At 33.3% G+C, this 72,089-nt stretch overlaps 2 protein-coding genes across 2 annotated transcripts; one reads left to right on the top strand and one right to left on the bottom strand.

Annotated features, from left to right (window-relative positions):
• Positions 1–33,060: 33,060 nt before the first annotated feature.
• LOC124365250 (pro-resilin-like) lies at positions 33,061–52,889 on the top strand (the record flags this gene model as incomplete). The annotated part of the gene is made up of 2 exons (XM_046821214.1): positions 33,061–33,459; positions 52,161–52,889. Coding segments are annotated over 2 exons (876 nt in total), but the record flags the coding sequence as incomplete, so codon positions are not given.
• A 12,845-nt stretch (positions 52,890–65,734) lies between these two features.
• LOC124365512 (pro-resilin-like) lies at positions 65,735–71,656 on the bottom strand. The gene is made up of 2 exons (XM_046821496.1): positions 71,648–71,656; positions 65,735–67,087 (listed from the first exon to the last, which is right to left on the bottom strand). The coding sequence occupies exons 1-2, from the start codon at positions 71,654–71,656 to the stop codon at positions 65,858–65,860; spliced, it is 1,239 nt and encodes a 412-aa protein (XP_046677452.1). The 3' UTR covers positions 65,735–65,857.
• Positions 71,657–72,089: the final 433 nt, after the last annotated feature.

Genomic DNA, 72,089 nt, shown 5'->3' with positions numbered 1-72,089 from the left:
AGGCATAATAATAAATGTCCTTTAATTGCGTTTTACATTTTGATCTTTTAAACATGTATCCATTTTCGTGCTAAATATAAATATTTTAAATAGTAGTAATTCAAATCAGTTCTTTGTGTACAATGGTAGTAATTATTGGAACCAAAAACAGCACACGTAGACATTGTACAATAAAGAACATTTATATTTCACACTCACATTATAACTAAATCAAAATAATACAGCCGGACAAGGTGAGACAATAAAGGGCTGTAAGCGGTAATCGCGTGGGACACCCTGTACTACTACTGAGATCTTCCTACTGGGTAACGTCACCTCGCCGCCAGGGTCTCCGCCCACAAGCGCAACAGCACACCCTCGTCTCCTTGCATCATGGGAAAATCATTTATCCCAGATTAAGTCCAGTCAGTTCTGTAAAACCTGTCGTTTCGTTCAGACCGGTCCATTAATACTCCACTGGATCGACTTATTTATTCACCATAAGGCACAAACTTTGCACATGTTCTTCGTACGTTCTCCTAGGAGAATAAGCTTAGAAATTGCATCTATTTGTATAAGTACCTTTGCACTGCTTCTGGAGTGATAGGATATTCTGGATGGGTATGGTTGGGGGTAGGGGCCTCTTCCTGTCGAGATCCATGAGGAAGAATTTAAGGCACTAATCTCGTCATGTCCCCTCGGAAGAAGGGGAAGTCATCTCTGAATCAGCCTCTCCAGCCAAATGAGGTGGGGGGGGCACACCCTTATATCTAGGCTGGCAAGAGCCTTTGATACTTAGGGAAAGAATCCCACCAACTTCAACAGTCACCTCCCGCAGTAGAATTACCCTTGCACTCAAGACTCTCTATATTTTCGGTTAGTGATGTGCTGTTCCTTGACATCCATAAGGTTTCCCAGATTTTAGTGACACATCGTGTTGTATAAACCAGCCAGAAGTAAACCCTCCTGGTTAATTCTACATGTTAATAATTTGCCTTATTAGCAGAAGTAGCATAAACAATAGGAATTGCGGGTTTATACGATATTTACTGTGTTCTATAGTTGCGCTAGGGAAATCATATTCAGGGCATATTACATTAGTAGGCTACCAAAATCCGATTTACATAGCAAAATGTATCCTTCACCACACAAGGTCACCAAGAAATCTTTCAAGAGTTTTTTACATTTCGCATAGAATTATGTGGAGACTGTTATGATAGTATTGAAAGTTTCTTCTGTATTAAAACCTTTGCAAGACATCGTCTGATCAAAGGAGAATGTGCGGACGTTAGAAGATACAGGAAGCCTAATTCCAATACTTCCAACCCTGAGGCCAGACCATCAGTCCTCTTATTAGAGATTAATTACCAGTGTTACAGAACCAAAATTAGTTCCAGTCTAGAATAACCTAGCGCTGCTGGATTGTTCGGAAAGGGTTAGTTTGTCAATTTTTCAATGAATGAGTATATCTAATCACAAAATATAGTATACTGATATTGCTCAATTTATATTTTATTTTCGACACATGTTTATGGCAGGCAATCGTGGTGTGATCCACTAACCATAGTGCATCAAATTTACATCCTTACTAATTGCATATGTAACAAATAGTATATAAAATAAGTACTATGCTCAGATACACACTATAATGCACCTTGAACAGTCGCTATGTAATTCGTATATGTGAATTGTTATACATTTTACTTCCTTTTAAGTTATTTATTGTTGTACAACTCTACTATCTCAGGTATGATAAAAGCTATAAAGCTGTCATTGATGCTCTACCAACTACGTACTTAAAACATAATATGCAAGAACACACTAAAAAATTTAATGAATGTGTAAATAACGTTATTTGGAGCCCCTTCCCAAAAACCATTTTTGTCGTTATATAAAAAAACCCTCTATTTTGGTGTTTATTACGCTATTATATCTTCTAGTGAAGGCTATATTTTTAGTACCAGCTATTAAAATGGAGGACAAGGACCGAGTTTACTTTGCTGAAAAACAACCACAAGGGATGGCAAGAAGCACGACAAGCCAGAAAACAAAGAAAAGTGAGCTTGAAGATGAAGAAGAAAATCGTGATTATCCCGTCTACCCTTGAAGGTATGGCTTAAAACAGTATATTAAACTGTAAAATTTATCTGTATAATTTTTGCATTATTATAAAGTTACACGTTTAGGGGTTTTGGCCACTTTTTACCAAAAGAGATAGATCTTTGATATTTTTCACTCACGTTTTACTAAACCCTTTTAAAACGATTGCTTATGACTCCTTTTATAATTAAGATTTTTATAGGATGCAAACACACATATATATACATATATATATATATATATACATATATATATTTTGTTTCTAAAAATGTAAAAAGTTCAGCTTTCTTTAGCAATGCTTTAAACGGCTCATCGTCTGATGAGCTCTGGTTGCCTGAGGGGCGTTATTCGGCGAGCATCAAAGAGAGTAAGAATTACGAGTCAACCTTATTAACTGGCCAACACCACACCAGTATATGGTTTGGAACCCACGTTTACGTTAAGGTTCCGTATTGTCCACAAACAAGAGGTATATTAACAAACTAATATTGTACAACTCAAACTCAACCTTCCTTTTACTATCACATTACAAACTGCATAATTGTGTCAAAGTTTATTATTCTGATATAGCATGGGATGTCTACAAGTTTAAATCAATAACACTATAGTACGTTTTGCAACACTATGGTAGTCTTCTTCTATGATGAGTGCCTTTTTTCCCAGCCTTACTTCAGGAGGAATGTCGTTAATAGTTTCACCCCATTGTACACGAGATGGATCCGAAAGAATCGAATTCTTTGTGTGGGAATTTTAATGGTATTCCAATTTTCCAATCCATATCCAAGACGTAGCCAGCGAGGAGGTCCAAGGGATCTGAACCCCCTCCAAATTAGTAAACGAATATTATTATTTAAATAATTAAGTATTACTGAAATGTATTGCTGAAAATTCGTTCTCAACACAGATACGGGTCAAGAAACTTTTAAGGAACAAAATGGTCCTTACTTTTTGTCCAATTTAGGAAAACATCACTTGTCTTGATCCCCCAAAATTTTCCCTGGTAACGTTCTTTAGATGTGCTATATTTTAACCAATATATCGAGAATACATATTGGCTGAAACCATGGTAATTAAGGCTGAAAAGCCATTTACCGGTGAGACAACTATTTGTTGCAAACCCCTTCATGTCGCCGCTGTCGAAGATTAATAAGCGCTTACGGGTGATTATTCCACAGTTCTAATGACAAGCTGGCTCTTTGGAAATCTTTGAAATTGTTTTGATTCGTTTGCGAAACCAGACAATCAGTTTGGAAATTTCAAAGCCTCCTTTACAGGCTTTCTATTTCGCTAACCTATTAAATATAGCTTATTTTCATCATATATTCAACATTCATATCAATTAAAAACGAGCTGAAAATATATAGATTTAATGGGATAGTAAGAAGACTAATTCCAAAGATTTTTAACCGATTAATGAGCTTATACAATTAATTAAAGATGTTATTTTGATTTTATTATCCTCTGCTACACATTATTATCCAAAGAAACTTTATCAAACTTAAAATTGCATATGAATTTAAAGAATTTTACAAGTTATTTTCTACTAATACCAGTGACTTTGCACTTTCTCAAAATGTTGGCTCATGAGGAATTGTTTGAAAATCTTTTGTGTAAGCATAGGTATTTTACATTTAATTATATGTCTTTATTATTTAGAAAGATATATATATACGAACACATTTTTTGACAATTCAGGTTTTCAAACTAAAGCGGTTTTCAAAACTCAGGTTTGGAATAAAAAAACTAAATCAGATGTTTCACAAACTAAATTTTATTTAACAATACATTTTTACTTTCAGAGCCCCTTCTCCAAAAAAAACGGGTTGTCATGGTTTATTTTTAACTCTATTCTAAATTCACTTCTTAATTTTCAATGTTGGTAAACCTGACATACTGACCACTTTAGTCTAGGAGCTGAGAATAAGTTGTATAAGACTTCGGTTTTTCTTTAAATTGGTAGAGAAATTTCCCTAATGAAAGAAATCGATTATCAGCCGCGCCAGTTTTGGTAAAGGTCGAATGGGAGGGTATCAAAAGGGTTAAATATATGAAATGACTTTTTTCTCTTGGTTTTTTGTGGAGCAGTTTAAATAATTTCAACGAAACATGTACAAAACTACCACAAACAAGTGGTTTAGTCTCATCGACAATAATACTCAGGTATATTCCCGTTACGGTTCATAAAACTAGTACATTTAAACTTACGTCACTTAACCTGGATACTTAAAAGCCACAAGAATGTACATTAAAATAGCGCTGAAGTCTCAAAGAGCACCGAACAATCATCTGTGGTTAGCATTATTATCATATAGCACGTTCGAAGCGCATAAAATACTTCTAACCACAAATGTCTTTATTAGTTGTGCATAAAACAGGTTTAGCCTTGAGTCTGAGCCTATTAGCGCCGAAGCTGGTTGTGAACTTTCCTTGGTTATTATTTGTCTTATAGGATATACTTGTCAACTCCGGCTAAAATCTATCCAATTGTAAAGCGTTAGCATAATTATTATGTTCAAGGTAGCAGTACGCCACACCACATGTCGCATAACAGGTTTCTCTGAGGTTGCACGCCAAAGTTAAATCAAGATGTCTTGTGGACAAATAGACAGACAGACACCATACAGAAAAGACAGTTTTAAATCTCCCCGGCAGAAAAATGAGAAAATTAGGCTGCCAAATGAGTAAACCCTATTATTTGTTTTGCTTCATGAATATAATTAACACTTTGACGTCTCATGCAGTATGACTGGACTCAATTTACACACACACACACACACACACACACACACACACACACACACACACACACACACACACACACACACACATATATATAAACAATAAAAGAAAAAAAATTCACATAAATCCTTTAATATATTCGACTAATATTTTCGTTTTCAAAAAGGATACAAAAAGTGTATATCAGCTAAGAATTAAAAGTAAACATATAGACTACATTTTTAGAATCAGCTGAAATGTTTTATTCTGATTTATAGTGTATTTTTTTTTTAAATCCTTGGTATATTATAAGAAAAGGGCTTTATATTAAAATTTAGATTAATAATTATAAAAAGGCATTCTAATAGCTTAAAATTAAATAAAAATAAAAATTAATCTCAAAGCTAGAGTTTCGATTTCTTATCACAATTTTTCAAATAGAATATATATTTAAATTTTGGTAAAAATCCATCCAAACACAAGGTGTCTATAGTGTGAGAAAAATTATTTTGACCCTGTGGCTTAACCACCTTCGGTCCGATTTGTCCCAACAACGAACTTGACCTTGGAATTTTTCTTATACGTACATTTCAAGTTTCGTTTCGTCAAGATGCGTTGCGAATTACGGCATTAATCGTGATGTACGTAGATAGAGCTCGTTTACATATACATATTGCACCATAGGTAGATTCGAAATCTACTTAATAACCCAACAAATCTGCATTGCATATTATAAAGAAAGCATCTATTTGCATTACTCAAAAAGGTTTCAATTTTAAAATCCATAAACCATGTAGGCTTATTATAACCGTGTTTTTAGATTTATATCAATTTTGTTTCACTCTGCAATAAAACTGCGAATTACCCAAACATAATTAACGCAGGCGCAAAGTTTCACTACAGTCAAACTCTGATTCCTTGTGCTTCAAATGCATTTGTTTTCTTTGTCACAGTTATAATCAGGGTGACGGAAATTCCTAAAAGAATTTTTCGGGTGAAAAGGAGGACATTAAAGCAAAAAAAGGTAGACAATATTAAATATTCTTCTAAACTTAGAAAAAATCATTACTTTATACATTATTAAATAAAGGCACATAATAAATTAGTACTGTATTGCTGGTAATGCATATAAAAAAATCTCAAATTGAACTGTTTTAGTGTTTAAAGCGAACAATTTAATAAATTCATATTATTAAAGCTAATATTGATAGATAAACATATTATTTGAGGCTATTATATGGCATAAGATAGAATTAGTTATTGTTAGAATGTTTCTCTTTAAAAATTATAACTGATTTGAACCCAAATTTTAGAATAATATTACAAATATATTTTGTTAAATAATTGGAACTAACTCATTTTATTGATTAATTACATTGTTAGTTAACAGATATATATATATATATATATATATATATATATATATATATATATATATATATATATATTATAACCTAAAATTATAACTGTTTACGGAATGTGTTTAGTTACTGAAACCAGCACTAAATAGTTCTATGACATTTCAGGCGGAGTTGCCACATCGCTGCTGACGTAGCTATGGTTACATGTTGTCTGCTTGATATATAAGGTGTAAGAGTCCTACGTGGGCTTGCTAATTCCAGAATGATTACAGGTAAAGCAATAAAACTTGGGACATAATTACTGCTTCTATAAATCAACTTTTTGAAGTAACTACAGTATCTTTGTCATATGGCCTTGCAAGGAATCAGAAGGAAATCTTATGAAAGCATAGGTAGAGTAGTACATGAAATTAAAGGTCTTTATTAGTAGAGTACAACGCTGTAAATACGACCTCAAAGGGTTCACTCTTTAAAAAATTATGCTGGTTTAACGATGGAAACATTTATACAATTAACGTCCTGTTCTAGATTGTTTTATATTCTTGTAATGGCTCAAGTTGTGAAAGTTAAATTTAGTAAATGAATACTGGACTTATGGAATAGTTTTATATATATATAAACATAACGGAACAGGCGGAACAGTAATTTCTCATACACGCAACAAAATAGTATTGGGCGCAAGGTGTAGAGAGGTCATCTACCATTGCTCTATTTTACAATGGTTTTATAAAACTATTTTATGACGTACACAGATAATGTAATTATTAATAATTGACCAAATATTGCATGCAAATTCCTAAGGATTCCTAAGGATTGTTTTAATTATAATCATATAGAAAGTATAGCTTATTAGTTCCGGTACATTTCATCCATATCATCTGCATGTTTTATAACACGAATGCCAGATGGTTTTGGCTATGTTTTAGATTGTCTACATTAAGACCAATCCTCTGGACTCATCTAGATACATTCTTCCTGATTGACAATCAAATTACAGCACTTGCCTTTGGGCAGGCACTCTCGCTCTGGCCACCTCCTTCGTCCTGTCATACTTCTGCGCGTGAGATAAATAAATAAACAAAGTCTTTATAGGTTGAGCGTTCATCAAAGTACAAACTCTGCTCTACATGGCAGTTCCTGTCAAAGTATACAAAATTCATTTAACATAGATCGTAAAAAATAAAAAATACAAGTAACATTAATCAGTTAAGAATTGCTTCAACAATTTTAAATTTTAAGGCTGAGGGCTGTTATTAAAGAGGGCAGAGCATTATATTGTTTGGTATCTAAATAGTATGGTATCTAAAAAGTATCTAAATAACTTTTCCCCTGTCTCTAAACTTGTCCTTGGCAGGTGTATCAGACCATCCTGTCTAGTACAGCGCTGACTCACCTGGTGTCTAAAAGCCAGCTTTCTCCTAAGATATTCTGGCCTTACCGTTTGAATAACCTTATGAATCAGCTTAACGTTTTGAAGGTAGTAGCAACCATCGACACCAGCACTTAATCGGTACTCGCTGATGAGATCAAACTTCCTCAAACCGTAAACAAATCTCAAGGCCTTCTACTGCAAACGGGTGAGAACCATCACGTTTTCCAGTCTTAAACAATAAGCAAACGTTGGAAGAGCATAGGCTAATAATGGGAACATTCTTGATCTTATGACTTCTAATCTAGAAGAGACTGGTAAAATTATACTTAGCTTAGACGAAAATTTCAATGTGGCTGTAAAGTTTTAACGTTTGGATTTCACGTAGTAAGAAAACTTTAGTAGGCAATCAAGAATGACCAAGAACCTCCAAAGTTTTGCATAAAGTCAAAGGCTTACTGTCTACAATGATACAACCGTGAGCACTGCATTTTCCCTGCACTTATTGAAAATTTAAAGATGAGGCAAACAATCTACCAGAATAAAAGAAAATATCGTAGTTTAGCCGAAAACCTTGATCATCTGGCCATCTCTTTACGCTCTCCAAGTCATTATTGAATTAACCTTAAGCCTCAGCAGATTTAACGGTTCGGAAAGACAACAACAGCTGTGAAACATCAGCATAAGAATTTAAAAAGCAGTACATCAACTAATCCTTCAAATCTGTGTTGTAATAACGAAGAGAATGGGTCTCAGGCAACAGCTCTGAGGATCTCCAACAGATATAGGAATAGCTAATGATAATTTCCCGCCAACTGTTGTGCGCTGCGCTCACCCAGACGAATAAGATGAGAGACTTCGAACCGAAGTTTCATCAAATTGAAAACCCTAGCTTTGCCACCATCAACTCAAAGTTTACCGATTCAAAGGTCTGTGAGAAGTCAGCCATCAAGCTCTCCAATCCCCTATCCTTAGCTGAAAGAATATCATTCTCTACTTCTAATAGTGCTGGGCATTTGCTAACACCGGGCATTTGCTAACACCCTTCCAAAATTCTGAATGGAGACTCCGGTAACAGTCTTTCAGATTAAAAAAATGCGGCTTTTTTCAGTATTTTTGAAATGACAGGGAGGATTGATATTGGCCTTAACTAGAATATTGATGTTTGATTATGGACTTTTGGAATAGGAATAACAATACTCAGCTGGTTGTAAAAGTGACGGTTCTTAAAGAGACACTAATAAGATGATACATTGCACCATGGTGGCATAGCTCAAACCTCGAGCCATTATAATGTATATTCCATCCACACCAAATGCAGGGCTTGTTATCCTGTTCATTATTTCATTAACCTTATTCTGTGAAACAGGAGAAAGCGTAAAGGAAGAATTTACTTATGTAAATTAATTATTAATTTTAAAATCTAATTAAAGATCAATGAAAAATTGAATTTGAGTTATGCTTAGTGTTTATCATGGGTAATACTTCAAGAGGGTATGTTAAAAGCTATCGATTTTCCTAAAATCGAAAATATTGTGTCTAATCAATAATGAACACTTAATATAGTTAAAGGCTTAATGTCAGGCTGTGTTTTATATGTCAATTACTAACATGAAGGAGTCTCTAAAACACGGTGTAAAGAGGATGCAAAAAAGATCAAACGAATTCGTATTTTACATGAATGACACTTACCTGACATGGAGATAATGGATAAAATGCTTTCAAAGTAATTGAGCTAATATGTGTTGGTACAGTAAGATGTAAAGGGTTATTTTAGTGCATAAATTGTACTTCCAAATCTAATTTATATCAAATCTTGTTCAGGTTGCTACATAATAACATTGGAAAACATGTTCCAGTAGAAGAAACTGATGTCCTTAGTGATAAAGAAAGTGATTAAAGAGGGAATAAAACTGTAATCAAGTAAGATGGATAAAATACCTTGGTAAATAGAGGGAAACAAATTTGTTTGTTTCTCTGGTTTTTGTTTTTTTTTTTAAACTACTCATAATTTATAGCATGGGTATATAAAATGTTATAGAACATGCAGAAACATGTAGGCCTATTATTACCACGGTTCCAGATTTCTATTACTTGTGTTTTTTTGAATATACATGGGGGGGATTTAAAAAAAAACCATTGATTATTTTTATACATTATTCACCCTTTGCATGCCAGCCCATTTCCCAAAAGTACTACCCAGAAACGCCAAGGGCATTTTTCAGCAGTTTTTCAAGCTTTTCACTAAATGTATCATTAACTTTTTTATTTTTTTAAACAAATATTGTTGGTTTTTTAACCATTATTTTTCTTATAAAATGCCCTTGTTCTGTTGGTAAATTTTAGTTAGCATAAATGTACTTTAAACTTATAAAAAAGTTAAAAATTAGGAAAGAAATTTAAAATTTCCAAAAACCATTTTTTTAGCACAAATAGTGGTTAAAAAAAAATGTATGCTGATTTCCTGTTATATCCTAGTAATCTATATCTAACCCGTAACCTAATTACAAAATTTCAAAAGCCTACCTTATATAGAAGTCCAGTTATGATTTTTTTCACTAAATGTGACACGGGCACAGTTTTGTAATTTGCATGGACGTTGTATGTAATGTTACAACTATATTCACAAATCAATATTTGACACTATACAAATCGGTACTTTGGGATTATTACCAACCACACCAGTATGAAGAACACAAAAATATAAATTTATAGATATATTATAAACAAACATTGTAGAACGAAAAAACAACTCTTTAATTACAAAATTACAAACTTACAAAGATTATCAATTGTTAATGAGGTCAGATTCGCTTAAACTTTTTTCAATGAACTTAGAACGTTAGAGAGTAACGTTAAAAATGTACAAGAACACGAAACTAACATCTTCCATCAATGGTCAAGCATTTCCAGGTACGTTTGATCGGTTGTGTCGCTGTTTCACGATTATCTTTCTCGAGAATCCACGATTACGGCAGGCCGCGCGCATCACATGATTATTTAAGTTTTTTGCACGGTACATAATTGCCTTTCCATTACAATTCAATTTATATTTCTGATCAGCCCCTCTAGAATTATATTTACTGATATATACTATCTCGAGGATGTTTTTCTTTCGTTGACATCAGCGACGAGCTTCGGAAGCACCATTCGGCCGGAGGCTACTCGCATTTTGGGTGGCGGAGTTAGATCAAGAATAATAACAAAGTTTTGTGTGTGTTTTTTTTTTCAATAAAAAGTTTAGTTTTTGTTTGGTACTTGTTTGTTTTTGTTGAATTTTTTGTGTTTGGAGAAATGTAGGGGTAAAATTACGAAAGTACAAAAGCGAACGGGCGGCGAGACTCTGCAATCACGTTTATCTATTATTACACCGCTCGACTTTCTTTGACCTCTGTCTTGAGGATGGATGGGGGGTTTGGTGATATAAGACAATTCCTGTTTTATACTGACGAAATATTGTTCTACGCTAATCTATTAATCAGTTGAAGCTAAATGTCAAATAACGATTCATGTCTGGGCGGTGTGGTTGGTATAATCCCAAAGTACCAATGAATCTAATAAAAAGGGGCATAGTAAAAATGCCATAACATCAAAAAGTAATGAGAGAATTACAAACGTAAACAACGCATAGCAACACGAACGTAACCTCAATCTCGACCAAACAATTCAACAGCTGCGAAGCTCAAATACGACCAAACAATCAGTCCATAAAGGAAATTAACTACTTTGTGGTTTCAAAGCAACTAATCGACTATCGATTAGTCAAAATTTCGCGGCAATCAGATGAACTATAAGAAAATTACAGGCGAAAAAAACGTGACGTACCTATATTACGGCCGTTGGCGATTTTCAGTTGAGTAGCCGACGGCCGTAATACCGGTACGTTGGCATGCAAAGGGTTCATAATTTGAATGAGCGTCAGCGAAACATTACGACCCGCACGGTTCTCGGAAAAGGATACAGCTGTGAACAAAAAATTGGTAATCTCAACAATGAAATTTGGTAATCTTATTTACGAATTCAAATAATACTCAATTCCTCTTATTCCCGAATTTAGCGAGCCCCCAGCGAGTTAAATGCGAGTATTTTTATACTATAAGAGTGCATATTCTCATTGATTATTAATACAAGTTCTCGACATTTTGGCAGAGTATGTAAGGTTTTCGGCAGTTAAAAGTACAGCTGCAATAAAAGTATAGATGGGATGATTTGAGATTAAATTCTTGAATGCTATTCACTCATTCAAATATGACTTTACGTATTTCACCAAATAACCAATCTTAAAACTGATTACTTCGGAACCTTTCTACTTTACTACAACCAACAAATTGAGATTGGCCGGTGAGTGCAGACCTATTGTAACCTGTATTCTGTAGTTCAGTTATAATAATTCAGTTATAATAATAAAGTAATTAGTTGTTATTTAATACATGTTTGAGTTGGTGTGCATGGAATAGACACACAGCATGGCTGTTATTGCTCCTGAAGTCATGCATTTACCTGAAGAAAAGATCAGATTGCAGATCTCGAAACGTAGTAATACTGATTGTAATCCTGTAATACAGGAGAAATCCTGTTTTCTTCGAAATCCTTCCATCGTCAAAAACAAACTTCAAACAAAGTACTTTACTACAGTTGAAGGCTAGCGACAGACATGTTAGGTTTTTTATTGCATTTCAATTACTAACCTAAAGAAGTCAATTTCTTTTCTTTATTAACAACTATTTTAAAATATATAAAATAATTTAGTCGGAAACAAGATCAAGTAGTTTTGAATAGTCGGAAAACTGTTTTGTATTTTCCAACCATTTGAATGGCCGCCCAGCACCCAAGGCCTGTGCAGGCGAAGGCACGTCGATTGCATTGAAGGATGTCACCAAGCAAATACTTCTTCAGGTGAAATGAAGGACAGAGGTGTAATTTCCAGTTCAAAACTAATGAACAACGCCTTTGGCCAACTGAAAGTTGACCTCTACTGTGTACTAAGTAAGATTATTTCGTTAATGAACACTTTGTAACAAAATTTCCATTGCGTGGTGGAGGAGTTTGTCCCCAGGATATATTCCCAATCAATGATTGTAAATGTCAATAATAATTATAGTAAATTACTATTTTTAGTAGCATTTCGAAACCTCATCGAAATAGAGAAATGGCTAAAATGGATTCGGATGTCATTATTCTGACAATATATTTTGTCTTTAAATGTTCCACTGCTGATTTTCTTAAATAAGAAATAGTGTAGAGTTCCTTTCCTAAGCGATGTGAAGTACCTACCTTCCAGTATATTGCATATTAAAATTAGGTACCCCAAGCCAAAATTTGGCGAACATATATTTATCAATGTAATAGATTTCGTTATTGCCACTAGTTTAAGTCAAAGTCAAAATCTGTTATTGTCATGCAACTATATACATAACATTTACCAAAGTCAAATCAATGTTATTTATCTATTGAAAATAGTGGACATATGGATCTAAAAAGCACCTGCTAACAGTGTAAACTATATTAAATATCAGACATGATACTTATGTATTAGATATGTTATTATAGTGTCAATATTCTACTAAGGCATAATACTCTCGGACACTGTAAAATTCTGCACGGACTAAAAATGCTCTAAGCCTCCTCCAAAACAGAATTACATCCGACTCCGACCTAGGACCTAGAGAAAAGGCATTAAGTAATTTAATTGCAGGGTAATGTGTATTTTTAAAGTAGTGTTGTTCTTTAAAATAACTAAATATCTTGAGTTTTCAAAATTGTATCGGTTGTATGTATTGTTAGGTTGAAATATGTTCTTGTGATTCTTGTTAGGGAATACCCTAATAAAGAGTGTAAAAACAAAAAAATGCCAAAAGATTATGAGTCGAAAAAAATCCTCTCCAAGAGTCAACTCTTTTCATTCCAAAACTAGGCCTAATTAATTTTTTCAGCAAGGGAATATTGGTTTAGTTCTGCACCCCAAACTGCAACTGCATATGACAAATTCGGATATATACAGCCTAAAATATGTTGTGAGGAGAACATTCCTGTGAGCAAACTGTGCAAGCCTCCTAATAAAAAAGTCACCACTGTTTAACTTTCCAGATGCCTTATTAGTTTGTTGAGAAATCAAGGCGGAAATCAAACCAAGGAAATTAGTGCAATGGCTTAAATCAATTTTGTCCTCGCCTACGAAAAATCTGAAAGCGTTCCTCAAAATATAACACAGAACTTTAAGCACCATTTCAGGTACGACCAACGTTTTAAAATTCAATCGTTCTCACTTTATCGCAAGTTAAAAATCTGAAACATTTACAAAGGATTTTTGCTATTAAAAATTTTACAAATTAACAAAATTAAGTTGTTTTACCTGATAATTTTGACGAAACTTAACGTTTACCGTACGTATAGCATGAAGTAAACTAGTGTTATATACTTTACAATACTACGCTATTTCCATTAAAATAAAGTATGAACAAACGTTTTTATTGTATTTATTCAATAATAGGTACAGAATAGAAAATGCATTAGTGCCATACACTTGTAGTAGCTTACATTATACTGTAGTTTGATTTTGTTACTCTAGTTTATTATTGTTACTTTTGGTAAAGAGTTTAAAGTTACCCTTACATGGTAATAATATTTGAATTTCTTTCTGAAGAGTTTTATTAATAATCTAAATATTCGTTTACATTTATTTGAAGTAAATCATTATTTGTACAAGGTATTGTCAGTACAGTTCATTATATAATTTTTGTTATTTTACTCACAATAATTGTGTATAATAATTATTGTTATTGTAGAGAGAGAGCTTGCTTCTGCGGTTCCAGTGTTTCTGCTGAGTTTTCGATGGGAGGGGCCCCGGGCAGACAGGAAATCAAACACCCGGCCTCCAAGTAGCTGGATTACAGGACTACGTCACGAGTCCCGGCCAAATTAACCAATACAATTGTTATTGTAAGTGTTACTGTCGTTAATATCATAACGACGTTAATATCAAATAATATCATCACAGATACTAACTTGTGATTTTAACAACTTTTTTATCTTTCTATTTGTATTGATTTTACTTTTATGTACTGTTGTAAACCGGCGGTAGCCGTTGAAAGAATAAATAAATAAATGTTGTTCTTCCAAAAAATCCAGTGGAAATTTACATAATTATCTGAATTCTAGTCTAGAGTATTCGACCGACTTTGGGTGCAGGATTCCTCCATGTATGGAAAGCAATAAGTCCTTTATGGATTCCATCTCCAACTAAGTGGCCTGAATGGGATGGATGTGAATTTGAATTTCTACCGGTTATGGACATCCAGTTGTACGTTCCTTGCCAGAAATTATACAGAGGGTCTAAATGTATCTCCTTTATTTCATACGCGTGTGCGTGTTGTACAACAGAGCTGTCAAAAGTGCATTTGTTTACGAAGAAAGATGTTTATCTCCACATTTACAATTGTTCTATGTTTAAGACTGTATTGAAGCAATATAAGTAATTATTTGACAGGGATCTTAATTAAACTATACACTTTATCTTGTACGTTGTTATAAGCCAAACAAGTTTCAACTGGAATTTCTAAAACTAACCTATATGTCTTGTTATTTTCTAACATTGGACATTTTTAACTACGGTAACACCTGAAATTTCATGATTGATTATTCAGTTATTTAAATGGAAAATTTGTAACTTATATATATATATATATATATATATATATATATATATGTGTGTGTGTGTGTGTGTGTGTGTGTGTGTGTGTGTGTGTGTGTGTGTGTGTGTGTGTGTGTGTGTGTGTGTGTGTGTGTGTTTTGTGTGTGTGTGTGTAAGCTAATTTAAATATTTTCATATATACTTTTGTATAATTATTCTACTTGCATTTCACCCATCGAACTCAATATCACAGACTAACATGGCTTCAAATACTTCTTCGTGCAAATTGAGTTTAGCTTTTGCACCAACTCAATAAATGAGTTATTGCAGCGCACCCGCAAAGCCATGGCATTTGCACTGATGTTAGGTTCAGTATGTTGTGTTGTCTATAGTGTCACTGACTCACTGTTGTTTCTATCCGCTCAGCTGCACTGACGCTACTACCCCTTGATTTCCTATTTATATATTATGAATGATAGGTTAATTTTATGTTATAGTCATAATATATGTCTGTTCTCATAGCATACTAATAATGTAATGAATCAATGTAATTATTTCATACAATTAATTCCAATTATTTCATAAAATTTATTTTTAATATCATTACAATAAGTTGGGTTCCAATAAGTTATAATTTTAGAGATAAAAATTTTAACACTGATTAATTCAATCACACATATGCCACATACAAAATAAATGCACCTTAATAATATGAATTTCCTTAATTTTTTCATTAATATGTCAAAACAAATCCAATTTGAGTTTTTTTATTTGCATTACAAGATAGAACATAGAACAGTACTAAATTATAATGTGAGTTTTTAAGTAATTTATAATAAATTGTTTCGCTAAGTTTATAAGAGTATTTAATAATGTCCTCCTTTTTCACCGCCATAAGTCCTCCTTTTAGGAATTTGCGTCGAGGGGATCGATGGCTCACAGATCTAACCTGTAGTGAAAAGTAGTCCATACAGAGTGATGAAAAATATTTTTACAGTACACACTACAGTTTATTTTATTAAACTGGACAAGTCTCACGCGTTTTAAATACTAATTGATCTCAATGACAATCTAAATTGGCTTTGAAAGTCTGCTCAGATGTTACTTTTGATTGAAGCATAACAAATAGAGACATCACTCCTGTGTGACCTGAGGCACGAGCAAGTTCACCACTCACACGAATAACTCAATATGATTGTCCTGTAATAATGTCCAATTAGGAGGGTGGGCTTTGCAAATACACCATTGGTCATCCCGACAATGGTATCATCAATCATGTAGTGACCGGTAGCGCCTCATCTGTATGCGGTAGCAGGCCAGTGTCCGTAGTCACTTCCTGCTCGCTAGGTGCTACTTTCCAACACGTTAGCCAAACACAAGCTGTAGCGAGCAAAGCTATCCTCTATAGCTCACACACATAACGTCTTTGGAAATGTAAATGAGGAGGGGACACTTTTCAGCGGAGAATATTTTTGAGCTGGTCTTTCACACCTATTGGTTAAGTAATTTTTAACCGGCAATGTAGTAATGCATTTTGCTTGGAGTTATGCAAGTGAAGTGTACCACGGGAACAAATTTTCATAAACAGATAGTACCATACTTAAACATGGTATAGAAGATGTGGTGTGACTTAGTTGGAGATTTTACCCAAACAAGAATAAACAGAAGTATATCCGTATTAGAACAATTGAATAGGCATGGATTCTGTGTAAGCCAACATAAGATATAATTTATAAATTAATGATTAATTAAATGTACATGTAATGATATAAAATCTTAACTGTGATAAATTTGTCACACATGAGATCCAACTACCATTCTAGTTCAAGGGCCTCTTCAGTGGTATATGGAATTACCCATTAAATACCGTCTCAATCGTTTAATACATAAAGGGTTCATGTGTCTGAATATTAGAATTATTTGAAATGATATTCAATAGTTTTGGGTCCTAAAAGTGTAGATATTTGTTAATATTTCATTTAGACTTCTTAACTACAAGGCCGTTTTGTATCATATATTACATCTACACATTTTCAAGATAAAAACTTTTATTTGAATACGTAAATTAGATTAAGAATGATTAAAAGTGAAGACAAGGACACTCACTGTTCGGCCGAAACTCTTCTTGTAAGTCCCACTTAGCATAGTCCCCTTTTGTAGAACTTAAATATTCTCCCAGGCTTAGAGGCTACAAAATTCCGGAAAGCTTATGCTATGCGCCAAGCAAGGAATTACAGAGACCAAAACATACCAACTGAGAACTTCCCGGGGAAAAAATCGGACGAGTTCTGCTAGGAAAACATTGAAGAATTTAGTTTACGTATCTCACTTTAGATCTTGTTCCATCTAAAGTCCTAAAAATAACTGGATTTTTCAACAGCATTCATTCAAAAATATTTCAGCAGATGTAAAGTCAAGAAAAGTTATATTACGCAACTCAGCTCAGGAATCCAGATTTTCAGTCTAACCGAAGAAACCACAGAGACCTAGAACGGAACCTTGAGGAACACCTACCCGACAGGAACTCGGATCTGAAGAGTTTACCAATATATGTTAGCTAAAAACAGTATAAATGATAATTAAAGTCATGTTTGAGGAATATTACGTCAGTTATGCTATTAAATACATGCTATTAAATACTCTAGCAAATACATCTAAAAATTCTTCAATTTCTTCAATTGCGACGACATTGATTGCATCTCCCAATTATCATGATGACCAAATGGCTTCTTTAAAGCCTCAAGGACGGCATACATTCAGATAAGGGTTGTCAGTCTAAACTATTCCTGAATGGTATATTACCTTTTCGGGGAGGTGTAGTAGACAGTGTATTGTTGAAAGAATGGATTTCGGTATGGGATAGATATAGATATAGATGTCGGTAAATATATAATGTTTATATATGTCTATACATAATTTTTTTTCCTTCATGAAACATTATATTGTTACTGAGAGTTTTTGTAAAAAGGAGGTACAAAATAATTGCTACACTTGTCAGTAGCATACCTTTGATAAAGAGTTTTTGAGGTTTTAAGTAAACACACAGAGGGAATTGCTGTCCAATTCCACATAATCAAAAGTGTAACATTTTTAAATAGATAAGATTTGAAAAAATATATTTTTACAGTCAACTAAATAAATCTAAAAGAATGTTTTATTTAAACAATCTGTATCTTTTAAATAACAGCGTTTTATTACTAGTGCTGATATTTCTTAAGCAGAGCAATAAAATAAAAGTGTACTGACCTAACTGAAAACTAATTAACGAATTAATTTAAAAACTGTAAGAAGTAATGATTTATTTCTGAAATAATTTCGATAATCCTTAGTATTAAAGAGTAAGTCTAGGTGCAACGTATTTTAGATATAAAATGATCTTTTTCTTAAATTATAAATATAAGAACCTGAACCTGCAACTGTGTTTCATATTTTAACAATTTCACATTATTATCCTTATTTCCTATTTGCTTGGGGTTCTTCGAAAACAGTTCCTCGAAGGCACTTCTAATCTTGTTCTTTCGTCAAAAGAGTATATCTTAAAGGCTAAAATTTTTTTTAAATTGATTTTCCCAACGGAAAATCTGTTACAGCACCGTTACCTCACTCTGCATAGAATCTTTCGTAGCCAAATATTTATTTCATTCTGGTGTGGTAAATTGATTATTAAAACTGAAAATATGAGTATATAAATAAACATGTTGCACATAGTCTATAAGAATGAGAACAAATTAAGTGAATAACCTCAGAACTTTAATCGACGATGAGGAGTTAACACACATACTCTAGAGGACATGTTCCGAAACAACGAACCCAGTATCATGTGTTGTAGAATGAGGAAGTTAATAGCTTAATTTACAAACCGCCGGCACGGTTCTCATTGCTAATGTACTATAATGTGTATATCCATGTGTCTCTGTCGAGGAGCCGCGACGACCTGGACTGAGCGCCTTCGTCCATTTCTCCCGCTCTGGCGCGAATGATGCAACTAAAGTGGAGCTATCGCTGCTGCAGACATTCCTATGGCTTAACACTTGTGGAGTGTATACCATTTGCCATAACATCGGGACCTATGCTCGAAGATGTATGTTCAGTTCAACTAATCGATTTCAAAACAGGAAACTGATATTTAATCCATCCTGCATTGTACTTGACAGTGCCTATTTATACCACTTCCGGGTATCTTATCGCACAGTTGGGAAGATGAACAATATTCAACAGACAAATTGCGTGTTACAATCTTTAAACTTAGCGTTGTTACTTAGACCAAGGAGCCGATGCGATGGAGCGATGGCGTGGGAGTGCCGATGGCCGAGGGGTCTAGGACGTTGGACTTGGGTCTCAGTTTAAGATAGCGCATGTTAAGAGATAGCGAATCCTGTCTGTTGCCGCTGCACTTTGTATCAGTACTATGGACCTTGTACTGTATCGACTCTCCCCCTTGTTCTGTCTGATAAGATCTTCGCACAGGCCAGTGGCCTATGAGGACGGGCAGAGTAAGGATTAAAAGTGGATCAGCTTCTCCTTAATAAAAATTAAATATGGAAATCAAATCAAGAGGAATCTAGTTACTTAGTAGCTCTTTAAGAACTTTATATAAAGACAGACGAACGGGCTTAGTTAAAATTTTAAGAAGGTCATTTATGGTTTTTAATAACTAAGGAAATGCATTTGAACTGTTCAACTTAAATTAATCTCTATGTCATTTATAGCATACAAATTTTGCTAATTTGAAAATGGCAACAAATATTTATTTTTAATACTAAATAACGACTAAACCAAGGGATTAACTGATACGTAAGGAATTATTTAAAGATCCTTTATTCAATTTTAAAATAAATAGTACCCAACTTTTTAGAATCAATAAAAAATTTACGGATTTATCGCCCTTTTTCTTTTACTTCCTTTATATTGCACTAACATAGTTTTGAATATATTTACAATATTGGTTACAGTTTAATCCTGCAACGAAGTATTTTGTTAAATGAGTAGTAATAAGGATATGTTTTGATCAGGAATACTCGTTTTGATATTTAAAAAATATTTCGTTACTTATCATTTTTGAATAAACATGAAAATTTAATTACAGTGGTTAAGCCAATACGATCGTCGATGTCGGAGAATGTCCATCCTTAAAGTATAAAAACTTTTCGGAACACTGTAAAGTTCAAAATATCTGTTCAGAAAACTGTTATCCTCCCACCAAAGGCTTCATAGAGGTCGAAAATTACTAAAAGGTTGGCTAACGATGTTCAAAGCTTGAAAAACAGCTGAAAGAACAGATGCCGGTTTCACTTATATCCATCCCGTTAAGGAACTAGAACCATTTCGTATTTCTGAAGATTTGTAGTAACTTCTCACATATACGAGGTTTCTAGAACTGTTGAAAAAAATTAGAAAAGAACTATTGTACGATAAGCATCCGATTGACCTCCATCGCCTTTTTCAAATCGGAAAAGTTTAGAGACCTTTAAATGCAAGGGAACGTACTTTAAATAAAAGATTTTTTAAATAAAGTAGACATAGATTGAAATATATTTTAAAACATTTTGAAGTAAACTAAACATTTTGTGTGATCCCCATTTTCTTAATATTTGACTTGATGGAATGGTACGATGAGCTTCTCCACGTCAGAACCCCATATCGGAGTGAATACATTTCGGTCAGTATTAAATAAATATGGTAGTGAAACATTTCAGTTCACATGGTTGGAGGAGGAAACCGCATGGATTACATCTCAGAAGTAACATATCAGCTACTTCAGAAAGTGTCTCGAGTGCCTTTCCATCTATTTCTCAACGACGAACTGCAACACGGGCCCACTTCATACTTTGTTTCTCTTCACGATATCCTAAAATTATTTCTGAGCACAATCTGTTTTTGAACTAACTAAACTAAAACAAACTCAATGAAACGTGTGTGCATTTACGAGATATTGTTTATGGATAGATCTTCTATGCCACGAGCTGGAAAGTTCAATTCAACATTCGCATTAGCAAAGTGTTTTCACTTCTTTTCAATTTATTGTTTTTCACTGATTTTAAACACTAATCGAAAAAAGAATTTTTCTTAGAGTTTGTGAGCGTTATCAATGAAAATATTGTATTCTGAGTTCAATTTAATACTGCAATTTCTGAGAGTATGTAAATAATCCATCTCATAAATGAAAACTACATTGAATCAGTTTATTTGATGTCTATTTGCTGTCTATCCCTGATATATCACTTTTTTATATTTTATTGCAATTTTATAGATAAAATGTATTGACGGGATGCTACTCAAACTGTAACCTATATCTCTAAAATATTTGAATATCATACTTCAACATTTATTAAAACTTATAGTAAAGAAATCGTCAAAAATTGAAGGGTCTAATAAAAATGATCTTTTATACGAATATGCTATTACTAACAAATGCATGATGCAGTTGCGATAATACAGTGTGTGGTATATGAAGACAAACCAATTTTGCACACATTTGCATTTATTATTCCTTTTGATGGATTATTACCTAAACTGAGAACCATTTTGTAAAAAGGTTGTAATAAACTAATCTAAATTGTTAATAGACACTTACTGAACCTATGAACGGCATGGACTCATCACAGTTTATAAAATATGTCAACCGTAGAAACTAATTTAGTGGCTTAGTTTCTAAAGTAATCGCTAGAACAAACCCCACGTCCCTTGACCTTTACGACCATTTTTTGCAGAATTACATTGTTTCTGGAAGACAACACAGTACCTGCGGTTGGAACTCAAACAAGCAAAAACAATTGAGGCATCGGCGCCACTAACTAGAGGGCGCGCAATTCAATTTACAGAGGAAACCACAAGAGTAGACCCACCATTTACCTTGGAACTCACTATCAGCACAACGCAGCACTTTGGAATCCCGGAGTGCTAATCTGAGTTCTCATATCACACTGCTGGGTCTATCACATCACTTTGCCTCCATTACGAAACTAGTTTAGCAAATACACTGTGAAATTACTGAATCTAAGAGGATCTCAGAAATAATCGTGAAATTGGAATTTTTAAAATGACCTGTTGGAACATGAAGCCAACAAATGGTTACATGGTGATGATTCTTTAACAGCCGTTTACTGAAAGAAAACCGTGTTCAATTCAAACCATTTATCATATGTTTTAATGAAAAACCACATATTACAAGTGAAAGCTACTGGTTTAGCTAAATGAGAAAAAGATTCAACTCTCAATTCGCAGGCTTTTATAGTATAGAAATAATAAAAGAGTCTATACTTGACGAGAAGATGCAAAAACACTTCCTGCAAAAAAGACCTTCAGGATTTTAATTTCATTATAAACCCCATTTTCAAATGGGCGCTGTCTCTTTGAAGCAATTCTTTCATTTATCACCTTAACCTATGTTATCTTAATAAGATAAGTACAATTTGCCTATGCGTTAATGTAATTTTTACCTAGATTTCTAGTTGGCCTTTTTCTAAACTTTAGCGATGTTCTGTTCTGTTAACTTAGGAGAATAAGATGAAGAAGGTCTCTTTGCACTTAGACCTTTATGAACCTTTACACTGCTTCTGTGCTTCTGGAGTGAAAGGATATTCTGGATGGATAAGGTCTCTTGTCAAAATTCCATGAGAAAGGATAATAAACACTATGTCAGTCATTTGACCTTGTAAGGAGAGGCTAGCTCTGTTTTAGTTGCATTCTGAGGTTTTGTCTTGAGATCTAGTGTGGAAATTTATTTTTCAGTTACGAAAAATCTTCTAGGATATATTAGGTAATATTATTGTGATTAATGCGGGGTTTGTTAAACAAACTTTAAGTTTCCACTGGTTCTTCTGAACCCTGATATTTTATGTGACATTACAGTTAAACCATTCTTATCTTTACTCCTTACTCTATGAATTTCTTGAATCTCTAATATCGATACTCAAAATCTTATCTTGGCGTCGAATCACAAGTCTGGATCATGTCTCTTTTAATGGTTTCCCAGGTATTCGAAATCCTTTTCCAGTTAGATTATGATCTGAGTTCTCACCTATGAGCACAAAGTCATCGTATTCTGTAACGATTTCGAAATATTCCTACAGATTAAGCTCTGGTTCACTAGCATCTAATATCTAAATTTAGGTCGCTAAGACGTACGTTAGACCTATTTCAAAGATTGTTCCCATGCCAAAGTCTTAACTGCAAAGTTGTGGGCGTGTAGAAAATACCAAAGCATTTGTTCAGTTTGTACTTCAGGAAAAAAAATGACGTTTCGTTTATGATTTTTTTTCGGATGGCTCTCATTTTAACACAGAATTATAAAATATTCTTTGTTTCCATCTCTTCCACATATTACGTCTGGATGTAGAAATTCCGGAACTCACTCTTTGATTTATAATCACGATTACTATAACATAAAACTTCAGTGGTATTTATCTAACTCCGTGTACACTCCACAAAGTGCTCTAGTAAAACTGTTCCTTCACGTGATGAACCCGCTCCCCCCCCCCCCCCACCACGTACAACATACACTGGGCACGACCTGGGGCCCGCCCCCTCTGCACGGATTGCTATCCGGTTCGCAAGAAAGTTGTTAATAACTCGACCATAGCGAAAGTATTGGTAGTATTGCATAAGAATATAAAATTTTATTTGCCATATAAATTTACAGTTGTCATTGTTTGATAGCACAACAAATCATTTATTTAAGTTATTATGTAATGTTTCAGAGAATTCCATTAAAATTTGATAATAGTCACTAAATTGTAAATGGATCAAATTAAACAAGAAACTGTTGAGTCAAAAACATTTCGTAAATATATTGATTTGTTTGTGCCAATGTATTTTAAAATTTCTATTATTTACACCTTTACGTAACATTTATCCCTTTATACACTACTCCAACTCTATCTACTCTCATTCATGCGTTTTTTTCTTACTATGTACTGCCGAAAAAAGAGTTAAATAGCTATTACTATTGCCTTTTAACCAATTACAAACCATTCAACCCTATGTATATATAATATTAATTGTGTCTACTCTCTTTCATATCTTTTTTATTCTAATACACTGCAAAGAAAAGAGTTTACTACAGTTTGTGGTAAGTTGTCTACAAATTCAGTGTTCTCAACATAGTAAATAAATATGTTGATTTGTTTGTGCACATATACTAGTTTCTATTATTTCGTAACATTTATCCCTTTATACACTACTCCAACTCTATCTACTACCATTCATGCGTTTTTCTTACTATATACTGCAAAAAAAAGAAATAAAATACCTAGTACTATATGCTGGTTAACACACCATTCATCCATTTAAATACACCATATTGGCTGTAAAAAAAATCTTCTCATTCATATCGTATTTTTTATTATAATACACACCAAAAAAAGAGTTTACTACAGTTTGTGAAATTAGTGGCAAGTTGACTAGAAATTCTGTGTTATTTTATGGGTGTGTTTCGTTTGTTGTTAGTATTGTTAGTATGTATTTGTCAGTTGTAAGAAAATTTAATTTTTTGATTGTTCAACAGGTCTCCAACTAAGGACTTATACTACAATGCTATTCTTTGATAAGCATACACTCCGAATCTATAGGCCTGAAGACATTTTTACGTTCAAAACTCAAACTTCAAACTTTAAGCTACATTAAATAATACCTAAACGATTTTAATTGCATTTATAATCAAGCACCTTTCACTCACTGGGACATTCTTCATACCTAGAGGTAGTGAAATCCTCTTGTTTAGCTTGTTCGAAATGCTTACTTGACTGTCAAATATGTTCACTCTCTAGACTTCCAAAGAAGCTTAGTGGAGGAGGTACTCGTAACCCTGCTCTGAGCTGACCTACGGGGCCGACCTCTCAATATCACCTTCACTACTCTGATTGCCTTGGAAGTAATTATATAGTGGAATTCCTAGTAAATCTTCATCAAATTGAGGATTCAGGTCAGGAAATTTAGAAGATGAAGTAATTACAATATCACTTAGCCAGATCTGTGTGCGGACGAATCGTGGCAATATATTTCCCACAATTTACGCTCAGGGGTTATTAGTTTGTCACACGTCAATGAACTTAAATGCGCTTACAATTAAAGTCACTTTACCGCTGAGGGAGAAAAATCTGGTTCTATCAAGTTTAAAAAACTTCTATTATTCAAAAATAGAAATTGTTTAAAGAATACGTTGACTCACGATGAATAATATATTTTGTTTGTACTATATTAAAAAAAAAAAACAAGAATATGTGATTTCAGTTTGATTCTTAAATCAAATTTCTGTATCTGCATATGTTCCCTCATACTCAATTGGATAAAAATACAAAAACTTATTATGTGTTTTTAACAATAATATTATCTAGTAATAGCTGATAAAAAGAATCATCAATGAGAAATATTTTATATTTCACCTAAGGTAGTGCTAATCTGCTGACTTCAATTATCACATTGACAATTTATCACCAAACTACATATAATATAAATAAAAATCCATTGAATTGGTAAAATTGCACTCATTAAAAAAACATAACATTTGATTAACTTATATTAACTTCGACATTTTTTGAACGTTTAAAATCATTATTACTTTTTTACTTGATTTGGTATGGTATATACTAATACTAAATCAATTAAAAACTAAATATATATATATATATATTAAAATAATAGTTTTTATGTGTTTTATTCTATTATTTTTAAATGTCAATATATTCATTTTTTAATTAATTTGATGAAATAATTAAATCTATAATAAATTATTTACATATACATTAACGGAATTACATTATATATATATATATATATATATATATATATATATATATATATATATATAATAAACATATTAAATAATTTAGTAAATAAGGGAAATAATTTATACAAATATATTTTTCTCAAAAACAATGTTTTTTTCCAATAGTTGTGAAATATAATTGGGTTACCCATTGCATGGATGGACATATAATGTTGTTAATACGTTGATAGTTAAAATTAACGTAAGTTAAGAGAAGCTTACAATATTAATATTGGAATTCTTTGATTAAAAATCAATCTTGTCAATCAAAAAAGTATATTAAACTGTTATTCTTAGAATATGTGAAATAGCTTTTAAAGACTTAAATTAATTTGAATGATTAGCATTAATCAGGTCTCTCCAATCCTAAAATGAGGAAGTATGGCTTCTTCTTCCCGCTTTGACTGGAAGAGAGCTGACCCCCTCTTTTTCCAAGAGTGAGATGTGGTGCACGTTCATCACAGGGGCAACCTCTTCCCCAACCTTGCTTAACCTGGATATCCTTTAACTCCGGATGCAGCATAAAGGTCCTTATAGGGCAAAGTACAATTAGGAGTTTTCTCATCTTCTCGTCCTAAGTCGACAGAATAGAATATCGCTAGTGACGTCATAGCTACAGTTTAGAAAAATTACTCACGAGAACCCCATTAATATAAACTGTACAGATCTTCGTAAGGAGTCCAGGAAAATTCAATCACTATAGCATAATGTTAAAGAGTTGTAATGACTAAATATATTTCAAGATATGTATATAGAATATATATATATATATATATATATATATATATATATATATATATATATATATGTGTGTGTGTGTGTGTGTGTGTGTTATTTAATATATACATATATTCTCAGACACCACCTGAAGCCTTAAATTTCTTTTTTGTATCTTTCCCCGTTTTTAGTTGCAAAATTGTTCTCAATTTTGTTTGAGACAGAGACATATTCAACTCAGTATTTTTACCTGTTGCTTTCTAAGTTTATTGTTATCGTTGCCCGATTTATATTTCTTGTTTCCGTTTTTTGTTATTATTTGTGTTTTTTGAATCATTTGCTGTTCTTCAAATAATTTATTACACAAATTTAAACCTGTTTTTTCCATTAAGTAGTTTTAACTAAATTATTACAATTCCACGCCTACACGTTTGTTATTTATTTTTTTATACTTAGGTGTAAACGCATTTCATTTATCAATATTAAGTTTGAACCTGTTTTGTTTAATAAATTTACTTACTGTACAATATTGTATGAAGTCTGTGTGATGGGCAACCATTGAAATAAATAAATAAATGTATGTAAGAAAAACTAGTTACAAATCAACGTGACATTAGGTATAGTCGTGTGATAAATTTCCTAAAACGTTTTACTTGCATTATGAACATATTATCATGAAAGGATTGAGGATAGCGATCGTGTTTTTCATCCGTAGTTTATTGTTACTTTGAAAATGCGTTTCCACTTTCATGCTAATACGACACACGGCACTAAATCTGTTTCATAGAACACATATCGTTCTGTATTATTATGCGGCATTTAGATCCGTTTAATTATTAACTTCAATACAATAATTGTGTTTGACACTAACTACATTCACAATATCATCATATCTCATATCTTTCTTAACCAATTTATCAGATTAGGAGTTAAATAAGGAATGTACGTTCTTTATTATTCCATTTACATGGTGAAACATTAACAAAACTATCGCATTTAAATAATTTCATTCTTTCAGGAAATATCGGTGTGTTGCTAGTGGAAATCCTTCATCCACAATACACGGATACCACGGATGGTATTGAAGGACCTGACGTAGCATTAGATAAGGATTAACAATCAGACGGTCAGATCTACCCAGTGACTCTTAAATCTCAAAATAAAAATATTACTTCTTTGGACCCAGTTTCAAGGCTCCAGGATCTTCTATCAAGAGTTATCGCAAAGATGGAGAAACAGACGGGCCGATTGTCCTTAAACTTTTCTACCCAAAATTAATATTCTTCCTTGAATCATTATGAATCTATGTACCATGTTTCAAGTCTCCAGAAATGCACATACTGTCGGACAGGCAGATTGGAAGACAATAACACGGTTTTAAACTATAAAGAGCACACTAGGGTTAGGACCTACATAAATTTTGTTTACATATTTCTCAGTTTAAGTTTGTCATGGGAAGTTCAAGTTTGTCAAGCATCACTACTAGGCTTCAAGCCCCACCACTTGTCATGTTAGTTACCAGTTGTCAGCTGAGTAATAGACAACTTATTTGTCTTGGGCTCCAGTGGACCCCTGTGTGCCGTCTGTGTTTTTCATCATTGTCTACATTTTGTATGGGTTGTAAAGTCATTTTTGTGATTATTTTTAAGTAATTAATAAAATTCTCCATACTGACCAAAGACTATTTTTAATAGCATACAAAAAATAGAATTTTCTGAAACCAGTGTTAATTATATAGCCCTAATTTTCCTGTGTATGCCATTTTTGGTAAGATAGATCACAATTACGATGGAATAAATACATGCATATATTTTTTCTAGATATAATAAAGTGTTAGCTACTATATATCTTTGAAACTAACAATTTTTAAAACTCACACTCATTGATATATTCATAGACATTCAAAGTTTACATGTTTCTCAAATTTACATCATTTTGAGGGAAAATTAATAATTGCAATATTTATAGTTTTTAACCAATATATTACAACTCGCACACACTAATAGTCTAAGGAAACAAATAAAACTTATATAACTAGTATATTTTTGAAGGTTAAGCGGACTCTTTCGAGCCTTGTACATTTTTAGGGATCTTAAAAGCAATATTATATTCAAACATTATATCTAGTTATACACAAAAAAGAACTCAGGTTTACTAAGTTTTTTAGGTTTTCAAATAGTCTGTGAAATAGAAGTCAAAATTTGTACATTATTCAAGGCAGATTGCCAGAAAAATAATAATATAAATTGCAGTTAAGTACTTCATTATCGAATGTGTGGCAATTTTTCCAGAGATTTGCCATCGTTCGGTGATACAATACAAACAATAACACTACCTTTCGAGATCTGCAATCTGATCTCTTCTTCAGGTGATGACTGAACTAGTGCACGACTATAACCTAGTATAAAGCAAACAAAACATACCAGAGCGTTGTGACACACGTAAGTCAAGAACCACAACAGCCATGTTGTGTGTCTATTCCATACATGCTAACTCTAAACCTTGAGCTTAATAAAAACTAAACACAACTTATTATTAAGTTTATTAAGTACATTTTATTAAGTTAAAGTTTTAGAGTTAGTGCTGGAATAGATACACAACATGACTGTTATAGTTCCTGACTCACAACGCTCTGGTAGTTCTGTTTACTTTAAACCTAGGCTGTAGTCTTGCAATAGTTTAGTTATCACTTGAAGAAGAGATCAGATTGCAGATCTCGAAACGTTGTGTTACTGATTGTATTGTATCACTGAACGATGGCAAATGTCCGGAAACCCCGTTTCCTTTCACAATCCTTCCATCGCCAAAAACGAACTTCAATCAAAGAAGTGTGACAATTGATGCTACAGAAACAGTCGAAATTAGGTGTGAAATTGGCCGCCAACCACTGAGTAACGCTGCGGATGGTCCAGCTTGACATTGCCGGGTGACGATAGGTCGACAGGCGATGGTGGAGAGGGCAATAATTGACCGGCGTAGCCGGGGGTGTAGCCGTCTCCATATATACGCTGTAGTGGCCGGAGCTGACGCAGTGCTCACTCTACCATCGACATGTTACAAGTGAGTGTAAGCTTCACTTCTCTTATCAGTCTGGTTATACAACCAATAATGAACCAATCCTGTTTAGTAACCGGTTTTGAACGTTGCAAATGTAACTGCCTGTGGTTTTAATTAGGACGTGTGATTTTGTTCCATTAACACCTTTGGTTTCGAACCATTAACATTAATATTTTGTATTATAATAGTGGCAATTGTAGCAATTTGTTTTAGATTTATATTTGTGCGATATTATAACATTGAATTTGTAAAATGCTGTAAAATACGGGATACAATTTTATTTTTTTAATTAATCTTAAATATTTTTTATCTGCGACACTTAATACTTTTGTTTTTGTTCCATTAACAAATTTGGTTTCAAACCACTAAGTTTAATATTTTGTATTACAATAGTGATAATTATTGCAATCTGTTTTAGATTTGTATTTGTGTGACATTATAGCATTTAATCTGTAAAATACTGTAAAAATATCGGGAATACAAGTATTTTTGTATTATTATTAAATATTTGTATGATAAAAATTTAAATTTTTGTTTTTGTTCCATTAACACCTTTGTTTTAGAACCACTAACTTTAATATTTTTCATTATAATAGTAGTAATTATAGCAATCTGTTTTAGATTTGTGTGTGTGTGTGATTTTATAACATTGAATCTGTTAATTACTGTAAAAATATCGGAATACAATTTTATTCTTTTAATTATTCTTAAGTATGTTTATGTACGAAACTTAATACTTTTCTACTGGTTTTGGCAGTATAATAACCTCTTATAGTAATTCATAAAATTAAATTAGTAAATAGAATAAACTTTAGCAACAATAACAGTGCACTTAGGAATAGGATAGTTTTTGTCTTTCGTAAGGTTAATGGAGAAATTCAAAAACGATGGTGTTTCTTTAATTGTATCAAGCAAAATCTTACTAATATTTAACCTAACACTTACTATATTTACTACTTACTAATACTTGACACAAATACCTAGTAACTAACTATAAATAGTAATAGTGATAGCAACATGCTACTATTAAAATTAATTATGTGAATAATAACACAGTCTACTTTCAAAACATCGATCTCAATATGATATGTGTTTACAAATATTTGAAATGTGTGTGCACTTTTATCGGTAAAAATTTATGAAATTACAGTTTATTTTCAAAATTTAAAATATCACATTACAAGTAAAATATTGAAACTTAAAAGTACTGTTTATTTAATCATAGAACACTGTAGGAGTTTTCTTTTAGGTTTTCTTGCTTTTAATAAGATTATACATGCTCGAAAAATACAATATAAACACCGTATCCTTAATATAGTATTGCCTTTACGATTGGTTCTTTTTTACCAGTTATTGTTGTACATCTAAGTGTGGGCTACATTTATCACTGAACTAACGATGGATGTTTAGTACTCGTTACTTTGCTTCCTTCGTTGCACGTCGTCTTGCTTCATGTGCTCATTTCGGCCAGAGCTCCCTTTGTTTGCAGTAGCAAATGACAACCATCATGGGGGTAATCTCGTAATCAGCTTGGATTTAAGACCTCTTCGCTTTGCCGTGATTCCATCTAAACTCTGTCTAGGTGATTGCCCTAATGACCTTGTACCTCCTTTGTCTATTGCTCTTTGATCTTTACTCAATCCCATTTTAGCTCATTTTCGAAATTACAATGTTCTTGCAACGTTATCTTTCCTCTGTCAGTACTTGCTGCCAGTTAGATTCTATATTGTAAAGTTTTATTTATAATAATATATTTACTTTAAATGATTTAATGTTTCCTTTGCCGTTTATAAGCATTATGCACTTTTGGCCATTTAATTTTATGCATTTTAATGATACAGAGTTTGTAGTAAATAGTGCTTATGTTCATACATTTATTTATTTCGTACGTTTATTTATATGAAGAGTATTACTATTATCTTTAAATAGAGTAAAGCTTCTAAACTCTGTATGACAATCTTAACGGATAATTTTATCAAAAGTAAATTTTAATAAACTGTCTCCAATTTAGACCACAGCTTTCATTCTCAATAACTGACTTCAAAATGGGAGGCATCATCACTTTGACCTGATTCAATCTTATTTTTCTATTAGATTTTATTCATTTAAATAATTTTTAAAAATAAATACTTATTTAATCTAATTGATTTTATTTGAAGAAATTTAAAAATTATGAATAGCTTCATTCAAATAACTTTTAGGGTTAGTTGAACTTTCTAGATTTTTGGTGCTTTTAGAGAGACTTCCTTGGGCTTTCATCTAATTTAAACTTTAAGCTACGAAGCTAATTTAACTCTGTGCAACTGAACTAGTGTTCAAGAGGGTTCCAATCGTCCAAGTAAACGACATTGGTGGGTTGGTATTCAACAAATATTTCCTAGTTACAAAGTCGACATAGTAGATTGGCATTCTATTGATACCCAGTATAATTATTGTACATCATTGTTGAATTTCCATTGCATATTTTGTATCATACATACACTCATAACAGGAACAGGCCATTATACAGGGTGTTCCGAACTCTACCAATATTTTTAGGTATTATGCATGGACGAAAAACAAACCAAATCAAAATAAAATACTTGTCTAAAATTGTCTCACTAAAATGTAGTAAATGGACTTATTTTTCATATGTAGTTTTAACATATACACGTTAAAACATTTAGAAAGCCGCCATTTCAAAAATAAACCTTATAAAAGTTTACATTTTTCTGTAATTAGAGCTTTAATTTATAGAGATACACCAAATATAAACTTACTACATTGATCTATTTCTCAAATTAAAAATTGTTAATTGAAAGAAACAAAAATATTATCGGCTATTTAATAATTATTATTGAGTTTTAAAAAAATTTTAATTTGATATTTTGATTTGACTTTGGTCTAGGAATAATACCTGAAAATATTGGTGGAGGGTTCTAGAACACCCTGTAGAATGCAAATGAGTAATCTCTCGGTGAAAGTATTAGGAATGACAAATAAGCTACGAGTTTACTGTTATGTGCAAACATATTTTGCAATCTTTGTTATTTTCATTGAAACAAAATAATGATTGAAGGTCATTTATAATCCAGCTTTTCCTTTGATTAACTTTGCTTTTTGTTGGGAGGGAGCAGCTCAACTTTAGCTTTTCCACTTAGGATTTTCAATTATCTTTGGTTCAATAACATCTTCAATAAAACTCTTACCAAACTCAAGCTCTGAAATAAATTGCTTCGCCTCAGCTTGGGAAAAAAGCAGTAACAATATTAACTATTGCTAAACTGTAAAACTGGATTTAGATAGTCAATAGTAAAATTCTTTTCCAGTGACTTGATCACAGATAAGGTCCATAAATATTTTTTCCAATTCGATAATTTGTTGACAGATATCAGTGACGTGCTGTCTATTAGCTGCCGCCCTCGCCTCCCCCCAGGGGAGGCGCTACCTACCTGCCGCCGGTGGCTACGGAGGCCGCAACGCCAACTCCATCGTACAGGCCAGCGCGCTACCCAGGAGGTTTTCTGTCTCCAAGCCTGCATCTAGCCAGTATGGCGGCTCTGGGGGCCAGAGTCAGTATGGAGGCGGACAATCTAAGTATGGGAGTGGCCAATCTCAGTATGGGGGTGGCCAGTCTCAGTATGGGGGTGGCCAGTCTCAGTATGGTGGTGGCCAGTCTCAGTATGGGGGTGGCCAGTCGCAATACGGAGGTGGTAACAAGTATGGAGGCGGAAACCAATATGGGGGAGGTGCATCACAGTATGGATCTCAGGACGCTTACGCCGTAAGTACATTTTGAATTCTGGAACAAAACATAATTATATAGAATTTTATATATAACTCTTTAATGAATTATAAATTCAACAAAATAATAGTTATTTTTTGCATGCTAAACTTTGTGAGAAGTCAAATAGGCAAACACACATATGCTTTTATTTATCTCATTTAAGCCTCAGCGTCAGCTATGCCGGCTTCGAAGTGCACTGGTTTTTATTATTATTACATTATTGGACCTCCCCGGGATTTGAACCCGTGATCTCGCGGTGAGAGAACCGAGACTATAACCATTAGTCTACGGAGGAGGACAGTATACATTCATAAGTACTTGTTCACTTTGCTATTCAAGTCAATTTTAATTCGGATGACATAGTACATAAAGTTATACTAAGTAATATAATGTATTTGTTACTTGTTTTAAGTGCCCATGACTACTAAGAAATAGTTACTAAATGTACGGTAACATTATTGAAATTATATAAACTATATTATAAATCGCATGATTTTTAATTGTTTGTATAATCTTTGTAGACCGAGATCTACAGTAGTTCTACGTTAGTTAAATAACGAACTATCTGCACCTTGTGTTGTTGGGCCTAAGAGTGATGAAATCTTTGTAGACCGATATATTGGCACTGAAGTAGTTCTACAACGTTAGTTAACTATCTGCACCTTGTGATGTTTACCCTTATAGTGAAGGAGGATTTGCAGACCGATATCTTGGCACTGAAGTAGTTCTACAACGTTAGTTAACTATCTGCACCTTGTAATGTTTACCCTTATAGTAAAGGAGCATTTGCAGACCGATATCTTGGCACTGAAGTAGTTCTACAACGTTAGTTAACTATCTGCACCTTGTGATGTTTACCCTTTTAGTGAAGGAGCATTTGCAGACCGATATCTTGGCACTGAAGTAGTTATACAACATTAGTTAACTATCTGCACCTTGTGATGTTTACCCTTATAGTGAAGGAGCATTTGCAGACCGATATTTTGGCACAGAAGTAGTTCTACAACGTTAGTTAACTATCTGCACCTTATGATGTTTACCCTTACAGTGAAGGAGCATTTGCAGACTGATATCTTGGCAATGAAGTAGTTCTACAACGTTAGTTAACTATCTGCACCTTGTGATGTTTACCCTTATAGTGAAGGAGCATTTGCAGACCGATATTTTGGCACTGAAGTAGTTCTACAACGTTAGTTAACTGTCTGCATCTTGTGATGTTTACCCTTATAGTGAAGGAGCATTTGCAGACCGATATCTTGGCACTGAAGTAGTTCTACAACGTTAGTTAACTATCTGCACCTTATGATGTTTACCCTTACAGTGAAGGAGCATTTGCAGACTGATATCTTGGCAATGAAGTAGTTCTACAACGTTAGTTAACTATCTGCACCTTGTGATGTTTACCCTTACAGTGAAGGAGCATTTGCAGACCGATATCTTGGCACTGAAGTAGTTCTACAACGTTAGTTAACTATCTGCACCTTGTGATGTTTACCCTTATAGTGAAGGAGCATTTGCAGACCGATATCTTGGCACTGAAGTAGTTCTACAACGTTAGTTAACTATCTGCACCTTATGATGTTTACCCTTACAGTGAAGGAGCATTTGCAGACTGATATCTTGGCAATGAAGTAGTTCTACAACGTTAGTTAACTATCTGCACCTTGTGATGTTTACCCTTATAGTGAAGGAGCATTTGCAGACCGATATTTTGGCACTGAAGTATTTCTACAACGTTAGTTAACTGTCTGCATCTTGTGATGTTTACCCTTATAGTGAAGGAGCATTTGCAGACCGATATCTTGGCACTGAAGTAGTTCTACAACGTTAGTTAACTATCTGCACCTTATGATGTTTACCCTTTCAGTGAAGGAGCATTTACAGACCGATATCTTGGCACTGAAGTAGTTCTACAACGTTAGTTAACTATCTGCATCTTGTGTTGTTAAGCCTTATATTGACGGAGCTTTGTAGGGCGAGATCTTGGCACTCAAGTAACTCTACAACGCAACGTTAGTTAACTATCTCCACCATATGTTGTTAACTCGTACAGTGATAGAGTCTCTGCATACCGAATATGGTCATATTACCGAATTCCGCTAATTACCACAAAACTTTCTACCGTTATGTGTGTGCGCCTAGAAATCTACAGGTGAGTAGACTACTTAGCACGGAGTTTGGTGGTTTCAGTCTCAATAGTGTCAGAACCAGAATAATTGGCAGTGAGATTAAGTGGAATTCAGTTTACGAAATCACATACGTGGTTTGGTGGTTTCGTTAGAAGGTTCCATTGAACTTTAGAAATGGGAATCAATGGCTTTCCCACGTTTGAATGTTTAAAAACAAATCTGTATTAATGACCGCTGCAAAATTTCCCTTACACGCCATTGTTAATATTGGCCCATTGTATGTATTTATTAACCCCCTTGAGAGCTAATATATATATATATATATATATATATATATATATATATATACATACAAAATAATTGAATCGGAAAAAGTAAGCGCTCTGTGGTGTAATGGTAGCACATTCACCCGGCAAGTGAGAGATCCGGGTTCGACTCCCGGCGGAGCAAGTACTTTTTGCGATTCAATGTTTATTGAAATTATATATATATATATATTATTTATTTATTTATTTACGTTTACACATTTTTACCTACGCTACATCATACAAAATTAAAACATGGAGCCCTGCAGGGGTAATTTATGGCTTTGCTTGTTTTTGCTGCCCTCATGGTGTACATTCGAAACTGTCTTGTGTTGTCGTCGAGCAAATGGATTAACGTGTTTATATGTTTTATAGCAAAACTGATTATATAAGCCATACATATCTTATTCGCCTATGTCTTTTCCGATAAACAAGTAAATAATATGTAAGAAATATAAACTACTGTACACGTGTTTATCTTGAACTTTCGACCATCCTCTCGAACTTTGCGATGCATCAAAATTGTTGATGCCTTCCTTTGTCAAAGTCGAAGAAGATATTGAATGGAGTGATAAGTGACATTCCTTGTTAGTCAAAAAATACTAAATAAAAAAATGTATCATGGAACTAATTATACCCACATTAAGATAAACCTTTACTCTAGTCAAAAAATGGTTGCACGTTTCGTAAAATGTTTCCTGCCAAAAGATTGTATAAGGTATAATTTCGAAACATGTTTTAAAATGTTATTACATTAAAAGGAAAATACTTTATTTTTTTAATAACCAAGGTATGAGGAAACCATTAGAGCGTAGTAAAATAAACAATATAATTAGCTTTCCGTAATGTCTTGGGGGGAAATTCCCTATAACTTTGTCATAGTTCATTTGAAGTAGCATTTCTGCATTTGAGTTCAAACTAGTCAGAAATTGTAATTGACCTTAATTTGCTAGTTTGCAACCCCTTAGGGCGTGCTCCCTGAAGCTCTGAATGTAGTAGACCTACTGATTAATCAAGATATTTCGATCTTCGGAGAGAAAATAACTATTCTGTACAGAATACAAAGAACTTTTATCACATATAAAGTAATTCTGACATCAACTGTTTTCTCGTAAGTCAAGAACTAAAATCACAGTAGCATATTTCAGATTATTTATCATGAATTGAAACTGATAAATACGCCTGCATTTCAAACTCTCATACCTGACTACCTGTTTATAAAAATATATATCCTGTCCACAAATCGCAACGAAATTTCACTGCCTTAGATTCTAAAATTGTCCTGCTGGAGATTATAATGCAATAACTTATTTTTCGTTTAAAAATCTCCTGGATTTTCAGGAAATCTGTTGCCTTAAATAAATATAAACTCACTTTAAAATTTGCACTGTTTGTGAAATAATTAATGTAATAAATTTAAAGAATATTTTTGTATACAGAGTTTGTCGTTATCTTCTTTCATTTGATTTTAAAGTATGATGCATTTCTCATATTACTAAAATTTCAAGTTTTCCTAATCCTCTCCCGCCAGTTTGCTGAACCATGCCTATCTATCTGTACGCACGATAATCATCTGTCCCTAGAGGGTGAACTTTAGTGTGGAACTCTACCTCTACATTGAACATGGCAAACACTGGTCCATTGGGAGTCTTTATTTTAGTTTGTCAAAAAGTGATCCTGGGTCAGGCTGACCAGACGTCCGGCTTTAGGAGGACATGTCCTTTTTAATGTTTGTCCTCCTGTCCTCTCGTCTTTATAAAATTATATAAAATGCCCGTTTTTTGGCGAAGTCCCAAAGATAGGTCTCGAGACAATATAGCAGCGCACACGTAATGCCATGGCATGTGAACTGCTATTTGATTCAGTTGTACTCGTATGTTGAGTGTTGTCTATAGTGTCAGTGACTCACTGTTACTTCTATCCGCTCAGCTGCACTGCCGCTACTGCCCCTTTGATTTTCGTATGTATTAGGAATGATTTTCGTCAATTGTGTTATAATACATTATATATTTTTCTGTTAAAGTGATAATTTTCCATATATGTCTGTTAGTATAGCTTAATAAGGATGTAATGAATGAATTGTTTCAAATTATTTTGAACAATTCATTTCTATATAAATTCTAAAAAATTAGGTTGAAATCAGTTATGCTTTTTAATAAGAAGTAATGTAACAAAAATGATACAGTTTTATACCACGTACTAAATAAAAGCCTGAAATTCGTCCACGAATATACACTTTAATGATATTAGTTCTTTATATTCCTGAATTTATACATCAAAATAAATCGAATTTGAGCTTTTCACTTGCATCACAAGAAAAACAGTACTAATATATAATGTGCGTTCTTAATAATGTATAAATAAATGTTTTACGCAATATAACAATATATAATACTATCCTTTCAGCTATAATGTCGTCCTTTTTCACCGCCAAATGTACTCCTTTTAGGAATTTGTGTCTGGTTACCCTGTTCTAGATATAACGGACCTAGGGGGCTTATGTTGGTAACAAGTAAACATAGAATAAACGTATTAATAAACAAAGTATATTGTTAATACTACAACAGCAATATTGTTGTTGTTGTAGATACTATTGGTTGGTTTTCTACAAAGTTTGAATATTTTAGCTTAACCTGCTATGTCATTTACGTAGCATGCTAAGTGGTAAAGGGCTCTTTAACCGTGTAATGTTAACTGGGATTTACTGATGAGAAGTGGGATGGATGAAACATGGATCTTGCGTATAGTTGGTTGAGCTTTAGCGAAGGTTATCACTGGAGAGGATGGAAAAAATCGATTTCTGTATATCTATATATCTGTTTATCTGCCTGTCCGCGCACAGATCTCTAGAAATAAATTACCTATAGACTTGAACATTTTATGTAGCTTCATTTAAACATGAGGAACACTGAGTTCGATAATGGTGTATGCTCAGCGTTATCGAATATTTTTACATTGTTCTTATTGGTAACCACGATGGCGAGAGAAAGAATTCAGAATAAATAAATTTATAATCTAACTTAGTACAATCGTATGGATTTTAACTTGTGACATTTTTCTTCATTTATAGAAATTAAAAATAATAATATGTAAAACATATTTATGATAATCGTGTTACTGAAAACCAATAATTCATTTTACAACACTCTTTCCATAATATAAAACAATGGCGTAGTCATTCAAAGCTTGAAATTGAACAAACTAAGACGACATTTTATCTGCGTTACAAAAACGGTAAAGTAAAATATATTTAATTATTTTTAATCTTAATTATATCATCTCATCAGATAATTTTTTATCGAATTTAAATTTTGTGATTAATTGATGCATCATTTTCGTTGAAGCTCTTCCATTTTTCTTGTCTATAAAATTATATGAATTAAAATCCTTCTAAACAAAACATTAACAAAAGTAATATGCATTATTGTTTGCAATATATTCTGCAATATTGCTATAATATTAAGTATATTATATCATGTTGCTAGACTACCATACTACTGAAATGATAAAATTGAATTTGGAGAAATTACATAACACACTCCACACATTTAACAAAGTAAAAGTATAACATTGTATAAAAAATTTATTTAAATTCAAAAAGATACTATATAGCCAAATATGGGCTTTATTCGAATCAGCATTATTGACCAATATTAAAATCCCTTCCAAACCAATAAAAACTGTGTTTCATCATTCATAGTGTGTGTTGTTTTATATATGCTTTTTACAATTTTCATAATTATTTTATATATTCTATATGCTACTTGTTTTTTGGTCGAGTCCTTAGTTCATAATTTTTCAGAACATGCATAGAACAAATATTAAAAAATTAGGATAAAATAATGCCTTTTATTATAAAAACAATTCAATACTATAAAACGTTATGGCAACTTTCTAATTGTATTGGTGAACCCTTACCTGGATGTTATTAATATACAATACCAAGATTTAGTACAACAAATCAAACAAAAAGTAATAGTACTCCCACTAATAATGTGGTTTATTGATTTTTTGTGTACATCATGAAGAAAAATCTGTGCATTATAGTTTCCTAAACTTTTCGTTTTTCCCATTAACTTTTAGATCGTTTTTCCTACTAACTTCTGGATCCTTTACAGCTGCAAATAGAATCCACATTAAATGGAGCAAAGGCCGATGTCACTTACTTTTGGTAACCCAATGGCTTTTCTGGATTGGCACATCAGTAACCACATGTGTTGAGAGGGATAATATCAAAGGTCCAATTTACTGCAGGTAATTATTGGAATGTGACGGTCCCCCTTAATACTTAAGGCGGTTTCCAGTTTAAATGCAAGGATACCTTCTCTTCCACTCTTTTATTGGAAGACTCTGAAACAGAAGCATTTCCTTCTTCCAAGCTGCTACGAGTAAGTGCTGGATGTATTATGGCAAGGTCTTGGCAGGAATTGGCCAAATTAAATTCCCCCTTATCGTAGCCTTATCGATTCTGAATACCCTGTTTAAAACTTAGAACCAGCAAGGAACATTAAATCCAGTAGGGGACTCCTCAGCCTGTAGTGAACGACCTTTAAGATCACGTAAAACAAGGTTGTTTTGGATATACTCGTAGTTGTTATTAAAATGGTCCTATGGCAACTGAGCAATCATTAACAATATCTACATAACTTTAATTAACACAATCGCCAGAACCATAAATTTTTATAAATAAATCTATGCCGTCCAACGGGATGTTTAACGATAACTGTCCCACAAACAAGTTTCAACTGGTAAACAAACTGATCTTTTGAAACACTATCTCGAGTAATTTCATTGGCCAGCTCGGTATGTCATTTTGTTTTATTTGGCGGGCTTTTAAACTTTTCAAAAATTACCCTCTCCGTTATTTATAAGCACAAAGAAAAATATAAAAAATACATCAATGAGTAATTAATTTATCATAAAATCTAACTACTTCTTCCGAAATTTTTTTATTTTAAATTGTAATTTGTAGGTTTACACTTGTTATGCAATTTAAAATTTTATTATAATAAAATAATAAGATAACAATACTGTATGAAAATACTGTTATGAAGATCATTTAACTTAACTCTTAAACCTTTTCTAAATATAGGTTTGTTTTTTGTGTAGAAGCTTAAAATTGGCTTATGAACATAACAATATTGTTCTGTTATAGTGATATGCACGGAAATTAAATTTTCTCGACCAAGTAGGTTTTTAGTATTTTAAACGAGAATTTAATTTCTTCGCGATAATTGGTTCCTGAAAATGTTTTTTATAAATAATCAGAGACAATTAATTGCTCTTAATGGCTAAGAGCTAATTGCTAATTTCAATTAACGGCAACTAATTGAAGAATGGAACAAAACACCTTTTTGAGGTATCAAACTCTTACCAATATGTACGTTGAATGTGATTAGTACTAAACTTATCACTTTTCTACTACTCTTAGGAGAAGTTGGTGTGATGATCTCAGACTAGAGTCTAAATATAAAAAAATGTTTTAGTCACAAAGTACTATAGAATATTATATGCACATGTAGACGATTTGACTAGGTTTGCAGCCTGTTTGATAATATTAAATTAAATGGATAAATGTTACATACTATTTTCTACTGATGCCGTAAAAAAGATGGTTGTGTATCAATTAAAAGTATTTATGCCTTAATATTCAAAATATTAGTAGGTCATTCAAGGTTTTAAGTTCAGGATTCGGCAAAGATCAGAATAATAAATTTTGTATATTGGATAAGATTATCACCAGAAAGTTAAAAGTAGATCATATGAAATAACACATTATAACTAATCAATTGGAAGAGCCTGGTGATTGACCATTCTAGGCCATCTGACTTTAGGTCTGAAATATACCGCAAGATCAAATCTTTTCTGGCTTTTTCAATTTTATAAGTATTGTTCACCACGGAACAAGTGCTGTAATTTACTGGTCTTTTAATTATAGTGGCATATTATCTGATTTCTTTCACCATATCCATTTTCAATGTAAATTTTAAAAATGTAATCTGTTCGGATTTTACTTTCTCAGTGAAACGACTCAAACTGAAATGCGGTTATAACATGATTCAAACGTAAACATAAGTCGACGCTCCATAGATAGGTCAATGTATCTAAAGTGTTTAATTTTGTGCTAGAAATTTTAACATAATCATGTACCATAGTCATGCCATCGTCATCATAAGACTAAAAAGCAAGGTAGGAGTATGCTACACCGGGGTGTCGTGCAAACAAAATTTCAAATTTACAGGTCATTTCATTATTGAGATTTACAGTTGAAGGCAAGCAATAGACAAAAACCAATTCTCAGCTATCAGGTAGACAGAATATAAAATCTGGCAGCCAAATAAATGATAGACTTCAATAGACTCATTCTTGTCCGTGTAGAATTAAAGTTTCGTGCATAATTTAAATTATACAGATGCAATCGTTCTTGAGATATTCTGCGGATATTTCGTTAGGCTATGAATAGGCTCAGCCAAATTCCATGCCCATTATCCCATGCCCAAGGGACATGCGCATTATCTAACACGAAGTTGCCTTGGTAGAAATTTTGAGTCCATATGTCAATTCGTTCTTGAGATATCACCCTGAGTTATATGTTTTACTAACGCGCAGCCAAACTCCTAGGAGGGACCCGTATCCTCGTCAAACTCCATCTTGTTCATATAAAAACAAACCGATACAAGCGGAGTATTGATGGACGTAATAGAATCTAATGAATTACTTAAAAAACAATTCATCACTTGTAAAACTTTGTATGACTGTCAAATAGTATATTTACGAGTACACATTTCTTTATTATATGATTTTCTCGTTCCCGCCATGATTTTTACATAAGACCCCTTTAAAAATGTTTTCGCTAACTCTCAGCCAAATCCCAATTACTGTTAATTATCCCTTCCCCATCTCGAATGGATGTTAATCATATATAAAGAAAGCTGCAAATGTTCATTTCTATAGACTTTTTGTAATATTCTGGAGATCCGGACATACAGACATACATTTTTCAAACCCTCGACTGATAGGCTTTGCTGACGCTCAGACAAATCCCACGGCTATGCATGCACCTTCATCAAACACTTTTATGATACAGTAGCCATATATGGATATATAGATACATACAGTACTCGTCCTTTACAGAATATTCCATCAAACCAGTTTTCGTCGTCCGTGGACGATAATTAAGTTTAATAGCGGTGGAAACTGAAACCGGCTCGAACCGGTTATTCGATACATTTTTGCCAATCTAATGTAAGACGAAATTGTGCAATACAAATTCAATATAAGTTGCAATTTGCATGTTTCACGCCTTGGTGTTATCACGCACATCGTGCTCGAAGCAACCTTAACCTCTGAACTGGTTCCAACTCGATTTTCACTTAAACGCATGGGCAAGTATAACTCATTGGATCTCTAAATTATCGGGTTAAAGATGTAACTTGATCTATTCTCCTTTCCAATGCTACCCTTCTGTCAATAATTACTTATGCATGATTGCAATCACAGCCTTGCTTTCGCTTTCAAGGTTAGTCGGTTATAAATTATTAACACCTGTAAGCACTGTCTATATTTATTTCAGTACAAATTTTCATAAGCTTTAGTATTAAAGCTTTGGAAAAATATCTAACTATACTGAAGATTATAATATTTTTAATGTTACTACAATTTGTCCATGTAACCTACCATATATGACTTAATAGGGTATCAGAATAAAACAAATCACTAAAAGTCTACTATGTAGCCTAGGTATACAGTAAACTGCACAAAAGTTTTAATCAAAACATGGCTCTGAAAACTCTTAATTATCTTGTTTGAAAACGATACAATAGTACAAGTTCTAACCATAACGATAATATAGTTTAAATAAAAGGTTTATTTAGTATATATACGGTATTTATTTGTTTTTTATCAATATTTTAATGTAATGCGTAAAATAAATTACTTATATATTATTATGTATGTTATTTGTTATTTTGTTAATTTAAAAGGAAGCGGAAAATTTCGATTTTATTAAATTTATTTTTAGAAAAGTATCATGCTTTCTACTTTTTACTGTTTGTTTAAAAATTAACAAGAGGATAAGAATGCTATCAAGTTTTAAATAGAATACCAAGTACTGAATAATATAGGTCATAAATCTTGTATATTTAAAAAGTGAAGTTACTAACTTAAGTATATAATGTTTAAAACATGTAGATTTGCCTATAGATTACAAATAATTGTAGTTGCATATTTCTCACAACTGATTTTTTAGCATTCCGTTAAAAATCATAGATACAAACATTTAATAAATTTCACACAAAACTTTGGTTTTCAGTTTTTGTTTCTTAGAACTATAAAGATTGCTAAATCTAAAAAACTGGATTTTAATTTTCATAATCATAGAGCTGTATATTCTTAGTTGAAAAATAGGTTGTTTACAATTAATATGTTTTATTATAAATATGAAAGTTTTAGAAGAATGATTTTTTGGATGCGTTTATATACTTCTATGTTCGGTTGTTTAGATGTATGATACTCTATCAGAATAAATCTAAGATACATATCACCACTAAATTTGGCACAAATTTAGCTTAGATTTCAGAATAACACAGACATATTTTTTACCCGAAATACTTCTTACAGTAGTATTCCCTGACTTACTATGGATAGGGGCAGTCACCAATTCAAATTATTTAGTATATTTTCGATATTCAGAATTGGCTTCCTTAGACATTGCGGAATGCAAGAACGTAACCAGGAAAAAATGGGGGAGGGGATTAAGACGACTAATGTTTTTCTGTAATGGATAGAAAGTCAGGCAAGTGCAGTCAACCGCTCATTCCCCATTTTGTTCCTTAACGTGTTCTTGACCCGTTTCTATGTTGAGAACAACCTTTCAGTAGGACTAATTATTACAATAAAATAATAATTTGCTAAAAATAATTTAAAACATAAAAATTTGGGGGAGGGTCCGAACCCCTTGCACCCCCTCGGTGGTTACGTCCTTTGTGGGATGGCATATTTACAGTAACTAAAAGGCCGGGGATAGATTAGTCACAACAAACCGTTCGCATTGCAAATGGAATCACAAAGCACCAATTCACCAAATGCACCAGACAAAAAGTTAAGTTTTTTATGACAGAAAACCTTCTTAAGTGAAGTATATTTTCTTGGTTGTGGGAAGAAGGCAAACTAAGTTGTGATGATGAAATTACAACTCATTCGAGGGCGAAATGTTCCTACACGCGTTACTGAATAAAAAGAGCCATTCGCAATTCTGGTTCACCCGTGATCATAAACATAACATGACTGTTTACATAACAGCTGTTTACCGTAAACATAACATCTGCTTGATATACTCCTATTTCCGTTTCAACACCATCATAGGGTTCCATCACATTACATTACAAATTCATTCAACTTCGACTTTGTTATTCCTCTATATCGGCCTCAAATATTTCAAATGATAATGATATCATTGTAATCATTCTATCAAATATCATAGAATCTTAGAAAAAGATTCTAGTTATTCGTTTCACTCTCCTACTTCAAGGGCCTCAAAGTACTGCACTTTAAACTTAAAGTCCAACTATTTTATAATGGATCAGGGGATTGAAATATCTTCCAATGTCTATCACTAGCACAGGAGTGTTTGACATGTCATTAAACAAGGTTATGCCTGTTATTCATCAAAAAATCGTATTTGGAGCCGCAGAAAAACTGTAATTATTATTATTATAAAATTAAAAATCCAATTAAATCGTTACGATTTAGCTACTTAATTTTAGTTTCTAATTTTTGATCGTAATTCAAAGTGAGTTGTAGAAAATAATCATCAAGTCAAATTTTATCACAAAATTGAGAACATTAATTTAGTTACACTATCAAACACTAACGAAATACCTATTTTATGTCATACATTCCTAAGAAATAAGCTTTGGGGATCTATGCAATAAAACCCTTGGGCAATTAAAACGTGCTGTTGAAACATCTCAACTTAATTCACCGACGGTTATGACACAGGATGGTCACCACCGCACAGTCCGGGCTGAACTGTCGGGGACGAGGATAAAATTACAAATTAATGGACGACGCTGAATTAGAGGCAAATAATTGCAAGTTGGTGCCGCAAGGCGTAATACGGCGGTATTCGACAGTTACGGTAGCGTAGTACGTAATGGTGCAATGAGCGTACGTAGTGTGGGGGAGCGCTCACGCCACCAGCGGCTAGAGTAATGACTGTGAGCCGGACGGGAGAGATAAATCTGGAGATGAGCGAAGCGAGCTGCGAGCCCGGCAGCGCATAAATGGTGATTCGACGCTTCTGGAAATTGCCCGGGTTAGAAAATGGAGCTGAAGATTGCCGGTGGATTATTGTTATTATCGGCCGTGTTCAGGCCTGTTGGGAGATATGAAATTGAATTCGGAAAATGGAGGAGTCCTTGAAACTATTACTGGAATAATTGTTGGTATAATGCTGTTGGAACTATAGCGTTTATTTATGATTTATATGTGATTATTAATATAGGTCATACATACGTAGTGTAGGGGGGTGACGATGGTGAAACGACTGTCTATTGAGATTTCAATAATAATGTTCTATCTGTATCGAAACAGTAATGTTATGATTTCTGTTGTTTAGTTGGATTTAAACGGTAAAGGAAACTCCTGTAGTCGTTGCACATACTCGTACTTTAGTGCCTTCTAAGAAGAAGGTGATTCTGGATGGTTACCAGTCTTCAGGTTTGCACAAAGGCTGAGATACAGAACTGATTCGAATCAGAAATAAGTATACTAATTACAGTTTTATTATTTACGTACCAGATACCGGACAGAAAACTTAACTGTTTATTGAATAAGCACACAAAATAATTCCAACTTTTAAAATTCCTTCATAAACAAAGAAACTGAAGAATTAGATGTGAAAGACCACAAAATCAAATTGGATTCTTCCTTGAAGCAAGGGGACCTCTTTCTATCAAAAGTTATCGTACAGGGAGATAGATGGACTTCTCTTGGACATTTTGGCCACAAAATTAAAAGGGTTCCTCAATGGAAAACTGTGTCTCAAGCTGCAAGTTTGTAAAATCTTTCTATCAGTAGTTATCGAACACATGAGCAGACGGACAAGCAGACACAAAGACGGACTGCTATTTGCCCTTTTGACCTCAAAAGTCAAGCTGACCTTCCCAAGAAGAGTTTATCACACATGACGGACAACGACATGGTTTGACGAATGCCGTGTCCTTAATAATGCAAATCAGTAACGATAGAGTTTCGCGTGCCAGAAGAATCGCAGTTGCCGTTGTTCGTTCTATCACCGTTCAGGAAATAACATTTGGACCAGTTTGGAACCATATGTTTCAAAATATTGCAAATAATACAAAACCGTTTATATTCCCTGCAATAAGTCAACCTTTAATGTTAATTTGTGCACTTGACATCTATAACAGATAAAAAAGAAACAATATTCAAAATAAGTAGAAAAAAGAACATGTATGTTTTAAACTACGTTTCTAACTCAGCAACATTTTTTCTATTTTGGTACAATACGATCACCACAGTACAGCAATAAATTGACAGATTCAATGCTAGTTGCAATAATCATCAGTATGACTAAAACCCTAAACGGTACCAAGAAATAAAACTTTTTAATTATAGACAACTATTATCTTTACGGTGACATTTTGTTCATTCATAATCTATAACGTAGTTTTAAAAATATCTCATATTAACAATATACTTTAATTATACATACATATAAAACCAAAATAAAATTACTCTTTAACAAATGTAGAAAATACTTAATACAATTATATGAGACACAAAAATGTTTCAAATATAAAAAATTCCGAATGAAAGACAATTTGGGTGTGTAAGTTAAATTAAATTAATGCGTGCGGAGTTGTGTAAAAAGAATTAAAACTATCTGCGTAAGAAAAAAGAATAACGCGCAAAACTACTGCATGTTCAACTTGTACTGTGCTGGCGTAGTTTTACGATCTCCCTAATGGTACTTTTTTGCAATATTATTAAATGTTACTAAATTCTGTTGAAAAATTAACAGTTTAGTTTTAAACACACAAATTTAAGTGGTTCTAATAAACCAAGAGACTTGATAGAGTAACATTAGAGACCTCTAAAAAAATAAGGTGTCGCTAGGGATTTCTATATACAAATTTTGACTTACCCTCAAAAAACCCATTTTGGGGGGAGTCAAAAATTTCTATACATAAAAAAACTTCTCAGTTGGTCTATTAACAACCCCTGAAGTAAATCACTCCACCTTTATTTTATTTTTAAGTTAAAAGGGGGAGGGACTTTTAAGACACCCGGTATTAATACAAAAATAAAAATGAACAACAATAAAAAAACATAATTAATTGTATTTTCGCAATGGCAATCATAATAGGAAAACAGAAATGTAGGTTTAATATTTTAATCCACTGACCTAATATATATGTATGAGGCAACATAAAATGCTCCACTGATAGTGCAGTAACTATTAATTCAAACATTACTACTTTGATTATATAACATTTTTAATTCACTACATGCACTCGCTTTCACTCAGTGAATGAATCTGGATGTAGGGAATGTAAAACGCCTTGGAATTTCTAACGATGCTTTTACACGCAAGGTGAAGCAAATAAATACTGTCCATATCATAGCATCTTCATTAGAAGTCGAGTGTGTTCCACATATGTGAGATGAGAACATACTGTACCTCCCACCAGCCTTTCACAGTTATTTAATCAGAACTTTCCATAATTGTAAATCGTCCCGTGAAACTGTTTTAAAAGGTAACTTATAACATAGGATCTACCAAGCCTTTTCTACGTTTTGGGCTGTATACAGAAGACATGTTGTTGGGGCTATTGAGACAATAAGTGATACACCTCGTATCGATTTTTTTACCTTTTAAGCCATGGCCAGAGTAAATTTTTAAATGTTGAGATTCTTCACACATTCCACATACTCTGTTCTACTTACACTAACATTGGCCAATTCCAAGCTATCAAGGTGTGAAGTTGAGAACTCTTAGCAGAATTTTGTGTATGCTTAGTAACTATTGGAAGAAATCCTATTTAAGAAAAAAATATCTGTGAGAGGTTCAAAGGTTTGTAGCCCAAGCTTACATGGGTAGTAAGATAACTCAAGGGTTACCCATCAGGGATCACTTCTGGCTGGTTTGTACCTTCCAGTTGAACCCACAATGGGCCCAGCAAAAACCGTTGTGTCATGTAAATCTGTGAAACCGTATGAATTTACAGGAGCGGCATACCACTAACCGCAAACGTCAACGTTCTGGTGTACAAGGATAATTCTATAGGTCTAGTCTACTGCGGGAGATGACTATTGGAGTTGGTAGGGTTCATTCCCTGTGTCAAAAGTTCTTGCTTTGACTGGAGAGGCTAGTACAGAGCTGGCCTCTCCTTCTTTTAAAGGGAAAATTCTTGAGATTAGTTTCTTAAATTCTTCCTCATGGATCTCGATAGGAGGCAGCCCCTACCCCCAATCAACCCATCCAGAATATCCTGCCACTCCTGAAGCAGCGCAAAGGTCCTTATAGGACTAAGTACAATTTCTAAGCTTCTTGTCCTAAGAGAACAAAAAAATTGACTCAACCTACCTTCAATTCTATTCCACCTCGCTTTTTCATGTATTGGTGATTAGGGTCTTCAATAGTTCACTATCAAATATGCTTACCTGGAAGATGAAAAGGTCCCAAGAAATCACGAAGTCAGTGATGTGAGGTTATCTTAATCAGATTACGGTTTTAATAATTTGCTCACAGCCATTTAAGACACCATTTATGAAGACAAGAAAAGAAGAAAATATCTTGACACTCCATAAGGAGCGAAAGGAACTCGAAGTATAAATTTGGGAATCAAGTACAGAGAACAACACTGTTAAAGATAAGGCTAACAAAGTTTTACAGTGTGTACATGAAACACGATTGGAAGTACTGACTTGAATTTTATGTATGGACACATGTTCTTAAAACCACAGTAAAAACCAATCATTTTCTTAAATTATATTTAATTTAAGAAATATAATTTCGTAAGGAAAAAGTCAATAAAAACGTGACACTTCCTGGAGTTATATCTCCTAGTGCCCATTCTTTCAAAATGTTACTTTTTTATATTCAGCCGTTTTTATTTGGGCCTGGATAAAAATGACCTAAACTTTCTACTTGAACAACTGTAATTTCTGGTAAAGTGATCAAAAGATTTCAAATTTTTGTGTCGTAGAAAGTAGTAGCTGGTAGTTCGAATTGGTCTCAATATAATTTTCTTCACTTATTCGTCTCACATTCCCTCATTTCTAATCTTGCAACAGTCTTATACATTCATGTCACAATTATAGTACAGTTCATCAATAGCGACTCTGCCCATACACACGCTACTTCTATGTGGAAATTATTTCATTATTCCTCATAGCAGAAGCTAATGTATTAGTTAAATTATAATAGGTAAAATTGCTGCTAACAATATAACATACGTAGTGTACGAAATGAACTATTTTGATTTGATTTCAAATCTTAGAGTGTTATGAATTCAAAAATGCAAGCAAAAATTTATTCCACCACCTTAAATTGTGTTTGCTCGATCGAGCATGGAGTGGAATGTCGGTATGTGTTACACATGCGGTAAATACACACGACTAATCTGAGAGACGGTAACAAAGTGTACGTTACGGCACAAACAGGGGAGTAGGTGGTCGATAATAAGCGAGAGGCGTCAGGGACGGTTGAAAATTGTTTCGAAGAACGTCCCAGTTCGGAGTGCGTGTAAATCTGTAATACCGGCCAGCCGCAGCCGGTCCCTGAGTTGGGGACCCGCGATGGCGAAACAGACCCACTATTGCCAGCGACTCGCAAATCTTCTCTAACAGGTTCGGATACTCATCCAATTTTTCACGGGGTCCACCAGGCCCAATTAACATGTCGAAATAAACAGTGTGAATTGCATCGAGAACGACTTTCACTCCATATCGGCCCTTTTCCACACCTCGAGGCGCGCTGGTATACTCTAAATTGCGCACGACTCATTAAATTCGTTACGGACTGCCTTTGACCTTACCAGAATGAAGAGCAGTCTCCTTCGCTAAAATGTTTCCCTCTCCATCGCGGTTAATTTAATCCAGGATAGATACGTTTCGGATTTATTATCAAATCCAAAACGAATGCTAATTTCGAATTAATGGAACGCTCGAGACAACGGCAGGTAATTGAGCGACCGGATGGGCTCTGGCTCTGTATCCAATTTGCTCCACCTGCTCCACGATTCTCCTGAGGTCATGTAGTTAGAATTCTCTTGCCCAATTCTGCCCAGATGTCGGCTGCTGCAGTGGTGGAATCTGTTTCTATCGCGATCCTTTCATAGTTTTCAACATGTGTTCCAATCTTTGCAAACCGTTATTTTCTCTCCTGAATGTACATAAGCCCCTCCCTGCCACAATGTCTGCTATTACCCTGCCGGCTATCGTTGTTCAACCTACAATGATTCAACATAAACTGATATATTCTCTATAAAAGGAGTTCCAACTTTGTTTAATTATTGTTTGGTTTACTTTTAAAGGATGAAAGGTCATTGAATTCAGAGCAACCTGTAGATTACAGTACTAAGAACCAAAACTTTATCGTGTATTTTATTAACAAAAAATTACATCTCGACATACATTTTCTTAGTACCGCTTAATGAATATTATAAATATTAAATTATTTATCTTATCTAGTTAGGTAACATAATTCCTTTCTCTGTGCTTCATATTCACCAGTTAATTTTGCGTTTTTTTCATGGACTGTTTCAGGGATATACTTTAGAACCACTGTTCTTCTTTTAAGTTGAAACCAACTCAGTTTAAGGTTATGCGTTTCACTCGATAATTCATTCCATTCTGAAAATTTGTTGTCTACTGTTTAAATAGAAATACGTAATTTATTGAAATAATATCTATCATAAGATTTGAAAAGTCTCAATGGCAAAATCGACCAATATATAGATGATAAATAAATACCCCGAATAAGTTTAGAATATAATACTAAACATGTTGTTTGATACGATATTAAATGATTATGCAATTTTTACAGTTTTATGGATGTTATCTCACAAAAGAGTTTTAATTTCGTATCCAGAATGCGTTTTACGTACTTGTTTTTTTTGTTTGTATGATTGAAACGTGATTTAATTACAAACTGATGATATTCCATTTTTAAAAGAGAAATACAAGTGTTGACATTTCCAACTATGATATTCAATAAACGGACCTGTTTTGTCGGCAGGAACCGGCGAACTACGATTTCTCCTACGAGGTGAACGCTCCGGAGTACAACGTGCAGTTCGGCCACCAGGAGTCACGTCAGGACATGTTGGCCAGAGGATCGTACCGGGTATTGCTCCCTGACGGAAGGACCCAGGTGGTGGAGTACGAGGCGGATCAGGAGGGTTATAGGCCGACAGTCACCTACCAGGAGGCTGCAGGAGGCAGGGGAGGGTACGGCCAAGGAGGTTACGGAGGTGGTACCAGTGGAGCAAACGGCCAAGGAGGTTACGGAGGTGGTGGCAACAGAGGAAACGGCCAAGGAGGTTACGGAGGTGGTGCCAACGGAGGAAACGGATACGGACAAAGTAATGGCGGGTACGGCTCCAAAGGTAACGCTGGCAAGGCGTCTTACGGCCAGAAGAACGCATACGGCAGTGCTGTAGTAACAGGAGGTTATAAGGTTTCTGAGCAGAATCAAGGTTATAACAAATATTAGGTGATGGGTAAGCATCAGACATACACAAGTTACCACGGGCATGTAGTGTCCGCACATTTGTTACGCTTATCATTAACCGACTGTAGGCTAAACAGTTACAGTCGTCATATGACATGGGCTTAGCACAGGCCAGTATCTAATCATATTATACATTTCATCTGTCATACATCAGTTATTTAAACACTGTATATATTAATTTATTAGTTTTAAGATTTTGTACTAATTTGCTCAAATATATCGTTTTTTAATTAATGTGATCTGTTTTTGTTATGAACCTTACCACTGTAAAACCATTCAATAGCAATTATTTTTCATCTTTTATAGATATTTTTAGAAGTAAACTACTGTCTTACTACTAAACAAACTTGCACCATGTGACGCATTCGTAAAGTTGCAAGATAAATTTCAAGTCTATACCTCATTTCAGTCTCGAGATGTTCTGCAGACAGATAGACAGAAAGACAATCATACAGGAAAGACATTTTCAAATTCCCCTGGCACCATATTGAGAAATGGTGTCAGCTACTGACTGATATGCTTCAATGATACTCAGTCAAATTCCAAGGTTGGACATGCACCTTCGTAGAACTAATTCTTGTCAATATAGACATTCAAGACTTTAGATACAAATATCTCTTACATTATCTTGCCTTATTATATATTCACATTATTTCTACAATTTCTAACTAATAAAAAAAAAAAAAAATTTTTTCTAATTTCTTATTTTTTTTTTATTTTTTTTTTTTTCGATTGTGTGTAAATAATAACAGTTCCCATGAGTTAGAGGGGGTAATACAACGCAAAAGTGCTCCGAAATTAAATCTTGTCCCTGACTTTTAACATTCATTTTCCACGTTATTGTTCTTTTTACTCTTCGAATAAGAGTCTAAAAACTTGAATAAGAGCCTAATAGTAAACAATAATGTAAACATATTATTGGATGCACCCTAGTACAATATCCTAGTATAATATGGCTCTGCTCTACGGCCTACGGCCTTCCAGAGTTCCCATGTAATGCGATGAAGGTACTTTTATTTTATTAAAGCAGCTGGTAACGATTACTAAAACACACACGTGCTACTCAGACAGTTTTTATAAATCTAATGACCAACCATTATGGTTATGATGGTTTAGCCTCAGTGTCTTGTATATATAAATGTAGATTAGTTTAAATTCTAAACTAAGTTTGGAGAGAGAGAGAGGGAGAGAGAGGAGAGAAAGAAAGGGAGGATAAAGAGGGAGAGATGGAGGGAGGGAGAGAGAGAGAGAGAGAGAGAGAGAGAGAGAGAGAGAGAGAGAGAGAGACCTACGTGTTGTATCATGTGTTCCGCATGACAATATTGTTTTAAGTGTGTTACGTTGTTAAATTAGTTTAACTGCCAAATAATAAAAGTATGATACACCGATTGCGTTCATTGTAATGTTTCCTAACATTCAATAACTCTCATAGGTTATACTATACAATGTACCAAACAAATATTGTCTCTTAAGTTGCATTTCTACTTGGATACATGAATGGTTATTTCAGGTTACACAACTAGATTCAATTCAATTTCTTAATCCAAATTTTTTATCATTAACAACAGTCATACTTAATATTGCAACTTTTACGCAAATAAGGAAATGATGTCTCTTACCTATTTTATTCAAGAACATAAAATATACGAATAATACGACATTATTTATTAATTTTATTTATTCACATTTCTGATTGTTTGAGATTATTAATGGTTATAATACAGGTACTCATTACTCATATATCATTTGCCTTATTATAATAGCCTATATGTTTGACAGAGCTTCTTAGTGGTATCATCTTTATATTTGTCTGGAGGTAAGTATTAGAATAGCATACGGAATTAAATGTGTGATTTATATCTGTTAATCAGAAATAATAATATTATTACAAAAAATAGAAGAATTACAATCAAATATACTACCTAAACTATACATTTTAATACAAAGATCTTTGAGCAGAAATTACGAAAATGTTATATAGTTATTTTAAAGTGAAGTTAGCAGTTTAAATACGGCACTCTTGTTTTTAACTTTTTATCAAGCGAGTCCAAAGCCATGAAAATATTTCCTGTAATACGCACTAAAAGCACTATTTCCCTTCGTTTATATTGTTATCATCTCGTGTATTATTTTTACAGACATCCAATCATAACACTATCACACAATGTTTTGCATAAGATTCAGGGTGTTATGGAAATAAGTTTATCATTCTTATCCTAATCTTTTAAATAAGTACGGTAACTTTAAAGTGGGGTTTTTCATCCTATTGTCTTTCAACTTATTTTCTACAACCGTATCCAACTACAGTTTTATAACTGTATGAGTGTTTAAAAATCTAATATCTATGCAACAGTAAGTAGTCTGATGCAAAGTGAATAATGTAATATAGATGAATTTAACTTCAATTAAGAACATAAAACTCTATTACTCAACGTCATAAGTACACTCTCACATTTTCAGAGGAATCTTTATATAAAATTCAAGCACAAGGTGTAACGTTCAGCCTGGTGGGAAGATACAGATAACAACGATTGTATTTTTAATATAAGACTTATCTTATTCAGTGGGCCATATGATTATTTTTTTAATGCTTTATCCAACTTGCTGAACTCATATTTGAATAAACATTAAGAGTTTAATTTATTACAAGTCAGAATATAAATGCATAAGTTCAGCGATTATGAAAGGGAATGAGTAATGTTAAAAAGAAACGATTTTTTATGGAAGCAACTATCATACGCTATTGTGCTGTTTTGAATAAAAGTTACAGCTGGAAATTGTTTTACACATATTTATGAACTGATAAGGAACACCGAGGAAATAACAAGACCTTAAGAAAATACATTTCTTGTGAAATATTTTATAATATTACAAACATTTTAAGAACAAAAAACTTAAAAAATTTGAATTAAGTCATCCTTCATATTCAGGTTTTGTTCTATTAATATAATAAGCATTAGGAAAGTTTTAGTTTTTAAGCATTGCATCATCCCATCATTGCAATGTTGCCTTGAGTACCTGAGTAATCCTACAAGTTAGTCAAGGGTTATTCCGACAAGAGAGGAAAATAAATAGGATGAGCATCATGTTTGAATAAATACAAAACAGACTTTATTCGACTTTATGTTCCATGGAAGTGCACATACAAAATGATGAGATGTGTTTAATAAAAACTAGCTGAACACTCCAAATGATTGAATTAATAATTATATTAATAATTAAAATTACTTATTTAACAGAACTTAAAGGTGGGTTGTCGTATGTTCACTGTTTTTTTAGTTGAACATTGAAATAAAGTAAGGTAAGGATGTTTTATTTTACCAAGCTAAGTTAGGGCTAAGAATCCCTCTCTAACACTTCACCTGGGTACCAACGGCAGGTGACTTCCGAACCACCACCAACGGCTGAGCAGGCGGGCTGCTTGCATGGCAGGGTCGCTCGACGTTGCTTGATCTGGACAACAACGTTTTGTCCGTGTTAAATAATCTCATGGCATTAAAAGGACGTTTTTCATGGATTTTTTCAAGTTCAGAAAAAAACAACTATCTCAGCTTTGTTAAAAGCTACCACTCTGGTTACACTTGTTCCAGGAGGTAACTAACATAAGGATTCCTGTTTTTAAAGACGCTAACCCAGTGTTTACTCACGTTATTGTTTCTTCATCGAATTTACGTTTAACCTTCATTGACTCCGCAATGTCGTAGGCAACAAGCCTTAAGTCAGTTATAATACCATAATTTTATATAATTTTTTATACCTTAAAACATCTTAGCTAATGAATTAACATGGTCGGCGAATTGCTTTACTTGTTCGGGAGTAAATACAGACTTTCCTCCAATCAAGGTTTAGTTGAATAATTTAATTTCAATTTGCTATTCTCGAAATATTTAACTCCTGTGAAAACACTGCTTACAGATCTTCCATTCCTGACAAGTTCAAACGCCCTTTTCATTTTTTTCTCAGAATACTTCCCCTTCTCAGTAGTCTATTCCTCGATCTCTCGATCTGAAATTAATTAAAACCTGTTTAAAAGTTACCAACTAAAACGTTTGGCATATAATATTCATCATCAAAGGTGAATACCGATACGTCGGAATTACAAACATTAAACCAAATTTGGCGGTGAAAACAAGTAATAAAATCTTATTAGGACAATATTACAACCACCGTATATGACTGAAGATTTTGTGATTAAACATACCTCATTTTCAATAGTACCGTAAAATAATTTAAGGACAGGTCTTAAGAAAATAATTACTTAGCTTTACATCAATTCCTTCCAATGCCATGATTTTATATACGCGTATTTTGAATGTGTCGAAAGATTTTCCAAATTTGCAGTTTTATATTTCAAAATATTAGTATGAGTACTAACTATGAATAATCTAACAAAAATAAAATCCTCGAACACACATACTCGTATGTTTGTTGTAGATTAAATCATGATTTCCTCGTTTCAGGGCAGTTTTGAATACTATATCCAAAAGTATACTGCACCTAGAAACATCTAAATAAATAAACCTACTTCTAAAATAATTAAAAACTAAAAATAATTTTAAAAAAAAAAAACAGAAAATGCTAAAAGAACTAAAAATAATAGATATTCTGAGGGAACTTCTTCTTTTTTGTATCTAAAGCGGATACTATACAATTTAACATAAAAATATTCATAAAGGAAAAAAGTAACGCAATAAAAATAAAAATGCAAAGTGGCGAGTAACTGCTAGCAGTGCAGATATAAGAGTAAATGTAGTCTACGTTTACTGAACATTTAAATACTGTTTTGAAACCTATCCAAGTTGTTTTTCTTTTGACAGAAGTAGGCTTTTTGGTCCTCTGTATGTACGTATATTTTCTGAATAGGAAAACCAGGTAAGACCTGTCAAGTAAGATGGGGCTTATAAATTAATGTATATAATACTAGTTAGATAGTAACTTTGTCTTTTATACAAACATTACAGTACTGACACTGCACGCTTAACATTTGGTAATTGTACAGTTAAAACTATATTTTGTTTTTTAATTGTTATTTTCTTATCTGAATATTTTTTACTCTTCTTCCAGACAGTGGTTGCCGGAAAGGTTTTATGTAAGAAGTAATGTTGCAATCAAAATAACTTTAAAGCAAGTTAAAAATTATGATTAAATTAAATAAATTTATGGTTGTAATCGAGATAAAAATATCCTATCTTTTAAGTTGGACCAAACAATCCATATCTACAAAATTTCATTAAAAACGGTTCAGTAGTTTCAAAGAGTAGCGTAAACAAACATTGTACAAGATTTTTTATATGCTTTATACTATGTTATATGAATACTTATATGGCATATTATAATTTTTTTATAAATATTAGATGCCTCAAATTGATTGCGAAAGAACGGATCATCATTTGTAAACCAAACGGTCCTAATATAAAAAAATATTAAGTATGTGTGTACCAAAATTATAACTTTTAAGGTTCGATTCTTGAGATTTTAGAGCGCAAACATTTACAATGTTTAACGTCACTGTAAGCCGAAACTTTTAGTAAAAATAGCACTTAGCTATATTGTTTCTTTTAAATAGCGGCCGAAGACATGTAAATTCGTAAGACTTCTCGAGAACTGTTATGTGTTGTTAAATAAAACATATTTTTATTGGTTTGTTTCGGTTGGTTTTTTTGTCGTGGTTGGTGGGTTGTTTCGGACATGTTGGAGTTAGTTACAGGTTTTAAACTGGTGAATAGCAACAACAACGCAACATAGTAATCCCATCACCCCCTCCTTTTTGTGTGCATAAAGAAATCAAAAGATCAGAAATAAATACTTTGATACTATCCGTATTTAAAACTTTTTTCAGCACAGAAAACGTCTCACCATTAAATTAAATAACCTGTAAAATTTATGCTTAATTTGACAATTTATCCTCCATAAACTAAATGAAATAAAATGAAAAAAATGTCTTTATTAGAGGTTAAGTTAGGACTATAAAGTCCTTTATACCACTTAACCTCATAAAAAATTAAACTAACATACATATATACATTTATAACTAAAAATAAATCTATTTATTTACATTATATATTAAATGAATCTTAGCTTAAAAAAACAAATACCTTTAATTAATGTAACTTTTTACATATTTACAACACTATAGCAAGACACACTCGCATTCATTCAATTGCCCTAAATACTACATTCCAAAGCCGCCAACTGCTATACCCCCTGATACCCCAGCATCAAGGCCCTGACCTCAGCCCCAAAGCGAGCGCTCTAATCGATGCCTCTGATGTTTACAGGTAAGGAATTCCACAATCTACAGGCAGACACTGTAAACGACTTACTAAAGGTAGTTGTTCGATGAATTGGGATAGATAATAAGGATGTACCTCTCCTTGTACTTCGTTCACTTATTTCAGACATAAATTGAAGTTGTTTGAAAGATAACTGGGAAAATTTGTATTTAAAAGAGCGTGCAACAGAATGAGTGAGTGATATTATTACCACTCATAGAGTGCTCATATAGAGTGGGTATCTATATGAGCCATATTATTTTACACTTTTTTTATTCTTAATAGTTATACCCCCTTAAACTGCCCTTTCCATTTCTGTCAAAAAAGTGGTTTAGACATACTCCTTTGTGATTTTATCATCTACGCTCACCTTAAAAAGGCAATTGGCAAGAAATAAGGACAATATTGTTAAAGCAACCTGCGTGTTTTCATATATGTCAGACGTAAGCTGAAGGAATGATGCTGATTTAACAAAAATGCAAAATAATCAAGGTATAAGTTGGCGCCTGATAAAATAGAATGCAATATCTGAGCACGCCTGCACTATAATCATCGCATCTCTTGTTCGGGCTGACGTTAGCCTAACTGTAGGCATTGAAATCGTTTTAATATATTTAATAGGATATTAGTATTTTGAGTATTGCAGCATACAGTATTTGACTTTTGAAAACACTATACCGTTAAACTTTGTTGGTAAAAATATAACTGCATTATTATTTATGCTTTATGCTTGTAGACACTATTACAATAAAACAGTGTAGTTAATTTGAGTTCAAATAGTTATTGGGTTATTATACTATTATTTTAAGAAAATTCATAAGCGACATACGTGTAAGGTACATTTACTTTAAAACTATCTTATATTATCTATTATTAAGGTATTAAATATGTATGCCGTTACAATGAATAAATGAAAATATCAGACACCAATATAAAATCGAAACTGAATATAAAGTAACGTCAATAAAATGTGAAATAAAACAAAATAAATTATCTCAAGAAGGCTTAAACTAACTGCAAAATGAGAAATAGAAATGAGCTAATTCATAACTATGTAATTACGAAATAAATAAATAAAAATTAATAATAAAATGTAAATAATAAATGTGAAGGTATAACGAGAAATGTACAAATTAATAGCAGCTACCATTGGCTTTGCACACGAATTTCCTTCTTTCGAATGAATGTCTCCGTGTGTGTGTTTTAGTTCATTTATTCATTTGTATTATATCTAATTTTATTTACTTTGACCAGGTGTTTAATTTTTAACGATTACATTAGAGGAATTCATGTTTATAGTCAAATATAATTTCAAGAGGCAAAACATGTATAAAAATTAAATTCACAAAAAAAACATTAATCTGTTTTAACTGAAAAATCGCCAACATTAATGTTTCGAAAATAGAACACTATGTTTCGAGGATTGGATCCTATCCTCTTGGATCCCATCCTCTTGGATCCTATCCTCTTCTTCACTTGTTAAAAAATCAGTAAACAGTGTTATCCTTGCAATATTATCTATCGTCAGTTATTAATTTTAATCAAGGAATAATCATTTATAGCAATTAGAATTGAAAATGAGGCGCTGTTATGGAGGAGGGGTAGCTGGTTGTCCCATGTCTTCATCTAAACCACAAAATGATAAATATAGTCGCCCAATCATCCCAATCCAGTCTTCTAATTACCTCTATCCAGTCCACAATCGTGTCGCGTTCTGACGTAAAATCACTCAGATTGTAATCGCTCAAGTCACGAGAGAGTGATTTGTTAATTTAGAGCAATTTGTTAACGTTTCCTCACCATCCGCCAGGATTTAATAAAATGACTCCTGCAATGAAAACTATTATGTTGCTAGATATCCTAGACTACAAAGTGGAATCCGTTTATAATTTTACTACCAGGTGCTCTACATTGCGATTGTATTACTTCGTAAAAATTTAAGTCACACGAGCAACGAGGATGTAAATATTTTATTAATTGAAAAAGTAAAGTAAAGATGTCTTATTTTTCCAATAAAAAGTTAGGGCTAAAAAGTTCTCTCTAACACTTAGCCTGTGGACAAACGGCTTAAAGGTGACTTCCGAACCACCATCAACGGTCGGGCTTGCAAGGACAGGATCGCTCAGCGGTCAACCATCCAAGGCAGCAGCCACTCTCCACGTTTCTTGATCCGGTTATCTTGCGATAACCGTTGTACCCGCTACAAGACTGCATTGGCTGCATTAGTGAATTTAGTGGATGTATACAGTAGTGAAACTAAAAGAGAAGGTGGGTAATAGATTACATACATCTTCTCAATGTTTTTCAGCGTCAAAGCTTAAAGGAACATGATAAACAATATATCTAACACAGAAATGTTGAAATAACGTTTATCTGACAAATCCCATTTATTTATAATATTCTCAACAATTTGAAAAACTCACTGTATCTGTGAACTGCTTTCTCCCAATTATAATAAGAAAAACAGATATTTTGACCAATCTAACTAATTTAAGGCACTTTAATTTCAAGAGAGAATATTTGTAATCTTAAAACAAATAATTCGGCGTTTTACAGCTGTCACAAAAATCTTAAACTTATACCATCTAGACTACACAAAAACAACGTTCTTAGTTTGAAATTTTGTGCAAATGACTTTTTTATAATTTGTCCACTGGAGTATTGGTAAATACTATTTAAATGTGAAATGGTTCATACAGTTATTCAACCCCGATTTTCCTACTGGTAATTAAATTATATAAAAGTATTGAAAACGTATAAAATACTCAATAGTTCTGATTCAACAACAAACCATATTATTCTTATTGGTAAATACAGTCATAAGGAAACTGTAATTTTTTGAAAATCAGGGATATTTATACATAAGGAAATAAAATGCTATTCCTTGGTAGTTGCATCATATGAGAACGGCTGGAGGGAGTCCTGCAGATTTTGTTCCTGACGATAAGGAGGGAAACCAGTGTTTCTTCGGGATAATCGTTTCCAGAGATCTTGTAAAACTTCTTAACTGTGATACATATATTAACAAGAACAAGGTTTTTTCAACTTCTCGATGACCTAAAATATTAAACATGAGATACCCATGCCTTATGCTCCTAACAATAATAGTACATGAAGATCAGCAACTTATATGGGTTGGAATGGGTTTGCAACCCTTGAAGAGGTATAATTTGTTAAACTTCCCACCCTCCTCGACACCCTCCTCCTGACACATAATATTCGACACGCATGTCTATTAAGGTCGTGAATATGTCACTATCTCACACTCTGACCGTTAGGTCGCATGAGCATCGTCGTTTCATGTTTTCTACAGTTCCTACGATAAGCAATCCGCTGGCCCACTCTACCTTCTCTTCGGGTACCGGAAAACAGTTACCATATCTTTGACCTACCTGACTTCATCTCTCTTTTAACCCCCCTGAACCCTAGATCTAGTAATTTCAAGATTAGTAAGATACTATTTCATGTTTTACAAAGCTGTGTTATACTAACATCTTCGTTCGGAATTTAATTAAATAAGTGTGCTCAACTTAATACGGGCAAGGGTAAGTAAGATTAACCTTTTGTTGCAAAACTATTTGTTTGGTTATGATGAAGCCGAGAACAATGACAGCAAGTGTACAGCGAAGGAAGAGAGGGACTAATTCAGGGGACCAAAGGTGTAAGCCGGCAAGGGAACTGCCGGTAATAGGGGAAGAGTGAGTGCGCTCCTACTCATGTATCCAAGAGCACGCGGCTTGAGGCAGACTGAAAATCCGAAGGCGCATGTTGTCTTTTTATAAATCAGCACAGATTCTATATGAATACGTTTTTTTAATTTAAAAAATATCTAATTTTAGATATCATTATCTAGAGGGAATAACATTTTAAATTCCAAAAAATATACAATTTTTATTGTTTCCGAAAAATACTTTGGTAGCTTGACTTATACCTAGCCAATCGTTGTGGGCAGTGTTTTATAGAGGTTCGAATTTGAATGGTTCGAAGATTCAATAATCATGTTCTACCGAGAATTATGAAAATTTAAATAACAGCAATTTCGCTAACAATCAATTAGATAAGGAGAACTTTTGCTATGTTTTTATTCAGAAATCTATAGGCGTTTTTTTTTAGAATATCCAATGTTTTTATGAATCTACCAAAAAACTAAATGTACTTGAAAAACGAATAGATGGACATCGGACAAAGGCATTTATGTTGTGGCAGATGAGATGGATTGAGTAAATGAAAATGTTTTTAAAGTTTTAGAAGCATTAGAAATACTGCGTTTATCCTAATAATTGACTCATTCGTCCATTTTTTTTAAGAAAAATATCTTATTAAGGCAACATTATTAAGTCCAGATAAGAAACGGAGACTAGCTCTGAAGAGAGCTCTTACACGATATTTGAAAAATGTGTGCAAATCTTCAAGAAAACCATTTCCGCGGGTTCCATAAAGTTACAAGAGTCATACATTAAAGTGCTTATGAGAAAAAATTAAAAAAAATGCTATTCAACTTGAATTAAACTCTTGAAAACACGTTATATAACTTGTATATTGAACGAGCTATTCTTACCAAAACTTAAATCTGAAATTAAAAATAAATCTTACAGAACTCAATCATAAAATTGGCGATTATAAAGTTAATAATGTTTTAGCATATACATTATATTTATACATAAAAAACTTTTATAAACTCCAGGTTTAATAACAAAATTTGAACGAACAAAGATATTAGGCCCAATAATTCTTTAATTAGACTATCATATGTAAACATTTTCTATTGCCATTAGATTTTTACTATTTAAGTATTGTATTTTTATAGTCATTGCTTCCAGTCATAGTATTGCGGAATATGAAACCCACTGCCGCATTTGGGTTTCATGATTTCGCGACATTGCTGGTTCTGAATGTTGATGCGACTCATGGAGCATAGTACTTTCACGCTAGACCACATATTTTATCAAATGAATAAAAACTATTTTATTATTTATTTAAATAATACATTTATTGTAATTAGTACAGTATTTATAACGAAACTTAAAAGAAAATTCCCCACCAGTTGTTAAAGTACAATTAAAATTTCATTTCAAAAGTGGCCAAAAAGTTGTGAACTCAGATCTTTTCCAGAGTAGACCCTCGTTCCCTACTGCACCATACTCCATGGTATACCATGTCTCTCAGGCCCTACGCTTTAGGGATTGTTTGATAAAGAACAAGGAATGCTTCAGGTGGAAATCCAGGATCATTCCCTGAAGAGAACACTCTATGTAGTTTTTACATGTCAAGAGAAGTGTTGCACTTTTATCTGTTTTTAATTTATGTTTGTTGCGTATCTGAAAAGATTTGGATTCTGTTCATTCGCATAGTCTATTCATCTTATTTACCATACTTCTAGAGTAGTGAGTCAAAATGATATATCTTTAGATTCTTCAATAAGCCTGTGTCAACATTGATAAAATTATCTAGTTTAAAACCGCAAAAGAGATTTGACTCTAAAGCTTCACAAAATGATATCGTATTTGGAAAAATAAACTTTTAGGTACATATAAGTTGGCTAAACATAGGCTAAATATTTTAATATCGGTGGCCTTCAAAATCCGTAAGCCATTGAAAAAATCTATACAAATTTATGTTAAAATAAATATTTAGTAATAAAAACAGAAAATGCACAATTTTACAGTAAAAGGCATGTCTTTTTTAAATATTGTTTAAGGTTATATTTAAATTAAAGCTTAATCAAATCTATTTCTTAAACGAAGCATGTGCAAACATTGTGTAACAGAAAAATATTGGTTAGATTTAAATTCAAACGGTTCGCGCCAAATAAGCGGAAATTGGAAATAAATACAAGACGGATGTTTGTCATTCAAATTGAACATATCGGTTTGGGTTGGAGGCTACACAGTTGCCGGTTTCCCATCATTTCCGGTTTGTGGACCCCGTTGTGTAAGCCACAACGTTGTTAGAAAGATCTCGGTCTGATTCTTTCTTCTGAATACCGAGACAGCAAGGGAAGCACGTGTTGAAATTCTTTCTGTTACTATACATGTAATGTTTAAATTTAATTGATAAAATCTTTAAGGGTGACTGTGTTTGAATGCGTTGAAGGTGTGTTGAATGTGTGATGGAATAACAAGTTAAATACCAAAAATCTTATTTAATTTCAAATTAGACTGCCGAATCTAATTTTGATGTGGACATGCAGAGTTTTTTGTGTAGAAAATATCACAAGCTGTAAGAAGTGCTGAATTAAATTAATAAATTGATTATTTAAAAGCCGATTCAAAGACATTGTAAATAGTTGATTTTTCCCAGCGAGTGAAATCAGTTCTATGAAACTCAACTGATATAATGGTGTAAATCTAATATTATAAAACAGATTGTCGCAGCAGTTGGAAAATATAGGTTAGTCTTACACACCTAATATAAAGTGTATTAAATGATACTAATAGTAAAAATTATCATGTGATAAACATTTTGTGATAAATACTGTTCAAAATTTACCAACACACCTAATCTTTATAAATGACAATTAACTTCTGATATTTTTTATTATGATACAACAATACGGAACCATAAACATTAACACAGAATCCACACTGATCTGCGACATATGACACAACAATGATTGCAAAGGATTATATAAAGGATATAATCCAACTAAAGGCCGCAAATCTATTATACCTGTACTACCACTTTCTATAGAAAATATTTGTGCAAAACATTTACTTTCAGCTGAAGAGTTTCAAAGGTTAAAGAAGTTGGCATTTTGTTTACAAATGATGTATTATACAAATAAATAGTCATACGCAAACCCCCGCATACACGCAGTCACACTCACAAATATACAAATAAATAATATCACAATGATGTGAGAGGTGGTATCTTATAAATTAGTTGAGTTGTACAAATGGTGACTTCGTAGTTGGCATCGCGTGGCTGAATTTAGTAAGTGTATCCTCCGTTAGATCCAGTGCCGGCTCCGGGAACTCCGTACTCGCTGGAGGGAGGGTTGGAAGAGAACTGGCCAGGAGAAGCGTAGGTGTTGGTGGGAGAGCCTCCAGGGGCACCGTACTCACTGGAAGGAGATCCAGATCCGAATCCGTTAGGGGCGCCATATTGGCTTGAAGGAGAGCCAGATCCGAATCCGTTAGGGGCGCCATATTGGCTTGAAGGAGAGCCAGATCCGAATCCGTTAGGGGCGCCATATTGGCTAGAAGGAGATCCAGACCCGAATCCGTTAGGGGCGCCATATTGGCTTGAAGGAGATCCAGACCCGAAACCATTAGGTGCACCGTACTGGCTAGAGGGAGAACCAGATCCAAATCCGTTAGGAGCTCCGTATTGGCTGGAAGGAGATCCATTACCGTTGGGTGCACCATACAGGCTGGAAGGTGATCCTGAACCAAATCCGTTAGGGGCTCCATACTGGCTTGAGGGAGATCCTGATCCGAAACCATTAGGTGCTCCATAACGTCCAGAAGGAGATCCAGATCCAAAACCAGGAGCTCCATATTGGCTTGAGGGACCTCCACTGCTATATCCATTTCCGTTTCCGTTTCCATTTCCATTTCCGAATCCGTTGCCATTCTTCTTGTAGTTGCCAAGACGGAAACTCACCTTGGAAGCTGAAGGAGCGTACTTGTTAGCATCACCATTTCCTCCGAAACCATTTCCATTGCTGTATCCACCGTTGCTATATCCACCATTGCTGTATCCGTTGCCATTTCCGTTACCATTGCTGTATCCGTTGCCATTTCCATTACCGTTGCTGTAACCATTTTTGCCATTTCCATTGCTGTATCCGTTTCCGTTACTGTAGCCACCATTTCCACCATTTCCTCCAAATCCAGGGGCACCGTATTGGCTAGAAGGAGAGCCTGATCCAAATCCACCAGGAGCACCGTATTGACTGGAAGGAGAGCCGGATCCAAATCCACCAGGGGCACCATATTGGCTAGAGGGAGAGCCGGATCCAAATCCACCACCAGGGGCACCATATTGGCTAGAGGGAGAGTCGGATCCAAATCCGCCAGGAGCACCATATTGGCTAGAAGGGGAACCAAACTGGCCTGGTAGAGAGAGACCTGTACCCGCAGGAGGGCCGCCAGAAGGATAACCAACTGGAGGCTCCGCAAGAGCTACCAAGGCAGTAGCTGCGAGTACGAGTAAAAACTGGAACACAAATAAAACCTTATGATTTTATATTTTAATAGTTATCTAATTCTAAAGTCAAAATTAATCAGTTGTAAACATAAGACACGTATTGGTACCAGGTAAATTATTTCAAAGTTACCGCGATCATTAACAGATATTAAGCTGAAAGACATATGCAGTATAATACAACCACTGCTCCAAACAGTTGCTTATTGCCCGTGCCTTCATCATAATATTCTACTTTTGGCTTCCCCAGTGTCTTCAACACAACAGTTTAAGTATATTTTAATTTTGTCATGTTACAAAATAATACTGGTGTATAAAAATTAATTTGTAAAAAAATGTTCTAATCCTGCAATTTATTTAACACAATAAATAGAACTTTCTAAGCTATATACTAGAAACCAAGACTCTAAACTATAACTTTAACTTTGCTTTGTCGTAATTGGTGCCGGGACTATTTAAATATAAGTAACTGAAATCTTACTTACATCAAAAGAGAGTTAAAGTGCCTATGTTGTTATAGTTCGGATTATTTCGGTTTACTTAGAAAATTGATTTACAAACCCGCATCTCGGTTATTTACAATATATTGTTTAGATTTCAATGTGTACAAATAGAGTCGGAGATTTGTAAAAATGTTGTATGTAGCCTACATTGACCAAATTAAATACCTAAATAGATACTAAAATAATATAAATTACGGTATGTTATGGTGGTAAATAGTGGTAAATAAACGAGCAGAATATCCTACCGATTTAAATTTTAAAATAATACTAGATTAAAACGTCAACATGGTTTAAAAATGCCTTGCCATAACATGTGTTTTTTCCACACATATTGGAAAATTCCCTTATCATAGAACATTTTTAAAAGTTAATACAAATTTCCAAGCACCCAACACGTTCCTTTCATTTCTATAATGTAATCTGACTAAACATCAATAATTGGTTTTTTAACCAAGTATTGGAACAGCTCTTCAAGTGACCTGTAATTCTTAGAGTTTTTGAGAAATGCAAAGATTTTACAAAAAGAATTAAGAAAAGAATTAGAGGCAGAAGTAACAGTTCTAGGAATTTCAGATGATTTAAATACACAGTGCAGTGAAAAATTTTAATCAAGGAAAGACTGGGAGAAGTAAAACTCTGTAGGCAATACCAATCTCCGTTTTTGTAATGCAGAGTTTTGAAAAATTAAAGGTCTCTCAAAAATGTCATGACTGAGGACAAATTTTAAACATTTCTTTGTTTAGATCTTTGGAAGATACAAAGTGGAGACCATATAGATTATATAATCCACGGCTTTTTATCCACCATGATATTTTATTTGCTACATCCATTTGATATGATTTGATGAAGACCATTTAGACAGGTGTTTATGAAGCATTTTGGAACAAACGTTTCCGAAGTGTTTGGAAATTATTTTTTTTCTAATTTATGGAATTTTAAATTTAATGAACAAATTAATATTCATAACTGTATTTATCAGGCTAATACTGATTTGTATTTAATTAAATAGAATGCTCTAAGTTAATAGATAAAGCGGAGACATACTCTTTCAAAAAGTAAAGTTGAACCAATTTGTATCGGAACAGCTATTCAAAATTTATCACACAGATAAATTATTATTACATAATGCTTCCTTTCATTAGTACATTAGATCAAAATATTTGTATTTATTGTCTAGAGATATTATTAAAAGATTGATTACAATTAAATCAAATTCACTAACACTGCTTAATCGAACCGCATTGCAAAAACCGTTCCTTTAAGTGTGATTTCAAGACATATTTATACATTGTGCTCAATATAAGTTAACGTTTGATAACAGTAACATGTGTAAAACGGCGCTCAACTTGAATTTGAGATATACAAGTATAATAGTAACTAACTCAAGAATTACTGGTACTCTAGAAGTAATGCTAATTCTACCAATACGTCCATCTACAATCCAAGGAATATTTATTAATTCTTAAATTCATGTAGTGTTAGTAACTTATAATGCGTATCATCTTATTACTAAATATTTAGAATTTATTAGAGATGTATTTTTAACCATGTGAAAACATTTCATTCTTTCATATTAGAAAAATATTCCCCCAACACTTTCAGAAAATAAAATATTTGAGAAGTTCAGTTGACGAATAAAAGACATAATAGCTCTTCATATGCAAACAAACGGGCCACTTCTAAATTACAAAAATAAATCCTTCACGCCAACGTTGGATAAACGTTTAAAATTATTATTGCAGTTTTTGGTATATATATACAATTTGATTTGTATTCGGGCATAACTGTATCCTAAATAACCAAGAAAGGCTCTTAGAATTTCAAATTTGTATACGGTTTCAGATATTGCAATGAAGGAGGAGGAGCTCTTCTTATTGGAATATAAATTTTCTATTATTTCACAAAAGAAAACTCACAATTATCCAATAATTTGTGTATTTTTCACGAGGCCTTTCGACATCGAAGATGCCATCATCAGGTGTGAATCAACAATTTAAAAACAAATATCAGCTGAGTAAAACTAACAAGATTTATATGGTTAAAATTAAAATTAAATGATATAAATATTAGTATATGTATAAAAGTTTGGGTCAAAAAATTTTTTACACACCACATAAGATAAATAACCTAATTGGAAATCCTAAAGATAAAATTTTAGATGAAAATAAAAGTGGCATTTACAAAATTAACTGTGAAGATTGTGATAAAATTTATATTGGCCAAACAAAAAGAACCATTAAAAAAAGATTTAAAGAACACGAAAGATATTATAAATATGGACAAACTGATAAATCTGCTATTGCCAAACATGCTTTTGAAACAAACCACACCTTTAAAAACTTTACATTATTAAAACAAGTCCACAAACAAGAAGAACTCGACGCATATGAAACATTATACATAACAAAACACAAAGATAACATTTTAAACAATGATTTTGGACCGATTCAAAATTCACCATTCCTTTAAAATATAACTAAAGTTTTTGACCCAAACTTTTATACATATACTAATATTTATATCATTTTATTTTAATTTTAACCAGATAAATCTTGTTAGTTTTACTCAGCTGATATTTGTTTTTAAATTGTTGATTCACACCTGATGATGGCACTTCGATGTCGAAAGGCCTCGTGAAAAATACACAAATTATTGGATAATTGTGAGTTTTCTTTTGTGAAATAATAGAAAAAAAAGGTTTCAGATATGTTTTACTTTTATTTAGGTTAGAATTATTCTGAAATGAATATGACTATCTCTTAAATTCAAACTACCTATCGACTCTTTTAGAACACCGATAAAACAATGTGAAGCCTAAGCTTAGCTATATAACAAATATGAAAAACCTGTATCCCCTTAATACATGGATTTGTATCAAAGGTGAGATACAGTACAATTGTGGGACGCAAGATGTTTAAAGTTTACAGAGCACCATATTTTCACAAAAATGTATTTTCGTCCGTACAAGTATACCATCTGATACATCAACCCCAATTAAAATCTCCTCAACTCAAGTTCAAACATAGTCTATGGACCTTATTAAGTGAAATATAAGTATAAACGTATTGGAAACGAGATAATTTTGGATAAGATGTAGCTCACACCTCATAAAGTAACAACAACTACCTGTAGCAAAATAAACCCCATAAATGTGCAAATGCTTAACAATTATTCTGTTTCTAGATCATTTCGACTATTCCTAATTGCAAAAGAAATACATTTCTCTATATCTAAAAACCTCCGGATACTGTATTACAAACATACAATAGACTTTTTAAGGACTCACTACCTAACTCATGGTAACTTATCTGAACCGGCAAGTTTTGTAAAGAAATTTCTTGATTACAACAATGTTATTATGAGAGAAAGCTGGATAGGGATTACTAAAGTAGTTTACATATGGCCTTCATTTGAACAGGTAAATTGAATAAAATATTAAAAATCGAATGGTTTATGGTATTTAAAGGGATTAAATTGTGCTCATAACCTATATTCAGTTTGACACAACAGTTATAACTCTGGATGACTCTAATGTGACGACCTAGCTCACTGATTTTGACTAACTGTTGCCTCAAATTTATTTGCCGTTTCTTAAGTATTTAGTCTATAAATGTTTGGGTGCCGAAAAATCTTTGTGCTTTACTCTGGATTAAAACCTTTAGCTTAAATATAACACAGTTACTATACATTTTACCAGAATACCCCACATATATTTTCCAGTAGGAGATGAGTCAACATCAAATCACTCGTTAGTTCTATTATATTGATATAATGTAATGTTTTAGAAAAAATAATATGTTTATTATTGCAGTACGCTTAAAAAATCCGAGTCTTTATTTAAAAGGTCAGATTGTCTATATGGCAAAAAACTATAGATTAATCATTGATGGTTACTTGTGTGCTTCTATAAGGTTTAATCATATAAAAAAAATTAACTTTTTAGACTCGATTTCACTTTAAAGCTGATTTTTTTTCTAAAAATAACATCTCTTTATGTATTATTCTTATTATGTGTAACATATAGTTATCATTAATTAACCGTATCACCTAAGTGTGCTAGTCATGTTACCTTAGCCATGATGCGAAGCGGGTGTGAAGTGCCTGGTGTTAGACTCTGCTTGTATTTATCTGTGCACAGCTGTGACGTCGGTCACCCTTCTCCCGCCAACCCGCCACATGACGTCATCAATACACTATCAGTGGCAAGGTCTGCTGACTGACACTCTTTGTCTTATCTCTGGTGAAAGTCAGCAGTGATGCTGATGCTGATGCTGATGGCCCGACAAATATCACGGTGCCGCCCACAAGTCCACTGATACACCGCTATTAGCTTTTGGGTGTCCAGTCCTTATAGGGCAGATATGAATTACTTTACAATTTTACTTGAAATACTGAAAATCCCTGAAGATGTATTCCCAGTGCGTATTCATTTACTTTAATGGCTGAGAAAATGGTTTATCTATCTCTTAAAACTGTATAATATGGCTTTCAATTTTGGTCTGAACACAAGT

The sequence above is a fragment of the Homalodisca vitripennis genome, chromosome 6 (genome assembly GCF_021130785.1).
Source record: "Homalodisca vitripennis isolate AUS2020 chromosome 6, UT_GWSS_2.1, whole genome shotgun sequence".
Lineage (NCBI taxonomy): Eukaryota > Metazoa > Arthropoda > Insecta > Hemiptera > Cicadellidae > Homalodisca > Homalodisca vitripennis.
The sequence above is the reverse complement of the archived record's forward strand: the minus strand, read 5'-3'. Positions and strand labels throughout refer to the sequence as shown.